The sequence below is a fragment of the Melanostigma gelatinosum genome, assembly GCF_949748355.1.
Source record: "Melanostigma gelatinosum genome assembly, chromosome: 16".
Classification (NCBI taxonomy): Eukaryota; Metazoa; Chordata; class Actinopteri; order Perciformes; family Zoarcidae; genus Melanostigma; species Melanostigma gelatinosum.
Window position 1 is genome coordinate 3,659,920 of NC_136649.1, and position 63,596 is coordinate 3,723,515.

Below are 63,596 nucleotides of genomic sequence, written 5' to 3' on the forward strand. Positions count from 1 at the left end.
CCTGAGCTCTAAGTTCCCAAGCCCCATTGTACCAGAGGAGAACAATACAGACTGCACTGAAATATTCATGTACAGTTCATCTAATCATACTGAAACACTGGCGTATTCCTATGAAGTGCTATAAATGACCCTTCAAGTTGCTAAAAAGCATTTGTTACTTACTAAACAAAAAGCGTAGTGATAATGCAGTCGGGATTCTTTTTCTTTTTGTCACGTTTTAATCACCGTTTATTAGTCACCGTTGCTGTTTACGTATGGTGTATATTATCTACCTGAATAAGTTAGTCATTACAACACTTGACGGGCGACTACTGCCGGCACACTTTTGTTTGACTTTAGACGCATAGAACAAAAGGCATGGCGTACATCCAGGTACTGCCTTTAAGAGAACCAATAACACTCGTCCAAATGTTTGAGTTACTGCACCCTCCAGACTACAGGTGGTCATGCCTCACATACCTGGTTTGATTTATAGCTTCAGAGCTACTGCAGGGGGATTCAAACTCTATTTGAAGACACCAAAGATGTATATTTATGTGAAGTAAAGGGATTTTTTGGTATCTTGGGAAATATGTGGCACATTTGCTGTACAGATGCCAGAGTGGTATCAATCCCCTCATCTAACTTAAAACAAGGACAAGAAAGCTAAGAAGCGTATTTCCCAAACTATTCCTTGGTTATTTGACTTGTATGCAGATACTTTATGATTCCAAAAGGAGAACAAAATGAAATGTTCCTTATTTACTCATGCTGTATGTGGTTATTTAGGTTATTCTAAAATATTCCTGTTGATGTTTCTCTCTCCCTCTCCCTCTCTCTCTCCCTCTCTCTCTCCCTCCCTCCAGACTGGCGAGCCTCCAAAACAACGATGTGGAAATCAAGGAAGCCAGACTTGAGCCATGTACAGACAGGACTACACACTCTGACACAAATACTCCTGAACCCATAGTTAAGGAGAAAAAAGACTCTGAGGCCTCAGACTTTGATGATACCTCTGCAACTCCAGACATGTACAGAGCAAAGTCACAAGTGGTAGGGTCTGGGTTGAGAGACCAAAGGACCAACCAGGCTACAGCGTCTAAACGAGGGCTTAAAGCAGCAGCAGAAAGTGGGCATACCACAGCCAGTGGAGCAAAGACCCCATCCTCAGCAGCAGGCAGCAAGACCAAAGATGGAACAACAAAGGCTAAGGCCTCCACAGAGAGCACCAGGGTGGGAACGTCCAGTGATATGCCACCACAGAGGGAACCTAGCAATGACAAAACAGTTTCTATGTTCCAAACATTAAAAGACCAAATCGCCGGCCCCTCAAGTTCAAAGTCTAAAATCCCCAAAAGGTCAGCATCAGATGCTGATGTGAAATCACCAGTGACACCTGATAAACCATCAGCGCCTGACGCCTCTGGGTCAGTGGTCACTTCCAAACTGCAGAAACAAGAAGCTTTGAAATCTCCGCTCACTGCCAACAAAGATGGCAGGAAACAAAGTTTTGAAGAGAAAGCTCCGTTGGGAGACATTTCTCCCACTAAAACACACAAGATAGGAACAAAGCTCATTAAGGAAAAAACAGACGAGGTTAGTGACTCTATAAAGCTGGTAGATGGTGTGGAGAGACACTACGGGGAGGGTAGTATTAGAACAGGACACCCAACTGACAGGGAGGACCTTGGTGTCAAAAGGCAAGGGCAAACCCATCTGGAGAATAATGCCTCCTTGGCATCAAAGACTCGGTTGCTCATTTCATCTCCGACAAGAAAGAGGAACGACGCGATAACTCAAACAAGTGGCACCAACGATAAAAAAACAACGTCTGGTCAGACGGATTCAGACAGATCCAGCACAGTCCAGAAGCAGAGTCCAGAGCAGCGAGAAGTAAGTCCCGGCAGTGAGACGCCTCCCCCGCTCCCTGAAAGTCCCAAGAGAGGTAAGACAGTACGATCACCGCATGCTGTGATTACAGGAAATCACTCATTTCCAGGAATGTTTACACAGTCATTTAATCAAAAATACTTGGGCTCCTCTGTTGACAGTGAATGAAAGAGCAACACAGTTCACGTTAGAAAGTGTTCACGTTTTAAAGGAATTGTTCGACATTTTGGAAAATTTGCTGCAGTAACAAATATCCTCATCTTAAAAGGAAAGTTTGACATTATTTGCTTTCCTGTGTAATAAATATGAAGCTAGAGCCAGGAGATGCCAGTTAGCCAGTTAGCTTAGCTTAGGGGGAGGGGGGCTCTGTCCAAAGGTAACAAAATGTGCCAACCAGCACCTCTAAAGCTCACTGATTAAGACATTATATCTTGCTTGTTTAAGTGTAAAGACAATATGTTGTTGTCTTACGAGGGGTTATGTGTGGGGCTTGGTCTTTCGAGGGCACAGTTTTTTGTACAAAATACACAACACACAAGACATAGCGTGTTAATCAGTGAGCTTGAGAGGTGTTTCCCTGTTTCCAGTCTTTGTACTAAGCTAACCAGCTGCTGCACAGATATAAGAGTAAAATCAATCTTATCATGTGTGTAAGCACATTTTCCAAAATGTCGAACAATTCCTTTAAAACGTGAACAATTTCTAAACCTAAAAGTGAACTTCTGAGTTTTGTTGCTCACAACCTTTAGTTGTTGAATTTGTCTCTGATATCTTCTCTGGAGCTTCTATTCTTTCCAGTTTCTGTTCTAGGTTAGTAGTTGACCGTATGGATTCTGTTGATTTGCTTATAACTTGTTTGTTTATGTCCTCATGTTGATCTCTGACAAGTATCTGGACAAGTATCTGGTCTTGTTGGATGTTAACGTTACTGTTAGCACTAGTAATTGCAGTCTTATTGTTGTATTAAAACTCTGTGTGTGTGTGTGTGTGTGTGTTTTTAACAGGAAGCATGCTGTCAACCAGACCATCCAAACACCTCTCTAAAAGAAGCATTAGCCATGAAGAGAGTGAGGCACCCACCTTATGTGTCTCTCCACCTTCCACCAAGCAAGAGAAAAATGTCTCATCGAGGCTCTCCAGACAGAGCGACAACATTAAGCGCCACAAAAGTCCAGTAAAGGATTCTGCTGATCCCTCATCATCTGTTAGCAAGCTTCCTACAAGGGGTCAGAGAAGCTCCACCAAAGAACAATCCAGAAAACATTCACCGACTGAGAATTTTGCAAGCACATCCACATCTAAACGGGGGGACTCAAGTCAGGACACTAACACGAAGACAGCTGTCACAGCATCTAAGAGTGTCATGGCAGATCAAGCGAAGGACAATGCCAGTGGTGACATACTTAAAGTCAAGTCTCTGTCTCCAAAGGAACAAGAGCGAGTAATAAAAGTCACAGACAGTCAGTCCGGTGCCAGAGGAAACAAGCTAAAGGGAAAAGAGACAAAAGAATTACAGGAGAGCATAACCAGTCCTGCAACGAAGGAGATTTCAAAAGTCCATCAAACACAAAACAACAATGCCATTATTTTAGAAAACACTCAAGCAAATGTTTCACCAGTAACAGGCCCGGGGGCTGAGGTGTTGCCTAGCAGTGATGTTGCCAAGGCAAGTCCATCTCAGTCGCCGGTTACTGATGTAAATGATGGTAAGATTGATTGCCAGCTTGAGACCAAACAACCAACAAAAGTTGAGTCTCAGATTCAAAGTGACAACACCACACAGGAACAAGAAACATTGATTTCACCAAAGATTTGTCCAGAAGAAGTAAAAGAGAAAGACATTTTAGAGAAAACAAAGCTAAAAGGTGACAGACAAGCAGATTCAATCCAGGAGAGAGGCCTTCCAGAGCTCAATCTCATCTCCGCTCATGAGGGTGTAACTGATATGTCACCCAAACCTGTTGTGGTTGAAAGCACTCCCTGTGACATAATGACCCCCTCTGATCAGGAAGGTGTTTTGCTTGGTAGTGTTTCCCTTAAAGAAACAAAAAAGGTAATTTCTGAGGAATACAACAGCAGAAATATTCTTTCTGCTGAGTTGGCATCAAAAGATCAAGATGCTGAGCCAACAGATGGTATGTTAGCTACTTCCATTGCTGTTTCAGTTGACGCTAACTTGGCCAATATAGAGCAGCAAAAAGAGTTATTGAAGGATCAAACTAAAAATATAATCCTTAAAAATGATAGATTGCCCACATTAAGCAGAGAATTGGTAAAATATTTTGAGGTGGATAAGAAGAGTAAAGAGGAGGTTGGCAGGAAACCACCAGAGGTTTTGGACATTCAATCACAGACTATGACTGTTTGTGAATTGCCCAAGAATGTTGAAAATCAGCCAGACAAAGAGCCTCTTTTACTGGCTGGAGAATTTGAAAGACCGAAGAAAGACTTGAAATCACATGAAAAGCTGAACGACACAGCGCTGGAAAGCACTGACTCACAGGACAGTTGCAAAAAGGAGCTAAAGGGCATAACTATCGAGGATGAAGCAAAGAAAGACATTACAAAAACACAGAAGCCGACAGATGTATCTTCAGAGGAGACATGTTTACAACCTGACTCAGAGGACGGACCACAGACGGTAGTTACGGGTGCCCTGGAGGTGAAGAAGACAGAGGCAGAGCAAGCAAGAAGTGCACTCCATGAAAATACGGCCAGTGTGGTTGTTAAAAAGCAGGAATGTGAGAAATTCTTAAAAGAAAATGCAAAGAGTGGTGATAAGGAAACAGATCAGCAGCGGAAGACACAAACTGTGACAAGTGAACTGGAACCCAAAGTAGTTCTTGCCAAAGATGAGAAGGTCAGGGATAAGGAAGCAAATCAGGGGGACAAACACGCTGACGTTGAAAAGAAAAGTCCAACACCAGAACTAAAAGCTGTAAGCACTAAAACTAAAGAAGAGAGTAAAACAAAGGACTTACTGAAGAAGAATTTACCAAATGCGACTGCTGGCTCTGAAGAACAGAAAACCTTGATTACAAGAGACCAAGATGAGAACATTAAAAAGAGGAAAGCAGAGGAAAATGCTCATAGATCAGCAGAATCCAAATGTCCAAATGCTGACATAAAACAGAAACTTGTGATAGAAAAAGCTCCAGAGAAGGCAACAGAAAGCCACATTTTACAGATGGATACACCTCAAGATCTAAAAGCAGCAAGCAGTGAAAGCCAGAGTGTTGAATGTGCTAAGGAAGAGACTGAAACAAAGGATTCATCAGTAAAGAGTTTGGTGAATGAGACTGCTATTACTAGTGCGAACAGTAAAGTTAACATCCAACAAGACCAGATGTCCATACTTGTCAGAGATCAACATGAGGACATGAACAAACAAGTTGTAAGCAAATCAACAGAATCCATACGGTCAAATACTGACCTAAAACAGAAACTGGAAAGAACAGAAGCTCCAGAGATGATATCAGAGAGACAAATTCAAGAACTAAAGGTTGTGAGCACCAAACCTCAGAATACAGAGGGAGCTAAAGAGAAATCTGAAACAACGGATTCATCAGTTAGGAGTTTGGTGAGTGAGACAGCAATGAGAACAGAAGCTCTAAAGAAGACCTCAGAAAGCCAACTTCAAGAAGTACAAGTTATAAGCACCACAACTCAGAGTGCTGATGGAGATAAACAGAAGACTAAAACAAAGGATTCACCAATAAAGAGTTTGGTGAGTGAGACAGCAATGAGAACAGAAGCTCCAAAGAAGATCTCAGAAAGCCAAATTCAAGAAGTACAAGTTATAAGCACCAAAACTCAGAGTGCTGATGGAGCTAAAGAGGAGACTGAAACAAAGGATTCACCAATAAAGAGTTTGGTGAATGAGACAGCAATGAGAACAGAAGCTCCAAAGAAGATCTCAGAAAGCCAACTTCAAGAAGTACAAGTTACAAGCACCAAAACTCAGAGTGCTGATGGAGCTAAAGAGGAGACTGAAACAAAGGATTCACCAATAAAGAGTTTGATGAATGAGACAGCAATGAGAACAGAATCTCCAAAGAAGACCTCAGAAAGCCACCTTCAAGAAGTACAAGTTATAAGCACCAAAACTCAGAGTGCTGATGGAGCTAAAGAGGAGACTGAAACAAAGGATTCACCAATAAAGAGTTTGGTGAATGAGACAGCAATGAGAAGAGAAGCTCCAAAGAAGATCTCAGAAAGCCAACTTCAAGAAGTACAAGTTACAAGCACCAAAACTCAGAGTGCTGATGGAGCTAAAGAGGAGACTGAAACAAAGGATTCACCAATAAAGAGTTTGATGAATGAGACAGCAATGAGAACAGAATCTCCAAAGAAGACCTCAGAAAGCCACCTTCAAGAAGTACAAGTTATAAGCACCAAAACTCAGAGTGCTGATGGAGCTAAAGAGGAGACTGAAACAAAGGATTCACCAATAAAGAGTTTGTTGAATGAGACATCAATGAGAACAGAAGCTCCAAAGAAGATCTCAGAAAGCCAACTTCAAGAAGTACAAGTTATAAGCACCACAACTCAGAGTGCTGATGGAGATAAACAGAAGACTAAAACAAAGGATTCACCAATAAAGAGTTTGGTGAGTGAGACAGCAATGAGAACAGAAGCTCCAAAGAAGATCTCAGAAAGCCAAATTCAAGAAGTACAAGTTATAAGCACCAAAACTCAGAGTGCTGATGGAGCTAAAGAGGAGACTGAAACAAAGGATTCACCAATAAAGAGTTTGGTGAATGAGACAGCAATGAGAACAGAAGCTCCAAAGAAGATCTCAGAAAGCCAACTTCAAGAAGTACAAGTTACAAGCACCAAAACTCAGAGTGCTGATGGAGCTAAAGAGGAGACTGAAACAAAGGATTCACCAATAAAGAGTTTGGTGAATGAGACAGCAATTAGAACAGAAGCTCCAAAGAAGACCTCAGAAAGCCATCTTCAAGAAGTACAAGTTATAAGCACCAAAACTCAGAGTGCTGATGGAGATAAACAGAAGACTAAAACAAAGGATTCACCAATAAAGAGTTTGGTGAGTGAGACAGCAATGAGAACAGAAGCTCCAAAGAAGATCTCAGAAAGCCAAATTCAAGAAGTACAAGTTATAAGCACCAAAACTCAGAGTGCTGATGGAGCTAAAGAGGAGACTGAAACAAAGGATTCACCAATAAAGAGTTTGATGAATGAGACAGCAATGAGAACAGAATCTCCAAAGAAGACCTCAGAAAGCCACCTTCAAGAAGTACAAGTTATAAGCACCAAAACTCAGAGTGCTGATGGAGCTAAAGAGGAGACTGAAACAAAGGATTCACCAATAAAGAGTTTGTTGAATGAGACATCAATGAGAACAGAAGCTCCAAATAAGATCTCAGAAAGCCAAATTCAAGAAGTACAAGTTATAAGCACCAAAACTCAGAGTGCTGATGGAGCTAAAGAGGAGACTGAAACAAAGGATTCACCAATAAAGAGTTTGATGAATGAGACAGCAATGAGAACAGAATCTCCAAAGAAGACCTCAGAAAGCCACCTTCAAGAAGTACAAGTTATAAGCACCAAAACTCAGAGTGCTGATGGAGCTAAAGAGGAGACTGAAACAAAGGATTCACCAATAAAGAGTTTGTTGAATGAGACATCAATGAGAACAGAAGCTCCAAAGAAGATCTCAGAAAGCCAACTTCAAGAAGTACAAGTTATAAGCACCACAACTCAGAGTGCTGATGGAGATAAACAGAAGACTAAAACAAAGGATTCACCAATAAAGAGTTTGGTGAGTGAGACAGCAATGAGAACAGAAGCTCCAAAGAAGATCTCAGAAAGCCAAATTCAAGAAGTACAAGTTATAAGCACCAAAACTCAGAGTGCTGATGGAGCTAAAGAGGAGACTGAAACAAAGGATTCACCAATAAAGAGTTTGGTGAATGAGACAGCAATGAGAACAGAAGCTCCAAAGAAGATCTCAGAAAGCCAACTTCAAGAAGTACAAGTTACAAGCACCAAAACTCAGAGTGCTGATGGAGCTAAAGAGGAGACTGAAACAAAGGATTCACTAATAAAGAGTTTGGTGAGTGAGACAGCAATTAGAACAGAAGCTCCAAAGAAGACCTCAGAAAGCCATCTTCAAGAAGTACAAGTTATAAGCACCAAAACTCAGAGTGCTGATGGAGCTAAAGAGGAGACTGAAACAAAGGATTCACCAATAAAGAGTTTGGTGAATGAGACAGCAATGAAAACAGAAGCTCCAAAGAAGACCTCAGAAAGCCAACTTCAAGAAGTACAAGTTATGAGCACCAAAACTCAGAGTGCTGATGGAGCTAAAGAGGAGACTGAAACAAAGGATTCACCAATAAAGAGTTTGATGAATGAGACAGCAATGAGAACAGAATCTCCAAAGAAGACCTCAGAAAGCCACCTTCAAGAAGTACAAGTTATAAGCACCAAAACTCAGAGTGCTGATGGAGCTAAAGAGGAGACTGAAACAAAGGATTCACCAATAAAGAGTTTGTTGAATGAGACATCAATGAGAACAGAAGCTCCAAAGAAGATCTCAGAAAGCCAACTTCAAGAAGTACAAGTTATAAGCACCAAAACTCAGAGTGCTGATGGAGCTAAAGAGGAGACTGAAACAAAGGATTCACCAATAAATAGTTTGGTGAATGAGACAGCAATGAGAACAGAAGCTCCAAAGAAGACCTCAGAAAGCCAACTTCAAGAAGTACAAGTTATAAGCACCAAAACTCAGAGTGCTGATGGAGCTAAAGAGGAGACTGAAAGAAAGGATTCACCAGTAAAGAGTTTGGTGAATGAGACAGCAATGAGAAGAGAAGCTCCAAAGAAGATCTCAGAAAGCCAACTTCAAGAAGTACAAGTTATGAGCACCAAAACTCAGAGTGCTGATGGAGCTAAAGAGGAGACTGAAACAAAGGATTCAACAATAAAGAGTTTGATGAATGAGACAGCAATGAGAACAGAATCTCCAAAGAAGATCTCAGAAAGCCAACTTCAAGAAGTACAAGTTATAAGCACCAAAACTCAGAGTGCTGATGGAGCTAAAGAGGAGACTGAAACAAAGGATTCAACAATAAAGAGTTTGATGAATGAGACAGCAATGAGAACAGAATCTCCAAAGAAGATCTCAGAAAGCCAACTTCAAGAAGTACAAGTTATGAGCACCAAAACTCAGAGTGCTGATGGAGCTAAAGAGGAGACTGAAACAAAGGATTCACCAATAAAGAGTTTGGTGAATGAGACAGCAATGAGAACAGAAGCTCCAAAGAAGATCTCAGAAAGCCAAATTCAAGAAGTACAAGTTAAAGCCACCAAACCTCAGAGTGCTGATGGAGCTAAAGAGGAGACTGAAACAAAGGATTCACCAATAAAGACTTTGGTGAATGAGACAGCAATGAGAACAGAAGCTCCAAAGAAGATCTCAGAAAGCCAACTTCAAGAAGTACAAGTTATGAGCACCAAAACCCAGAGTGCTGATGGAGCTAAAGAGAAGACTGAAACAAAGGGTTCATCAATAAGGAGTTTGGTGAATGAGACAGCAACTGCAGACACTCACTATGAAGTTAGCACCAAAACCCAGAGTGCTGATGGAGCTAAAGAGAAGACTGAAACAAAGGATTCATCAGTTAAGAGTTTGGTGAATGAGATTGTAATTGAGAATGCTAACTCTGAAGTTAGCACCCAAATGGCCCTGAAGCTGTCAATCAGAGATGAAAATGTGAAAACGGAGGAAAACACTGATCAATCCACAGATGTCAAAGCTTTAACTGCTAACCCTGTTGTTGTCACTACTGACAAGGTAGCCAGTAAGGCTGATAAGAAACCCAAGAAAAGAAAAGAAATGAAAGCGGGCGTAGGACTTGAAAATATTTTGACAAAGCAGGAGGATCAGCAGATAACGGAATCAAAGATAGACGCCAAGCAAGACTCAGAATGCATTTTTGTGAAAGATGCATCAATCAACAAAGGTGGTGGAGAACAAAATAAGCCCACTGTTGTTCCAGATAAAACACTTAACAGCACTGATGCTCAGAAGAATACTCATGACACCAAAGAAAAAAACAAAGCACAGAGCGGTTTGAAACAGGAACATGCGTCTTTAAGAGAAGAGAAAACCGTAACCCTCATTGAACCACAAAAGCCTGCAAAGCCAACACTCAATGGCAATTTGACTCTTTCCGTGACAGCTGAACCACCAACATGTAAACATCTTGAGCTGAAAAAGGAATCTCCATCGAGCTGGTTAGATGTGCAGCATCAAAAACAGAAGAAGGAACTTAGAAGAAAAAAACTAAATGCCTCAGCCAGTGAGGATAGATCTCTTGAGCCTGATAACTTTGATGATTTCATCAGGACCATTAAGGAGAGCAGCATTTCCTTCTCACTGCCTCCAAAGAGACATATTCGTAACAAGTCCCTGTCTCCACCCATGCAGGCTATAAAGGAGGACCACTTTGAGAGAACATTTGATCCAGAAGAATTCCAGTTTGGCTTAAGAAATACTGGCAAAATATTTAGGGATCCTTCCCCAGCTATGGTGATTAAAGAAAAGGCAGCTAATAGGAGGGGACGGACCCAGGAAAAACATGCACAAGATGCTATGGACACATCGAGAGACCAAATGAAATCACTTGGTGAGGTGGAAGGCAAAAATGGAGCCAATGAGGAGACAAACACTGAAGCAGGAAAAGAAGAGGCTGGGAAGCTGACGTCACGACTTGGAAGGATGTCCATCCTCTCCGGCTTACTGAATTCCCCTCGGTCCTCCAGGAAGAACAGACAGGAAGCTGCCTCCACCTCAGAAAGCACACCTTCTAACCAGCAACAGGGCTTGCTCTCGCTTAGAAAGCAGGGAGTTGTTAATTCACCTCCGCCTGCAGTTGAAGCAGATAAGAAGGGTCTGAAGGGTATAGATCAAGGCCCACTTGTGGGTGGTGGTATAGGTACAGTTAGTGAGTCAGCACTCAACCCCTCCTCTCCTCCTCCTCATCTGCCACTCGCGGAGATAAAGCTGCCTGATCATTTAGAGAAATACCTCAAGAAGAACAAATCTGTTTCTGAGACCATCCAGGGCTCTACACAGATGACTAAAACTGAACTGAACCCCGAGGGTACTATGATGGACCCGGCCTCGACATTGGGAGTACCTAATGTCAATGTTGGCCTGAAGGGCCCCGCAGGACTGCCTCCAGCCAGGAACAACAGCCAGCAGACTTCTCCAAATGGACTTACTACTTCTAAGCCTAAGGTAGGAGTTTCAGCATTTTAAATGAGCTCCAGTAAGTCTGGTTTCTGTTCTTTAGTTATTACTAAAAGTCAGAGTAACAAACAGCCCGAAGCATGAATGGGGTTTGAGCTTTTACGCAGACCGTTGATATTTCCATGGTGACATGTCTCACTTTCATACCCTGTTCTTTTGTTTTGTGGTGGTGTTGCAACAAAGTCGTGAATCATTTGCAGGTGAGGACAGGATAAGGGAATGTGTCCTCCGCGTCGAATTTTGCACAGGGGTTCGTTGTCAGGATCATCTTACACAACTGTCACGTGACAATTACATATTTGCATTGAAATGCAAATCAAGCAGAACGATGCAAAAAGCACGTGTTTGTGTTTGGATGAACACAGTGTGCATATCATACCTGCTGCACAACAAGTGTTCATATCGCTCCCTTTAGATTCTTCCAACCAACACGTACACTCAGTGTTCCCTCAGTAATTCTCAAACACGGGGACTTTTTTTAAAGCACAGGTTCAAATTCATAATCAAAATATCACACTTTCTTTCAGATACCTGCACTCAGAGGGTTCCACAAAAGGCCTGGAAAGGTATGATTAAATGCCATTTTGTTTAATGCTTTGTGTCAATAACACATTGTTTGCTGCTGCATATTTGAATGAAGTGTCTACTTTCCCCATCCAGATTGTCATTCACGAGCGTGCTCAGTTTGGAGGACGGCCGTTTGAACTCCACTGTGATTTAGAGGATGCCACCACCATGAAGCTGTCCCCTGTCATCTCAGTCACAGTGGTCAGAGGATGGTGAGGCTCTTTGGAAGCATTCATTAAACCCGCAAGTGATACAATTGCACCATAAATGTAATTCACGAAAAACCTGCTGAGTCAGCATAAATGACTATCCAGGTCACATGTCTGCACTAGCCATGTCCTTATCCATCCATGGAGCTGTGTCATGTCTCCCTTAGCTATCCATAAACTGAGTCAACTTCACATGTTTAATGATGTAATGATTCTCCTCTTCTCTAGCTGGCTCCTCTATGAGAAGCCGGGCTTCCAGGGTCGTATCATCGCCCTCGAGGAAGGTCCTATAGAGCACATAGTCAACATGTGGGCAGAGGAGGGAACTCCAACGACACTCGACCAGATGGGTCAGCCTGTACCAACAGCCCCTATGGTCATAGGCTCTCTTCGATTGGCCGTTAGAGTAAGGGAATCTGTTCATACATCAGTCTGTCCTGCTTCATACATATTGTTGTTTTCACTATTTGTCCTGGTATGTTATTTCACACCTCTTATTATCGAACTGTCTCGTACCACAAGCTGCTCAGCGTGCTCACATTTATACTCTCAATTATTCTTTGATCAGACAATATCTGATGTAATCCTAGTGTTGTGTATTTTATGTAGGTGGAGTTCTTCTTTCTAGATTTAACATTAGAAAAGTTTGTCTTCATTTATTAAGTATGAAATTGTTTTATGCTTCTGTAATACTCAAAGCACAATCACAAATTACAACTAATCCTAGCTTACTGACTCTGCAGTAATGTATCTTCATTAACATTTACAACGCTCAGAAGCCTCAACTGTGGAGATTCTTGTTGAAGGTTCAAACAGTTCCACGTCTGTGCTGTGCTTGGTAGGACTACAGCGTGCCCCGGCTCGACCTGTTTGCAGAGGTGGGCGGATTGGGGAGGATGTCATCGTACTGTGAGGAGGCCGTAGAGATCGGCTCCTACGGGATGCCACACACCACCTGCTCCATCAAGGTTCATTCTGGGGTGTAAGTTCAGCTGACAGCCAGCGGCTCTTTTGTGTGACTCCCCAGGAGGAAGAGGGACTGTATGTCTGGCTGTTGTTCCATTGTAGAAGCGTCCTTCAGTTTCAGAGTTGGTGGCAACGCGGCTGCTAAGAGGTAGCTTTAAAGCTCACCATGATGCAAGGTCTCTGGAGAGGTTTGGGAAAGAGTTTGAGTGCAGCATCTGTTCCTCATCTATGAAGGAATGCATGCTGCTGGCCAAAGCTTGAGGTCGACATAGTTTTAACTGCTGCTGATTATTGATGGTCAGCCTATTTTTCAACTGGTGTAGAGATAGGGTTATGTATTTAGTCATTGCGTTATTGCTTATTCAAAGTACTGTGAATAAATAATCACGAGATGGACATTACTCTACCTCCCCTTCCTTTCCTCACCCTCTCTCCCATGCTGTCTCTGTGTCTTTAGCTGGCTGGTGTACACCGACCCGGGCTTTGGGGGTTTTGTTGGCGTGCTGGAGGTGGGGGAGTATCCCTGCCCACAGAACTGGGGGTTCTCTGAGCCCTTCATCGGTTCCATCAGACCCCTCCGATTGGTACAGAACATGAAATATATGATACATGTTTGCATCATACTGTCATTTTCTCAGTTTTCTTGATCTGACAAATGTGTGTCTCTTCAATACAGGGACCAATAAAGGTGGAGCGTCCTCACGAATTCAAGGTGTGTTGCATTACATCTGTTGTATCTATCAACAGCTGTTTATAGAAAGCACACGCAAAGTCGTCTATGTCACTTTACACAAACTCTACACAGGACGCACATCTACGGCCTGCGTTTACAACGACCGCTCTTCTTTTATCCAGGCCCTAGTGTTTGAGAAGCCCAACTTTGATGGAGAGTGCAGAGAGGTCGACAGCGATGTGTACAACCTGCAAGAAGAAGCAGAAGAGGAGCAAACAGGCAAGCCAGACGAGAAGAAGAGGACGGTGTCTACAGTGGGGTCTGTGAAGATACTTGGTGGTCTGTAAGTATGATTGAGGTGCAGAGAGGGGAGGGGGGGGGGATCAGCAGCAGCCAATGAGGATTTGCCAATCGTCTTTGTTTGGAAGGCAACCGATCGTTAGAATATTTTGCCTTTTTAAAATCAAATGAGATGAAAGTAAAAGTGAGTCCACCACTGTGTGTGCTCAGCAAACAAACATCAGATCATACAGATCACAGGAGACGGCTCAAACTAATGGTGACGTCCTCCTGATAATTCTTGGTTCTGTCCTTGCAGCTGGGTGGGCTATCTGGAGGCAGACTTCGAAGGCCAGCAGTACATCCTGGAGGAGGGCGAGTATCCTCACTGCACTGACTGGGGAGGCTCTGAGGATGGGCTGCTGTCACTTCGGCCTGTAGGACCAGTGAGTGTTGCCTGCAATGTTACTGACACATTGCAATTTTAATCTGCAGGATTTCTTGCTGGATCCTGTTTCCATCTTTGCTACCAAGCACTGATTGTTGTGGTGTTTCTGCACTGCACCTCTCAGAGCGTTGGTCATTGAAACAGTTCCAGCTAGTGACACTCAAAGAACTGGCACCTGTTCTCTCCCGGACAGGGAGGACTTGGGGAGGGGGGGTAGTGTTCCAGAAGACAAAGCTTGAATGTTGTTTGAGTCAAAGATTTGCATGAAAATGTGAATTTGACCTGAAGTTGTTTTCTGCTAAATGTACCACTTTAATCTCGTAAATTCATTTTTTCCTCTAAAGCTGATTTATATGGCGCTACAAAGGCTCTACTACGCCGTTGTAGACATGAGAGAAGTAGCTCTTCCCTTCCTGAGCATGTGACTGTGTTATCTTGTGTTATAGGATTTCCAGTCCCCTCACGTGAAACTGTTCAGTGAGCGACGCTTTGGTGAACTGGGGCTGAATGTGGACATGCTGGGTCCCGTCCCCAGCATGGAGGACTTCGCCCACGGCGGCAAAACTCAGTCTGTCAACGTCCTGGGTGGAGTGTAAGTCACAGAAGAACAAAGACAACAACTCACAAATAAAATTCATGAAGGAGGAGGGAAACATTTTGCCCTGTTCGTGTTTGGGCGTGTGCTTCTCACCTTCCATACATGACTCAGCGCTATGTCACCGTGCACACACACACACACACAGACCGAGAGGACACGATTATCAATGATCTTGTGTGACATATCAATTTGGGTAATTGATATGTCACATTTGACAAAGGGTAAAATAAATCTTCCATCTCTTCAGGCCAAGGATTTACACTGATGATATGAATAAGAGCGGTGCATCTTTAGTTTCTGTTAAAGATCGACATTTACAAGCTTCTTTTCTCAGTTTCAGCACAGAAAGGAGGCCTGGATCAGGTGCAGTGCATGCTGTACAGTTGGTAAATCAGAGGTTAAAGGCCTGTTTGTAAACACAACATTCAAAGTTGGCCAGCGGGGAAAGCCAACCCTAGATTGACTCTCACTTTAGAAGGAGCTCTGTTGTTTCGTTATGTTTGCGTCTTGTCGCCCCTGTGTCCTGCTTGCTACGTTCATGGAGATGTTGATGCCTAGAAACGTCCCCAACACGGCAAGATAAGAAACCCCAAGCAGAGGGCAGCTTCTCTGCAGATCCAGACACCAGCAGTGTGACGAGAGATGACTGAGAAGGATTATGGATTATGAGTTTGTACATTGCTCACTGTGCCTTAAGTACCAACCTGCTTAAAAACAAGCTTTTAAAAGCTTTTCAGCAATGATTTTTTAAATCAGTTATTTCGTTTAAATAACAGGTTTGAAACATGGCACATGTTATTTAGTTCACAGATTTTTGTCACACAGCCCGCTGAATGGATTTGTTTATCGACATCTTTCTGTGACGGTCCACTGTTTGCTGTACAGCTGAATGCTTTTACAACCTCTTAAAAGCTTGGACCTCCTCTTTTTATAGTGGCAGCCTGCAGCTCAAGTCAGTGATTCACTCAGAGAGCCAGACTGTGCAGAGACCTCCGTCTCCCTCGTGGTGGTGTGTTGCACCTCGGCTTGACGTCTTTGTGTCCCTGGCAGGTGGGTGGGCTTTGAGAAACCTGGATTCAGCGGAGAGCTCTACGTCCTGGAGAGAGGCCTGTATGCAGGCCCAGAGGACTGGGGAGCCCCGAACTTCAAGATCTCATCCATACAGCCCGTCTTCCATGTAAGAAGTGACATGTGGGATCGCTTATGAACAGGGAAATAGTGTGTGCCTTTGTGATGTTTTGAGTACATGGCATTTTTAATGGAAAGTTAAAGCTTTTCAAATAAGTTTTAGCAACAACTGAAGGAGCATTTTATTTGATTGAGATGACGTTAATACCTCCTTTCTGTTGTTTTATAGGACGTAATGATGGGAACAACCAAATTCAAGGTATCATTCCTCCATTCAAGACTTTATATAAAACAGATTACCCATGTTTCCTCCACCGTCCTGGTGGTCTGTTCTGCCTGAGTCGCTCGATTCTCTTTCCATGTGTGTTACAGATGCAGCTGTATTCTGAGCCGGACTTCCAGGGAAGGCTGGTGGCTCTGGAGGACAGCGCAGCAGCTCTGGATGACGACTTCATGCCCAAGTCCTGTAAGGTGCTGGCTGGCAGGTAGGCACAAGTGAAGTGGAACTGTCATTCACGTGTATATGTATGTATATACATATGTATGTACCATGATACAGGGGTTGTGGGTTGTATTATGTATTTCCTTTTTTAGATCTGCATTCATCACAGTCCCTGTAACATATAACATCATAGCACTGCTGGATTTTTGCCTTTAGTAAAAAAATGTATTAGTTTACTTTTTTTTTAACAGTTTTTAACTGTTAACAAAAATTGAATGTCAATACAGTGATGACAACATGCTATCACAATACTCAAGCGTGAATAAAGCAGCGTTATAAGAAGCCATTCTAAAAAGAGTACAGCGTTTTTGGCAAAAGTGAAGAACAATAAGAACAACGATCATGTGTGCACTTGTGTGTCTCTGTGTGTCAGCTGGGTGGCATATACAGGAGCCCAGTTCACAGACAACATGTACGTGTTGGAGGAGGGAGACTACCCCAGCACGGAGGCCATGGGCTTCCTGTCTTCAGACGATCCCATTCGCTCCATACAGACCGCTGGACGCGTGAGTATTGTCCACATGCTTGTATGGAAAGATACATTTGGTTCCTCATTCTGCGCTGTTGGTGATGGAGGAGTCATTGAGATTAACAACAAACTCTGTGGTCTCCCGGTTCAGGAGTTGTCTCTGCCCTCCATCGTCTTGTTCAGTAAGGCGGGCTGCAGAGGACGCAGAGCGCCGCTGACGGGTGGAGCTGTGAACCTGCTGCAGGCCGGCCTGGACACCCGCATCCGCTCCGTGGTGGTGGAGGGAGGAATGTATGTCGCTCTTAAAAGTCTCCACTGTTATCGTCCTGGTTCATTTAAAGGCACACTGTGCAAACAAAAGAATAACTGCATCAAACACTGGCAATCCAATCCCAGTCAAAACCTGCTCTCTAAAATACACCAACACGTCTAAATTCAAGGTATTAATGTTTGTTGAAGTAGTTTTAAAACACTATCGTATGCATCTACATTTTAACACTTGTTTTTTTCTACAACCTGTAACAACGTGTTACGCGTGGCAATTTAAATACATATTTCAATGAGCAACGTTTTTAGCGAAGCTTTTCGAGCTGTAACCACTGATGTGCTGAGAAGATTTCGATGCTCCTGCAAAAGGTTTGACAGGGACACATGAAATTCCCTTAAGCGGTGTTAGCTTAGCTTTTAGAGCTCATTAAGAAACATGGCAACAATGTGAGGACAGGAACCCGAAATCCTGGAGCTCCTCTTGAAGTGTAAATAAAGACTGTTGACTTGTGATTTGACTTCCCCTACCCTGTGAAGCTGCGCTAACACTCGTGGCTGCCTGTCTCTAGGTGGGTGTTGTATGAAGGCAGTAACTACCGCGGTCGCCAGCTGCTTCTCCAGCCAGGTGAAGTGGCTGATCTGTGGAAGTTCAGCGGCAGGCAGCTCATAGGATCCCTACGTCCATTATTCCAGGTACGGAAGGAGGGCTATGGAGCCCGTCTCCTGCATCGACTTACTGTCTGTTTTATTAATTATATGAACAACTTATTACATGTTATATGCTTCCAACAGAAGCAGACGTACTTCCGTCTGCGGAACACAGAGACGGGCTGCGTGATGTCCCTGAAGGGGACTTTGGACGACATCACGCTGATGAGTGTTCAGGCTGTGGAGGAGACGGGAGGGTTCGAGCAGGTCTGGATCTATCGCGACGGGCAGCTCACCTGCAAGGTACAACATTATAGCAACGCAACACACAAGGGCCATAACACCAAACATCTACTCACCTACATCCTCTGGAAATACGGCCATCTTATCACACAGCAATGGCTGCGAATCCATCAAACAGCACCTACTTCAAATCTCAAGAGAATATACTTTGTTTTTCTCGTAAATTGAGTTTTTTTACGCCCCTCCTCCGGCTCCATCAGGATTTATTTGGCCCCAATACACCGTCATAAATATTTGCCTTATTATCTTCAGTGTTTTGCTCTCTGATAGTCTTTTAGTTGCACTCACTCCCCAACAGTATCGGTGTCTATGCCACTTGGTCATTTCCTAAATATGAAATCTTTACACAAAAAGTGTGATTGTTTGGAACAGCTGTCAGGCTGTGTGAAACCCTCTACTCTCTGACAGTCCTTTAAGCTGCCTGTGGACCCGGCCACATGTATTCCCAACAGACTGAACTATTCATTCAGAGACAATAATGAGTGTTTATTTCTTCATGTAACCTCAATCATTCTGTACGTAGCTTTTTTGCAACTGGGAGAAAAAACAACTATCCAGGCAAGTCTGTAACCACGACATTCTGTTTATCGCTGTGTACTTTGATGCGACTTCAGAAAGAGATTTAGAAAAAACTTTGAATATGAAATAACACATTGTGGTATCAAAGGCAGAGGCATCAGAGCCATGCGTCATGTGATAGTGTTGTAATTTACAATTAGTTTGTTTTATGCATTAACAAAAATGACTTGAGGAATGAATGGCCACAACATATCGACCGGTTTAATAAGCGGTACCTTCCTCGCCCGCCATGCCCTCTCTGCCTCTCTGTCTCTGTCTCCAGCTGGTCGAGGACTGCCACCTGGAGACCTCGGGCAGTATGGTGATGGAGGGCAGCAGGCTTCGGGTGACCGCAGAGCGAGGCAAAGGCAACCACCTGTGGAACATCACCCCAGATGGCCGCGTGCACTGCCACCTCAAACCTGACCTGGTCATGGAGGTCAAAGGTCAGATGACTTAGTCTCAACTTCAAACATACATTTTGTGGAGTTGGTTATTATGGAATAGATTAAATAGGTTCCACTCTGTCGGCATGTCAACCAACAGCTCCATCTCCTGGTCTAATCAAGAGGTGCAATTTTAGAAAATATGTGGCTGGTTGCACAAGTGACTTCACAAACTTCTGTTTTGTCTCGAGTCCAATATTTGCTGCTTTTCAACACATTTTGTATTCAATAACTGGATGATTTCTCAATGACAGATGCAAGCAGCTGGTGTGGACAGTCAAATAACCTTTCATAGAGCAAAAGCCCTGACGTGTGTTTGTCTATGCTTCTTAGGTGGTCATCAGTATAACAAGAACCAGGTGATCCTCAACACCTGTGACCAGAGAAAACTGAACCAAAGCTGGACCTTGGATCTCCTGTGATCTGAGCCCCCCCGCCCTGAACCCTGTGATGCAGCTCCACCGTGGGACCACATGGAGCCAGTCGGGCGTTTTGGGCAATCACTGCACCTTTTCTGTAGAATTATGACTGTTTGCTCTTGTTGAGTCATCCTTTAACTGGATCAACAACAGAACTATTCTCATAGTGGATGAATTAGTAGTGTAAACCATATTGCTTCATTTGTGCCACTTTACTTTGAACACTATCGACCTTGGCTGTTTCAATGCTGCATACCTCTCTTTACTGTACAGTACTTTTCCAATGAATGTTTTCAGAACATAATGTTGGCAAATATGAATGTATAGAGTATACTGACAGCTGCATTATGAAGTCCGATGTGCCTTCACTCCTTCAGGTTTTATTTTAGTCGTTACTGTGGATCAAAAATGATCGATTGTAAAATGTAAACTATCTTTTTAGGACACGATGTGTTTCACACAAACTGTACTTCACTGCATCAGGTTGTACATAAGCCTCGAGTGTACAGATTTGAGTTTGAATTTCATCACGGAACTGCAATAACAATGCTGCCCACTGTGGATTGTAAATATTTGAATGTAGAAGAGAAAACTGTTACACATGAAAATAACAATGCTATTTTCTGATAGTCTTTTTTAGAAAATAAAACACGGTCTTTCTTCAGACTTTAGCTACCTCTTTGTGTGAAGCTTTGTTAGTCGCTCATATTTCTCTGATCAGGTCCATGGGTCTGCGGTGGAATGGCTCTCACTGGAGCAAGCTACTTGTGGCGCTAACAATTTGGTAAGATCCACTAATCACTAGTGGAGAGAACACCACACTCGTCCACGTCTCCCAGACTGCACATCTCATCACCAAACGAGGTGCAGCTGATCCTGAAGTCTCTGCTCATCGATACTCACCACCAGCAGAGCCGACGTCACTGGACTCATCTAAACCTGGTCCATCAAGTCAGGACGAGCCCAATGTTACAACCCGACTCACAGGCTGCGACATGAAGACCAGACGAGTTCAAGGCAATAAATACACACTTTTATTTGAAGAACACAAAGTAAACTAAACAAACATGCAGAGTCAGCCCAGGAAGAGTGCTGAGTCCTGACAGCTGGAACTCTTAGAACAGGCCTGAGCCTTTCCAGTCACACATTTTACGCATTGTACAAACATTCACATGTAAATCCTCATGAAGTGAATTGGAGGAGAGCTTCTGCAGCGTTCCAGTCCAATGTGACACTTCTCTGCTGGACTAATCCACATCGATCGTTGGGTGAATGCTTCAGCAGCGACTGCTATACATTTATGAAGCTGCTCTTTTTGTTTTCTCTGAAATGATTCTGAAGATTTCCTTTTACTCTTGTGTTGTGGGTCTTTTCCTTGAGCCAATGAAACAGTATGCATCTTCTTGCTATAAAGAAGTTTCTTTAGACTCCTGTTTGGATGAGGAGCGTTACAGATATTACATTTCAGAATTGTTGTCAACTCCGTTGTTGTACGTGACCAGAACGTAGTGATTTTAGAACAGTCCATAAAACTATAGAAGTTGAAACTGACACAGAGCGGATCTGCGGGGGTCAATTGTGTTTAACATTCGAGGTGTGTGTGTATATATAGATCTCTATCTATCTATCTATCTATCTATCTATCTATCTATCGATATAGATATATAGATATATATCTATATATCTATATATCTATATATATATAGATATAGATAGAAGAAAAGCAATAAAAGCTCAAGTGAAAATCCACTAAATGCACGACTTGAAATTGAATTCTTCTTCCAGCGACTAGCAGACTCATCATTGATGAATGATAAAAGCAACATCCGAGTTCACTGAATTAACCAAAATTCAAATGTAAACACATTGACAGTTCTGTTTACAAGGTCCAGAGCAAGTTTCAGTTGGACTTGATGTAAAACCACAGACGGTGAAACATACCTTCCTCTGCAGCTGGCCAATGTGCGTCTACAGCTTCAAAGATGAACACATCTGAGGTGTGAGGGCGTTGAGGCCACGCTCAGCCTGCAGCGCTAACACTTGAGCGCCCCCTAGTGACCCGTCTGTTCTGAGCTCCTCACTTGGTGCACTTCGGTCACATATGTGGAACATAAACATCAACATGTATGACACTGAAATGATTGAGCAACACAGGTGACATGGTTCACTTTGAGGGATCACGTAACTGACCGTTGGTAAAAAGCCACTGAGTCGGCAGGATGGAGATGAGACCCTAAGCATGATTCAAGAGTCTTTCAAATGATCCTGGTAGCATGAATTTGAGTTTGTGGGAACATGGCGCGGTCTACATGACGCTGATTAATGCCTGCTTCGTCATGATGTTTCCCTGGGTTGGATTGAGGGTTGTTGTACAGGGTTCATGGTCAAATCAACCCATGGACATTTCATCATCTATGAGATTGTAAAAAGTACTGTGTGGCTGTACGTTTATCTCTATCCACTTTTCATTGTGTAGTTCATTGAACACACGAATGTGGGAGCATGTAAACTACCATGTTCTGTTCTCAACCCTTTGAGGATCATTAAAGGACTTTCCTGTTCTCCTGTGAGGGTCCTGGGACAGAGGATGTCCTATTTTGTACAACTTGTGATGTTGGGCTGTACAAAATGAATTGAAATGAACTGAATTGAATTGCAACTGGTAATATTGTATTAAGAGCATGAGTGTAACAGTCCACCGTGATAGTTTGTGATGGTCATCGTGCGGTGAAGATCTCACACCGGTACAACCGTAGTTTAATTTAAAAGGTGGGGGCGAGGGGATCACGAAGGACGATGAAAGTCCCTCTTCCCGCCCGTCTTACTGACCAGTTTCACATCTGTAATGATGATGTCATGGCTCACTGCCTTGCACATGTCATAGATGGTCAGCGCGGCGACGCAGGCGGCCGTCAAAGCCTCCATCTCGACTCCCGTCCTGCCCGTACAGCGGCACGTTGCCGTCACGACCGCGGCGTTCTGCGGCTCAGCGAGGTCGAAGGTGACAGAGATGTGGTCCAATGGGAGCGGGTGGCAGAGCGGGATGAGGGCGGAGGTCTGCTTGGCGGCCATGATGCCGGACAGCTGCGCCGCGGCCAGGGCGTCGCCCTTTGCCAGCTGGTGATCCCGGAGCAGCCGGAAGGCCGTGGGGCCCAAGAGCACGGTGGCGCGGGCCGTGGCCGTTCGACGCGTGGGAGATTTGCCGCCGACGTCCACCATGATGGCTCGGCCCTGGGCGTCTGTGTGAGTCAGCTGAGCTTCGGCGACATCATCGGGGTGAGCGTTGCAGACGTTTGTGGCCGGCTGTGCAGGTCGTTTCAGTGTAACACCGGGGTCTTTGCTGGAACTCTGACTGTGGCACAGTCTGACATTGTGTCGTTTGACATCTCTTTTGGCATTCATTAGTTGTGTGCAAAAAACAGGTGCTGCAGGGGTCCTGAGTGAGTGGCTGTTCAAAGCGTAAGGAGCCCCGGCTCGGCGGTACCTGAGACGGTCTTCATGAACACTTGAGCTCATGACTTTTGTGCGTGCCGTGTTGGTGTGAGCGCTGATGAGATCGAGACCACGGACGAACTCAGAGGAGAGGAGGGGCGCTGCACTAAGGAGGCTGTCCGTGTCCTCACAGTTTTCAGTCTTGATATGTGACCTAACACGGGCCCCCCCACTCATTAAGGGTCTAGAGCAGCAATCACGGGCAGCCTGTGTTAAAGCACGAAGGAACAAGGAAGCCTCTCTATGCAGGACTGAGCGGCACCGCGGAGAGGCTGCTGCAGAGAGGGATGTGTTGTTTGGAAGAAGGGAAACCACGGGGAGAGCTCTCCGGCTGTCCTGCAACTTTGACGAAGACGAAGGCCTTTGGGAAGTGGAGCCTGTTGGAAAAACGGATGTTAAGCGTGCGCAGAAATACTACACGTTTCTAAAATGTCGAGGCTCTGTATCTATAAACGGCAACTAACGAGGGTCCTCAGAAATGTGCAAAACTGAGAAGCCCCGCGGGCGACCAACAGATGCACCCTCCGTGGTCTGTTCGTCGGGGTGATAATTATCAGCGGGACGCGGCTCAGCTGGCCCGGAAGCCTCGGAGATAAATTACGGCTTGGATTCTCGGTCCCACCGTCCCGTCACCCCCGGTAGAAGCCCCTGTGCGGACTTAATCTCCGTACCTCTCTGGTCCTTGTCTCTGACTTAAGGAGCCCAGTGAGTCTTCAATGACACAGAAGGGGGAGAGCGGCGGAGAGCCAGCCCTCCTATATGACAGTGAGGGATGTGTGGAGTAGCGTCGCCTCTTACTCTCCGCTAAGAGAAACCTTTACGGGTCGTCAATTTGATCGACTAAGAATATCGCGTGGAGCCGCAAAGTACGTTTTGGTGAATTCCTTAACTTTCTGTATCTAAGTTGATATAGTGGTTGGATAGCAGTCACTTTAACAGCTCTTTATTTTATTATTTATTTTCCCTACAGAGATCTAACTGCTATAAATCTCTTACAAGCTCAGTTTTTTATGTCTTGCTGTTGATGTGGGAATGTCCCCAGGCTTCTCTTCCTGACTGTATGTCTGTTCGATCTGTCAGTAATGTCACCGTGGTGTGGAGTCCGTTCGCTCACCCAGGGGCTTCACGCTGCCCCCCGTCGGAATTCCCCCTCTCTTGTAGGTTGCTCCGTCCACAGGGAGAAAAATACTGTTTCCTTCCCGATTTATTCGATCCCAATCAGAGTCTTCCGTTGTACAATTAAATAAAAAGAAAATTAATTCAGAAAAAGTACGAAAAACTAAGAAGAATAAAATTTAATCCAACAAGCAAGTTTGTTCTTCAGAGGTCAAGAGTTCTGCCAAATGACACCGCTGCTGTCACTCCACCCGCAACTGACCCACTGCCTCCAGTTCAGGGTTTATATACTGCTCTGCGCAACGAAAAGAGCCATGAACGTGCTTAAGGCACGCGACCGTTTCTAGACTTCTTGGCAACACAATTTTCCATGACATCATGGACATTTGCAACTCCCTTCCCCCTCTCTGGTCCTCAACTCTGTGTGACCTCTGTGTGAACTCAGACTATGAGAAAACACCTGCTCATTGGCCGACACTTATACAATCATTTTTGTTTCAAGTACATCATTGTAGAGCACATGTGTCAAACTCAAGGCCCGCGGGCCGAATCCGGCCCGCCACGTCATTTTATGTGGCCCGCGAATCGGGCAGCAAAAAAAGAATTTAAATTAAAAAAATATCTTTTTTATTATTATTTTTTTGGAAAAATAATTAAAAGTTAGACTTGAAAATAAAAGTATAAATTATGAGATAGCATGTTGTCTGTGTACCGACATTAAAACGATCACAACAGGTGGACAGGAGAGGCAACAGCCCGAAAAGAGGTTTTCAAACGATTGAAAAAGATCGACAAATAATCCCAAAATGTCCACGAAGAGAAAGATTGATGCAGAGGGAAGAAAATGTAATGAAAGATGGGAAAGCGAATACATGTTTGTGCTTCAAGGAGAACAACGGGTCTGTCTTCTGTGTTATGAGGCGTGTCGGTGATGAAGGATACAATTCACGTCGGCATTTTGACACCAAACACGGAGCTAAATTTAGCCTCCAAGAAAAACATCAAACTGTCCAAGAATTAAAAGGCAGACTGCAATCACAGCAGAATATATTCACACAGCTACAGCCCAGTGCATGCTGAAGGTATGTGAGCAGAGCTCCGACCAGATACAGACTTTTACAAATGTCAGTTTGTGAAGAAACACCATCGCAGACCGAGTTGATGAACTAGCAGCAATCTAACAACACAGCTAGCTAAGAGACGAGCAGGTACTTGTGTTTGTAATGAACTGTTGATGAAAGCACAGACAACACGGATACATCATCTATCATGTTCATCAGACCTGACTCTCAGTGAGCAGCTCTTGGATGTAGCTGCATGCACAGGACGACGACAGGGAGGAACATTAGTGATGCAGAGAGGTGACACAAACAGCTTTGAACAAAGTTAATGTCATAACTTGTGTTTGATATTTGTCTTTGTTATTTTCTTTAATAGTTTGATCTTTGATAGAGTAATGTGGGTTTCTTAACCCTCAATTAAAATGATTTATGTTACAATAACAGAAATGTGTTTAAATATCATTTTTCATTTATATAACTGCATGTACAATATTTGTACACTTAAATAAACAATAATCAAATGCAGAGAGAGTTATTTAACAGTATGTTAGGATAAGTTAGTGATACAGTCTTACAGTTACAACCGGCCCTTTGAGGGCGACTGTGATGCTGATGTGGCCCAGAGTGGAAATGAGTTTGACGCCCCTGCTGTAGATGTTTTGCAGGTTTACATTGGTAACTGGTTTACACAGCATACAATCATGACAAATGATAGAACAACACCTCATAGATATGACTAAAATCAAGACTATTGTTTTAATACATTCTTACCAAGCATATAGTAAATTGCAGAGTCATCTTTGTAATAGATGTACTCTTTAAGCAAAGTTTGTCGGCTCCACACTGTTTCCAGGTAGAGTCGCATCCTTAAGCGCCAATGATTATTATAAATCAACATCTGTACATCTGTAAATCTGTACAGCGCCCTCTCCTGGTCGGTGTGTATATTAACCTGCACTTGGAATAATATCATTAGTTTATCAAGGGCCACAGGCAGCCCTGTAACTCCGAAGCATATTTCATTTGTTTTTTGGTCGTTTTTGTTAATTGTTATTTATATGGTGCATTTAACACCTAATTCTACAACCAGGGCATTTCCGGTACATTCAATGAATTTCATAGAAGTCGATCCTCAGGTCAATCTACTATTTCCTTTAATCTCCTTCCCTCTCTTGCTGTCCTTACCGTCTTCACAGTAAAATGGCTCATTCTAAAATACCATTACCATCATTATCTGTACCAAATCGCTCCTTGTCTCACACAGAACATCAGTCAGGGACGCTGCAGACTTAGATGCATTATTGACAGTTGAGATCATAAGTTGCATACTGCAGCTCATAGACATGATGATCACAACGTCACAAACAGATTGTGAGCAGTGAGGGATCTCTACGTACAGCCAAGTCACCCACCAATGTGGATCATAGGCCTGTTCTTCATCTTGGAGATACTAAACATGCCTGAGGAGATAGAACAGGAAGAGATGGCATAACCCTGAATGATCAGCGGGTACAGATGATGCCATGCGTATAGAGGAACTGAACACACGCCTACCTGCATGCTGTTTCTTCTTGCTGCCCACAGCGGCTCCGATGATTTGCAGCAGCTCTTCATCCGATGCCCCGGAGCGCAACACATCTCTCAGAGACACCTCGGAGCTCTCAAACAAACACACCTGAGAGAAGACCGACCGAGGGAGTGAATACAGCCACGGATGGTTCCAAACAAAGGACACACACACACACACACACACACAGAGAGCGAGAGAGTACGGTACTTTACAAAGAGCGACTGTAGCTTTACCTTGAGGTTGCCATCTGCTGTGATACGCAAGCGCTTGCAGGAGCCACAGAAATGTTCGGACATGGAGGTGATGAAGCCCACCTGCCCTGTGAAGCCTGGCACTTTAAACATCTGTAAAGAGACGGAGAGGAGCGCCAAACTATTATCCCCGCGAAATACTTCTTTAAAAGAAAGTGTTGCAATCACTCAAACCAATGTCTAAGAGCTTGATGACACAGGACAGTTAGATTTGTAAAATGTTGGCTTTAGCTTTCGGTTTACCAACCATTTAATGAATGAAATATTCCAGCACAAGTTGCTAATCGGACCGTAAACGATGAGCAGCTGAGGTTACACTGGAGAGATAATGGTGCAGTTGGAGGTACCGACCTTGGCAGTTGTGCGTCCGGTTTGAAGCATTTCCAGGTCGGGCCACTGCTGCCTGATGAGGTCCAGCATCTCCTGGTAACCCACCATCTTCTTAAAGTTCCACTTGTTGCCTGCAGAGAGGAGAGGCTAGTGGGGGTCAGTGGAGGGTGCAGCACATCACACAAGCTACGCCACCTTTCAGCTCAACGAGCAGCACATCAGTGAGGTTTCATATTAACATCCTGTGATGCGTTTAAAACCAGCTGTGTTGAGTGACCACACACATATTATACCACTATAAACACTAACTACTGTTTATTATATAAATGCATCCCAGTACAGACCTCTGATCTGTGCCATCGCTCTCTTTAGGTACACATCCCAACAACAATGGGTCTAAGGGGACGTCTGCTTCTATCATTTTGTCAAACTCTTTTTCCAGAACTCTTAAATTATTGGGCCATCCCAAAAGATTTCCTTTTTATTTACAATGTGTGTTGAATGTGAAAACGGCCCATTAAGTCAGTGGGACTCATCAGACCTGTGCAATAAGGGAGCACTCACCATCGAAGGGCATGTATTCGATGAAACGCACCTCCAGAGGCTTCTTCTCCGTCAGCGCCACGAAGTCCAGCAGCTCATCCTCGTTGAGGCCTCTCATCACCACACAGTTCACCTGCAGAGGGCAGCAGAGCCCAACAATGGTCTCAGCTCATGGACTAAAGCCACAGTAGCTGGACATTTGAGCAGCAACACACTTCCTCTCAAGTGAAAGAACGTACTGCAGTCTAGCTGCATCACACGGCCTGTGGCTGTTAGTCTTTGCTGGAATACACCCGGCAGACATCGCATGGCAGCTCGTTGCAGAAGTCACTCCGCCATGTTTGACATCTTAGCCATCTTTGACATATCATCTGAATGTTTATGGTATATTTGCATTACAGAAACTCTGACAGATGCTCGATGATTCGTTTCCATGCTCGGTGCAATGAGGAACTATGGTGTTGTGGAGAATTTCAGTATTAAACACATTATAAGTCGGATTAAATAACACCCCTAGTGGTGAGTAGAAGTGTCACAATAATAATATGTCAGTCACAATATGTTTACAATATTCTTACTTATAGAAGATATTATGTGTTACAGTATATTAACAAATTGAATGTATTAAATCATAAAAGTATAGTCACTAAAGGTATTAAAACACTGTAAGAATAGTTTGAGGGTCAGACAGGGATTCTGAATGAGACGTGCAGCAAATGGAGGATGTGGTCAGTGGGGAGGACAAGCTGACCAGAGGTGGAGTCAAGACAGATGTTTTGCAAGGCGCAAAGCTGTTTCGCTAAAGGATCGATAATGGGAGGGGACAGAAGTCAAATGGAGCCAATCACTAATCGCCACGGAGGGTCATTCAGTTGTTTTATGACTGTTTCGGACATTTCCAACTGTCGGGGCATATAAGAGACTGTTCTGGAGAGAATTCCTCAGACCACATCCGCTCTCGTGTTTCAGTAGCTGAATTCAGACCTGTGAGTGAGATGCGTGCGTGTGGTCTCTGTTCTCGAGAACATTACTGTTGATAGTTAATTCCGTTTGTAAGTGAACTTTGTGTAGTACATTAAATATTGTTGAATTTTGAAACCGTTTTTCTGATGCGCGTGTGCAGTAGGAAGCTTGAAGCAGAAATCTCCCTGCAGCCTGCTGAAGCCTCGCATCCTTCTGTTTAAACCCTAACAGTGTGCAGTGATTAGTCACACACAGCATATGAGGAAGCAGCTCCTTCATTCACTAACTTCTGGGGGCAAAGTGGAGGAAATATTATCGTCAGCTATTCTGTTCCAACACGATGCTGCCTCAGCACTTCTGCCATGAAGACGAAGTAACAAACAACAGCCGTATCCAGAAATATCTGAGACATCGAAAACTACCATAAAGATGATGCAGAGAGCCTCATCACTGTTGGTTCATTCACATGTAGAACATGGGCTCTTTCCCGGCTTGCTTCATTCCAAGTATACTCCAATCATCACAATACTTTGTTTTGCAGCTTCTACGTTAGATATCCATCCGTTTTATACAAATGTCACTCAAAAAATCATAATGAAAAACAAGATAAAAACACAAAAACCTAAAGAAATATATGAAGAGTTTTAAAAACAAATATAATGAACTAACGTTTGATGTCCGAACCTCTCACTGCCTCTTTCTGTGTCATAGATGTAAGGAAATACAATATTATCAGTTATGTCGAGAAGAGTTGAGCTCACGAGAGCTGCCTCGAAAACATGCATACGCGATCAGGGGAAGGTCAGGATATAAAAAGCATAAAGCATATACTCAGAAATCTATAGTTAAAGTGTAATCGAAAGATAAAGTGTATGATCGTTACATAACAAATGTTCATTACATAGAGTGATTTAACAAATGTAAACCTGATAATAATAATAAGTGTATCTGAGTATAGTGCAGTCTGAGCATAGAAAGTACGGAGAAAGAGGAAGTAAGCAGGGTGTTGGCTTCAAGGGATGGGGAAATAATGATGGTTGAGAAGCAAAGACACAAAGCACAATAATGATGAAGGATGAGATCAATAATCATTTTATAAGCAAATGTGTACTAAGTAAACTGATTATAACAACTGTAACTGATTATAACAACTGTAACTGTGATTATGATAACTAATCTGTGCTAGAAATGTGTGAGTGTAGGAAAAGTGGAAGTGCAACAAATGTTGAACACCCAGACACGCGCAGAGCTTGATTATGTAAGCTCCCAGACAGGGAAGTTGGGGTGATTTCGTCATGCACACACACAAAATGTAGGTACTTTTCGAAGCACATGCACCAAATCAATGATGTCATGTTAATCATGGGCTGAGGGAGGACGTGTTGGGGAAGAGGGGGGAGAGACGCGAGAGGCAGCCCAAAAGTGTTGTAAAAGAAGTAACTTGCAAACAGCAAGACGGGAATTCACGATGGGACGCTGACCGAGCCATCCATGGAGAAACACTGGACCTCGTTCAACAGCCGCGCCCGAGGACTTCGTCTCTGTTCACGGAAAGAAGACCGCCGTTCGTGGACAAAAATTGAAAGACGGAGAATCACCTCTCCCCCCTGCTTGACTTTAACAACTGGACAACGGATGGACACAGCCGCCTTAAAGACTTTGTACTGAGCCTTGAGGATCGCTGAACGGACTTTGTTTGCCGCGCAGGAGGAGCCTGGGGGGTCTGGCCGAACCGTCGCTCCTAAAAACCCCAAAAGGATTTTTTATCACATCGACAATCCAGCTCCACCGAACCGTCTCGGCATCTAAAACTAATGAGTATAATCTAAGAAGAAAATTAAAGTAACGAATCAAGTGTAGTAATATTTTATGTGAGCTGTAGCTTTAACCCTTGCAACTAACTAAATATAACCTGCAATAAATATCTAATCTGCATTTAAAGTAAATTTCTCAACTGCATTTATTTGCTCAAGTAGTAAAAGTTCCTCGTGGCAGTAAAGGTTAAATCCATTGTATGTCTAACAACTGAGTTCTGTAAGGTTATCCTAGAGACCGAATCCACTTAACAATCCCTTACGGTTTTAGAAGTAATCCTAGCCGTTAAAACCGAACCTGGCATTTACCAAGAGCACGGATCCAGAAGAGGGAAGCTGCCATAACCGACGCGACTGGTAGGAGCGCCCGGGGTCAGGGTGGCCCCTCGACCGAGTGCACTCAGACCGGAGGAAGCAGGGTAGACGTCGGAAGTAACGGCAGTTAGCAGAGCCAGGCGAGTTCCCTCACAAGAACACCAGCTCGACAATCTTTTAATAGAGAGCTGAGTCAGTAAGTAGCCCCGTATCGGGCCAGAAGTACCCCAGGATCTAACAGTTACAAACATCAGTTTGAACTTCTATACACAGTTTTATGGACTGTCTGTAGTTTATAGTTCTGGTCACGTATAACTAAGGAGTGGAGTACAAATCTGTAAAGCTCCTCATCCGAACAGTCGAAAGACTCTGAAAGATCTAAGTTACTCAATAAAGAACATGCATATTATGTAATGAACAGTAACAATGATTTTATTATTACATTTGTTTTTGAAAAGTGGAAATAAAATACCTTGACAGGGTTGTAGCCCATTTCGATGGCCTTATCTATGCCCTCCATGACCTTGTGGAACCCTGTTAAACAAAGACAAGTTTGAAATTGATGATGAATGAATGAATCAACATGTTGCATTCAACACGTTAATCATCCCTTGATATTGTGTTCATTCTCTACTACCAATTCAAATGTAATGTAGAGATGTGTGTGAGTGGAGGGAGCCCTCCTCTTGCACCAGCTGGAAACCTTCTCTGTACGAGGTGGGGCTATTGTTTAGTCATCTACAATTCTCATCACAATTAAATACCACACGTGTTGTACTTATCTTAACTGAGCTTACTGAAGGCTAAGAGACGAGACTCCTTTCAGGCCATAGCACACACCTAATGTCTGCTCAACCTTTTACTGACCATAGCTTTAGGTGTTGTGGAGGACGGCCTCAGAGAGCGCTTTCCTTTATTTCCTGCTCTGCCCTGCTGTCGTCTCCACTCCACCTGACTTCAGACGTTACAGGCTCCTTGAGTAACCGAGTGGGACTGACCCACAACAACCGCCACCGCATTGATTTAGTCCGTCCACAACTTGTTAAGGAGGGACCTTTCTTTCTCGGACACAGTAGGTCAAATACTTTTACTACCTTTCCGCCTGGCAATGAACTCAAACTTGGCAGGGACCAGTGAATCCAGGCTGATGTTGATCAGGTCCAGGCCGGCGTCTTTCAGCTTCGGCAGAAGTCTGGCCAAGTTGATGCCGTTGGTTGTCACTGCAATGGTCTTCAGGCCCTCCAACTTCCTCAGCTCTTCTGCAGAGGGAGAGAGAGCATGGGACAAGGAAGAGAAAGAATATATATTTATTTATTTTTTCATTCTTCCCTAAATGTGCCTGTATCCGTTTGTGGCATTTGAGCGAGGAGCTTATGATCAATATGTGAAAAAGCTTGACATAACCCACCCCGCTAACATTATGGATCCTCCCTGAAACACATAGAACACCTTAAAATCCCACTCTGTTCATTTGGACAGCAACGGGCTGGTTACTGTTTCCACTTGATGCAAATCATTTACTCCAGTCGACAGAAACCTGTGAGGTCACAGCGGTGGCTTGTCACATGACACAGAAATAACAGCAGCTCTTTATGAGGCACTGCTGTCTTTGTGCACGTCACGCTTTAACGTCGCTCACACTCGCACTATTGTCAGTGTGAGGGCCGAAACTGTCCATCGGCAAATCAGGCTGTAAAATAGTGTCATCAGACTGAGCACATAGCGGTGGTGTGACCGATCACTTCCCCTTCCACAAGTGTGTCTAAACCTGAAGCCATGCATGAAAACCTGTCCCGCTCCTCCTGTCACTGATGCCGAGCTACACCTCTTTTGGTCACGGCCGTGTTTCTACATAAATGCTGATGAGTTGATGTGAGCGACTGGATACCGGAATCACAAAGGACAACACATCTTAACACGCTTCAAGCTGAAACACAGTCTTGCACGAGTTCCTTACTGAGGACATCCAGCACGTCAGGTTTGATGAGGGGCTCTCCTCCAGTGAGGCGGATTTTCTCCACCCCCTCGCAGACGAAGAGGCGAGCCAGGGTCAGTACCTCCGAGGTGGTCAGCAGTTGGCTCCGTGGTGTCAGCTTCACCCCCTCATCTGGCATGCAGTACTGACCTGATCACGAGGGGAAGGTGTTGGGAAAAATCTAAATGACTAATTAGTATGCGTTTAAATGATTAAAGAATGTTATACATTTAACAGAAGCTCATCTCCTCTGTAGTGTTTAAGGCCTGTGTCCTTGTGTGAACTTTCACTGACACTAGGCCTTCAGCAAATGTTTCATCTATTAAGAAGCAGTTGATTACCGAAAGAACACGTCAGCTGTTTGTCCTGAATAAGAATGATAACAAACGTGTAGAAAGCGTCATTACTTACGCAGGGCTCATTTGCGATAGAAAGTGCCCTTTGTACTAGAACGAATAGTTAAAGTGTCCAGATGCGTAGACGCCTGTGTGAAACGTGAAATGTGTGTGTGTTACCTTGTGCCAGCCCACTGCATGTTGTTTACTGAGTATAAATACCAGAGACTCGGAGACAGATCTTCGAGCGGTCTTGATGTACATTCTGTATGTGAATCAACCCTGTCTCCTTCTCTGCAAAGAACAAATGTCCAATGATGAATGATTTTTACACCAGTCTCGAGTGAATTTTTCGACCAGAAGGTGAAAGATAAGATGGCTCGCATATGTCTGCGGCAGATAGAACAACACGTTGAAGGGAGATCAAACGTCGGCGGTGCAGCCATCGTAGCCCAGTTCTACCGACAACGATAGTTTGAAAACGTTTCATCTGCGCAGACAATCGGCCAAACCGATCGATCGGTCTACTTCTAATCCAATATAGCAAATGAAAGTGTTATTTCCACTGGATCTTTGCATCTCATTGAGTTGTTTATCTTTTCAGTATGTTCAAATGTTCTAGATAGAATAATGGCTCTGCTATGTAGGTGTCCTCAGTACGTTACTCAAGATGATCTATTATCATCACTATTGATGAACATCAACCTGCCCTCTGATGCAAACTGGTTGTCAAGTTGATTTGAGCCAATTCCCCAAAATAACATGTAAACATGTAATTCATGTAATTAACATGTCTTAACATGTAATTCTATTGTGCAGTACTTCATTGCATTCAACCTGGACCTGGACAACGTGTATTTTACTTTTACACTTCTGGTTGAACATATGCTTGCACTGTATTTCTGCTCCAGGCCTACTTAGATTGCACAGCACTCAATACTTTCATAGAGACAAGTACTGATTGGGATAAACTGAACTTTTGTTCGTGCAACATCCAATGTAATTCTGTTTAAATGTATACAAATGAAAAAAACATCATTTTATAAATGCTACTTCCTCTTTCTTTGTTAACTACAAGAGAGGATGTGTTTCCATCAGTAAGAGTCGTGGTGGTAGTTATAGTATTGCTGAATGTGGTTTCTTCAAGGAGCTGGATAATCACCGGGAATAAAACAAACCAAAGCAGCTCAGGACCTCTTCAATGTCCACAGTGACCTCTACTGTCTACTCACAGCGCAGGTTGCATTTCTCCGTCAGGGAGATGCGCAGGTAGCTGTGCCTCCGGCCAAAGCTGTCAGTCAGGAACGCTGAGAAAGGCAGTATGCTGTCATCTCTCAGCCTCTCCTGGGGAGAAACCCGACAGGTCAACGGCATCGTTACACTCATCGCTCACATGAAAATAGCCAAAATTAAAGATTCTGGGAAAAACACAGGGATATGTGGTAATCCTGTAGTGGCTTCATTTATAGAGGTATCAACACTTCAAAATGTCTCATTTCCCAGTTTGTACATCCTCGATTCCGTTCCTCGCGCCTTAGTCCCAAGGGAGATGCTGGCAGAGGAGGCAAGGAAGAGACGCGAGGAGAGAGGAGTCGAGGCAACAGGCATTTAACAAATGAAGACATCCTGGCCTTCGGAGCTGTTAAGGCCACAACTTCTGGACACAGGGAGAAAACTTCACACCTCTCCCTGCCACTTTCACACCACCCCCACTCCAGCACATTCCTCAAACCCCATCTCACAGACACTTAATGCATGAAATGACCAGACTTCTACAAGTAAATATACTGTATCACATTATATCCATAATTAGGAGCACTTTATAACTTAAATCCCTCACAGAGCCAGGATAAACATGACAGCTAATGTATTGTGACAAGACTGTACAGATGTCACACATTTCTATTTATTTAACACACACACCCACACAAATCTATGAATTATGTATTTATGTGTATTAGTATTGCAGCACAGTGTGGTATTAGTACTTTTACTTAAGTTAACGATCTGCCAGCGTCTGCACCAGTGACTATCCATGTGTAACCATAGACTGTAGTGGACGTGGTCATCGTGACATCTTCCATTGTTTGTCGACTGCCTTTATGAAGCTTGGCGATTTCGCCGTCGCCATGTTGAATTATGGCTGTCACCATGTTGTTGATTTTGTAACCAATGAACGGAGGTCACCATATTTGGAATGCAAAGGAGTGACGTCGTGACGCCGTACACGGCTCTGGTAGCAGCAGCGACCTGTCAATCACAGTAAGCCCGCCCTAAAGCATACTCTGCTTTATGGTCTGTTTGACTCTAAATGGACCATAACGTACTAAATGAACATCATGCTGTATTGAAGTAGACTTGAAACTAGAGATTGAGACCATAAACTCATGTTTACAATGTTTACTGAGGTAATAAATCAAGAGAGAAGTAGAGTCATTTTCTCACAGACTTCTATACAACCAGAGGAGTCGCCCCCTGGTGGACACTAGAGAGAATGCAAGTTTTAAGATACTTTTGCATCGGCTTCACTCGACAGAACCGGAGGTGAGCCTTTCGACACCTTTTTACTGCGCCTGGGTTGTATCCCGATGATGTGACGCGTGATATCTCCTCTTTTATCTCTCCTTGGTCTCGAGCCGGAGGAGCGAAGGGAGTCATGAGGAGGCACATCATCTGGAACTGAGGAGGGCCCAGGGAGGTGCGCTTGGCTTTGTCAACACCTCCGGACATTTATCTGTCAGCAGGCGTGTGGGTGGGTTAAACACACTAAAGTTAAAAGACTACAGTAATCTGAGGCTAATAGTTTTAAATTCCATATGGTTTTTAAAGCATAAAAACTTTACTTTTGAGAAATGTGTCTTCCTAATTGATTCAGAAGAGACCACTCACGTGCACTGAGGAAGCTGAACTATGACCTGTACACTTTAGACTGGCTGTCTGTTATCTGCCGTAATGTAACGTTAGTTTATAACATTCAGAGGTTTACTTTACACGAAGCTCCACGAAGCTCCAAGCTGGTGTAAAAAACAAAAACATGAAAACTATCTTAACGTTACTACACTGTCGTAAGGCCAGTCTTTAACTTACGTTTAATATTAAGTCCCTAAAAGAGTTCGACAGCTCGTTAAGCCTTTACTTGGCCCTTAACTGGACTGAGGTCGTGGCTACATTACAAACTGACTTCAATCATTAACTAACACCAGCTAACAACTCTATCCAACTGGCCTGAGATCAGACATTCACAGTGAAACAAACCCCAGCACGAGGTATGTCACTTGTTCGGCTAACGTTACCTGTCTTGACCTGGTTTTCAGGGACGAGGAGAAGTTGGCAGCGGATGAAGTTGTAGCACTGGAACACAGTCTCCCGTTCACGCGCTGGCCGAAGAGTTTTCTGAAATGTGGTAAACTGATGTGTCTCCCAAACAGGCGGCAGTACATGCTAGCGTGCGTAGCCATGTTTGTTTCCTGACAGCCCCCTGAGGTTTTCTGTACTTAACTGTTTTCGGGGCTCTTGCTATGAGCTCCGCGCTGCAGTAAATATGTCATTCAAGACGAGGGGGAATATCAGGGGCGTGGTCACGCCAGCCAATCGTGCCAACGCCATAAGCGCTGGTGCACACTGGGTAGTGTAGTCCGCAGGGGACACAAGCTCTTCAAGTACTTGGTGAGAGACCCTGGAGTCAGCGAAATAAAACTCATTTTTAGAGTGTTTCCACAATATAGCTCTTGATATTTATTCTGAGATTTAAAAAGTAAATTGCAGATATCATGTCAATAAGACACATATGATGATATTGTGTAAATAATCCAGCGCCTCTTACGTTCCTGCACAGTTACGGGAGTGAGGGACATGAAGCACCTGTCTGAGAAATGGATAGATAGTTTGTAATGGAATATTTCCACGGCTATTCGGGAGAAGAAAGTGAAAGTTTTCAGTTCATATCAAATAAAACAGTCTGATGAATGAACAAGTTGTCATGTCAATTTATTTGCCTGCAGGCAAAGAGAGCAAATCTCACAGACACGTATTGCAGAGTCTTGTGAGGAATGCCCCAAGAATCATCTCCGTACATGTTTATTTATACCTCAGAGAAAAGGAGCAGAGAAGGGAGGGGGTGACAAGTCATACGTGTGCGTCAATGTATGGCATGTCCTCTGGAATACAGGAAGGCGCCTCATTCTCTGCCGAGGCCATATATGGCCTGTAAATGCCTTGTTCTGTGCACTTTGCCCCATATGGATGTTTCATGTCACAGCGGGCGCTTTCCTTTTACAGAAACTATGCAGAGGGCATGTTAAAACATTTTTTTCCCTTTACAAGTTATAAATAAATAATCATATATATATATATGTGTGTGTGTTTTATATTATAGTGAATATTATTATGTGATATATATATTATTATATTATACAGCATATTATTATATGATATATATATTATTATATTATACTGAATTGCTTGTGAGAGGGGACAAAAATAAGATGTCCTGATGTGTTAGTTTAAGTGTTATTTACTGCTTTTTTCATGTTGGAATAAATGTTAAATATGTATCTGCAAAGTAGTAATGCGTGTTTGATACCTTCATTATTTTTGCATTAAATCATTCTGGGATGTTTGCTGAGATTGATTGGATGTGGCACAGCCCTACCGAGAACATGTTCCACCAGCCGCCACTGAGTAGGAGGTAGAAAAAAGAGAAAGATATCGTTGAGATATTTTCTGAGGCATATGTGTCATTGTCTCTTGGTCTAATAGACCATCTGAGATATCATTTAAAATATGTATATTGCATAGTGATATCTATAGTGTGTACAAATAGGTCACTATATTCAGAATTCAGGTATCATTTAAACAAAAGTATTGTTGCATAAGTTGTCACAGGGCACAGTAAGAATATTCTGCTTCAAGGTCATTATTTATCTACCTAGTTCTGGTTCTGATGTGATCCTGACGTCACGTGCCCAATGATCACCCGGTCACCTGACAATGGCTGAACCATCTCCATGACAACTGAGCAAACTCCACTTGCTGATAGAGGCCAACAGATGTGGTTGAAAACTGTAAGTAACGAGTGGAAACTACAATGTCCGAGCTCCAAGCTCAATGTGATGATCACGACAGGAACACTGGGTTTTTATTTCATTTTGAAAGTTAGTCTCCCTATGTGTCATGATCAGTTTTACTTCCTGCCTTTGTATTTGTCCTACCTATTGTTGGGATCTAAAGGAGCGTGTTTGGGTTATCAGCATTTAAGAAACTGAATTCTTGACATCAATATAATTATTGATGTATGTAACAATTATTAATGATTATTAATATAAACGGGGCACCACCCTGCGAACAGGGACCAATAACCAAACGATAAAACTAAGTCTCATAATTAGTAGTCACTCATAATGTCAATAGTCTGCGTATGACTATACATTCAGTGACAGTGAAGGTTTTAAGTTCGAGCACAGGCTACTACATACAGTCTTATCAAATACATATGCACAAGTAATCACAGACGACTGCTCCTGAAAGTATAACAGAGTTTATTGAATCAAAATAATAAATGATCAAATCAATTAATATTGCAACCAACAAACGTTATCATACAATTTTATATGCCTAAACTAAAGAATGAATAAAATGGATGAGGGTGTATGTCTGTGTGTGTATGTGTATGTGTGTGTCTGTGGGTGAACAGGAAGGAGTCTTACAGCTACGCTAAAGACTACAAAGATGGCGGCGTCGAGTGACGCTGGCCAAAGGGGAGGGGCCTTAAGAACTACAGCTAAAAACTACAAAGATGGCGGAGTCGAGTGACGCGGACCAAAATGGCAGTTAGGCTGCTGTATGTAATTCACGTGTGCCTGGGCAGGACGTGATGTGAGGCGCTCGTTTGAGCGAGGTTCCCCAGGGGTAGAGCTAGGAGCTGTGTGTGTGCGTGGTTCGTGAAAGGAGGAAAGAGGAAAAGGAGCGAGAACTCGAAGTGAATCACGCTTCGGCGTGCGATGTGGTAGGGAGCCTGCTTGCTGGTTCTATCATGCATAAATATACCGCTGTCGTCTTTGAACTGCCGGTAACTTATGCCGTGATAAACCACGCACCTCAGCTCACTCACCGAGTCGAGTTAATGAAAAGAGAACTTCCACACGGAGTGGAAGACAATGAATGAAAATAATCCCAAAGAAACAGTCATAGTTGATACACAAATACAGCGGAGCTTCTCTGCTCCGTAATGATTGCGTAATACCTCAATATCACGCGACAGTCTTAAACACACAAAAACACGGGAATATCAACATATACATGAATGGCCTGAATTAAACTTAAGTTAATTTAAGCTAAGCTATGCCCAAATGCCAAGAATCTTACTTGTAGATGCTTCGTTGCAACGTGGAAGTGTTTGTGGCAAAGTGGTCCTTTTTCTTCGAGAGGAAGGGGGGGGGGGCGGCTTCTCAGCGCGGCGTTTGAGCTGGCGCTGTTTCGGCCCGTCGTGGCGTGACTCGCTCTGGAGCAAACGCAGACGTGATCTGTCCTCGCGGCAGGGAGGGTGATCTAACTTCGGCTGACGGCGTGGTCCGTGCGTCTTACCGGGAATCGTCGGTGAAGGAGGGAGGCGTTGTCGTCTTTCCTTCGCCGGAATGTGTGCACCAAAAGAAAAAGGAGCAAAAAGCGCTGAACTGATCGCTGAAGCAGATTCGTTATCGCGGGCTGTTTCATCCAGCGAAACGGCTTGTCAGGGTTTGAGTAGGGTTGAAGGGCCGTTGCTTCCTCGTGGCCTCCGTCGTGCTGGAGGGGGGGGAGGAGAGGCCGATGTGTCTTCATGCGTCCAGGACGAAGGTCCGGGCGAAGAGAGAGAGTTGTGTGCTCCCTGTCTCAACCGAGGTCGACGGGAAAAAGCAAGGAGGTGTGAACCTGCAGACAGTTTTGTTGGACAGTGGTTGAACCACAGGGGTCCTGGGGTCTCTTGGCCTTCGGCCAATGAGATTGCCGCGGTTACCATGGTTATTTGGGGGGGGGGGGAATTCACACCTGAGTGTGAAATTCCTTTGCTCTCCTCAACTACAAATCAGGATGAAACCTTTGCTTGAAACAGTGAAGGCCCGATTGTCTTTGTCCACAGCACATGTTTAAGCCATATGATCAGAGCCCAACATCCCCCCTTTGTTCTGAAGAGCGAGGTGTTGGCTTCGGTCTTTAGAGCAAACCAAGGGTTGGCATGTGCATCCATGTGGTGGGGAAACCTGAAGAGGTGAGACAGTCCAAGTGTTCCTGAGACCAAAAGCAGTGGTTAAAACAGACAGTGGTCATTGTTCATAGAGTTCAAGGTTCATAGTGGTCAAGTTCATGGTGTTCAAGTTCAGAGTTCATTGGCATCTGGGCAGATGACTAAGGTGGCATCTGGGCAGATGACTTTAACTACTTCTACCTACATCTACTATCATACACAATTCAAATCATAGGTGAGCAAAACATTATTCCCAAATAATTCAATCGCTATTATGATGTTGTGATATTCTAGCATTGTGGCACAGTGTCAAAGAAAGTAACAACCCAAATAAACAAAACAAAACCCAAAAGAGAGAGAAGGAAAGAATAGAAAGACAAGAAGCAGGTGAGGGGCAAACAGTGGTTACTGGTTCAACTCCTAGACAGGACTGGAGTCCGTCGGCGGAGCAGTCGTAGGTTGGCTACGTGGTGTTATGAATAGGAGGGAATCCAGTTAGTCTGTCGCTTCTGGATCTATTGGTACATGATATGTGCGTCTATCTCTCTCTGATCGGTAGATTTAGAGCGAGTCCTGTGTCTAAGTTTTAGAATCTATCGATATTGGAGTTGCGTTGCCAAGACTATAGGCCAGAGGTACCTGTGAGGGTTGCATAACAGTAGTGGTAGCAGATTTACAGATTTCTTAGCACGGCTAGTGTGACTAGCTAGGCTGGTCTCTCGCTGCTCCAGCTGTTGACAGCTGAGCCTTCTCGGATGAGGTCCTGGATTAAATCTGACTGCTACGGCAGAGGTTATGTCTTCTTTGGTTACTTCTGGTAGAGTCTATAAAGCATGCAAAGGGTTCTCTATGAGAGTGGAGCATCAGTTTACAGTCACAATGGTTTGTCAGGTCATGCAACTGTTCTGGTTGAAGTAGGCTGTGTTAGCGGTTAGTGCATGTCTACAGGGTGAGTTGAAGCATGCAGTTAAACGTTAGTAGTCAATAGTAAGCTGCCATTCTGCCGGTTGGTTTCGGGACTGGCGAGATTAGAGTGTACTTCCTGTGAAGTACATCTCTCTAAGTTTCTGTTGTCAGAGAGCCCACCCCCCTCGCGCTGTTCAAGTGGCGAGGGCGGATATCCCCACATTACCGTCAGCACTCAGGGAAACGTCGCGAACAGTTTCACTCTGGAGTGTGTCATGGCGGGCTGGTGATATCTCCCTCCCCCCACCCTCCTAATTAGAGATGGAGACAGGTCCGGCGCACAGGTCAAGTTCAGTTACCTACGGCACTGGCGACTTGACAGAACCGGCCGATGACTCGGCTGAAAGAAGGCGGTGGCTTTGTTGAACAAGCTGGAGGTGGCTCATGCTGACAGAGCAGGAGAAGAAGGCTTAGTTGACGAAAGATCTTACGAGCTTGGGTGCTCGAAGGGCCTCTAAGGTTGTGGCACCCTAGAGGTGTATGCGAAAAGGTGGGGGAACACATGAGGCTCGTTTCTGACCCGGAGTCGGGTAGAGCAAGAGTGTTATGACCCCCAGTAGGACTGAAGAATATGTATAGATATATACATAACGGGCATTGCCTTTGCGAACAAGGTCGCCCAAGAAGGTTGAAGAACGAGGTGCGAAATGGGAGTGGTCGTTTCCGGAAGTGTGCTGAGTTCTCTTCCCCCCCCCTACCACGTCGACTTGGCAGCAGGCGGAAAGGTCACTTGGCTTAGTCAGGTGGGCTGCGAGTCAGCGTTACCTGATGGGTTGCCCTTGAGGGCGTCTTTCACCCCCCTGGTTCCGTTGGTCTTTCGACCGCCAGGGTTGTTTGTTCCTCGGGGGTGACCAGGGCTCGCTAGGCCAAGTCCTCTCGTCGTCTTCCGACGCTAGGTCGGAGTCGCTCGACTGTTGGATGCCTAAGACTATGGCGGTGTCTTCGTACCGATTTGTCGGCCGTCCGCGTGTCTCCCATGCAAGTTGCGCGTATTTCCTAATCTCTGGCATGGTGAGGTTACTCGTTCTGCAGTGCATAGTAACATCGTATCTCACGTTGTCGTGGAGATTGTGCAAGAAAAGCGACTTGAAGGCATGGTCTTCTTCTAGACCTGGGGCGTTACGTCCTTGGAAGTACGCAGATCTCAAGCGCCTGAAGTAGTCTCTCGGAGACTGTAGCCTTTCCTGGGAAATGGCAAAGGCGCCGAGGGTGGCAGAGGCTGGGTCGGTGTACAGGGAGTACTCCTCCCTAAGGGCGTGACACAGGGATGAATAGCAGTCGCGGATGCTCGGCTGGAGCGTTTCAATGAAAGCGTGGACGCTTCGCGCAGTGGTTTTCCACACTAGCTTTAGCTTTTCGCGCGATGAGGGGCGCGATAGGTCGAGGAGGCAGCGATCGATCTCCCTTAGGTAGTCATCGATGCTCGAGTCGTGATTATCGGGATTAAAGCGCTCTACGTCTTTTACCAGAGACTCAATCTGTCGAGTACGCAGGCCTCCAAGGTTGATGGGGCCTGGGCCGTCCGAGTCGTCTGAGTCTCCATACTCGCGATGGTGGTAACGACTATCATCCTCCCTCCCTGAGGGGGATGGGGTCAGTTCTTGTCGCGTGCGTGAACTGCGTGGAGGATTGCGTTCGCCTGAGGTGGTTTTGAAGCAACCTGGGCCGACTAGGACCTGGTGTTGGTCCTCTCTCCTCCTGGTTGGGGATGTCGCTTTCAAGAAATGCAAGGTGGTTCGGGTCTCGGGGAATGAGGGAGCCGAGACCAAGAAATGACTGGGCTGAAAGGCTCGGTAGGGGGTAGCGGTACCTACCGGGGTTGCTGGAACACCTTGAAGCGCTTTCAGTTTGTCATCACTCTCTGATGCTTTAGAGAGTTCTAGGTTGACCTCTCTGAGGTCACTGCGCAGGCTACTATTTTCTGACTGTAGGGCTCTACAGTCACGTGACAACTCCTGAACCTCTGTTCGGAGTGTCCAGATCTCGCGTTGCTGCTCGTCGCTCTGTGCCCGGGTTCGGGCAGCTTGCAGCTGCATTTTCTGATGGTAGATGAGCAGTATTTCGCCGATTACGTCCTGAATCAGGCGCTCTCTGTTACCTGCTGGGTTATTTACATAAGCCACCAGCTGCTCTAATTGCTCGTCGCATAGGACAGCAGTGTATTTTGCAAAGTACTCTCTTTCCTTTGCTGTGAGTCCAAGGACATCAGCCACCGCATCTCGTAAGGCGGTGTCTTCTGGAGCTACAGCTCCAGGAATGGGGGATTTCTCGTTGCTCATTCTCTCTAATGAGTGCGACTCCCAGTGGTTGTTAATTCCCTAGTGTTAGAACGGAACTGTTAGTGTTTACGGTTCTCAGTGAAATGTCTAGTTCTGTGACTTACGTTTCTACTGTTAGATGTTAATTACTGTTAGTGTTACGGTTCATGCAGGCGCACAGTGAAATGTCTAGCTCTGTGACTTACGTTTCTACTGTTGCTGCTCTGAGGTATCACTACTGCTTTGCAGCCAGAGGTGCGAAAATGCTAATGTGGTTTAGCACTTTGGGCCTGTGACAGCTGTGTGTAACTTCTTTGGAGGGATTTAAGAAAACAAGCAAGGTATTACAAATAAACGATCAAATCTACTACACAGCTGGCTGTTAGTTTAAGAAATGAAACGAATCATTAAACCTGGAAGGGAAACGAAATAAAATTTCGAGAAGGGAATTAAAGATTAAGATTAAAAATCTAAATTTAAAATCAAAAATTTAATTACAATAAGACAAGATTTTGAAGATCAAAGCCTACCTATTTTGGGAAATAAGTTTCAGGAATTTGGATCATTCAAAAGAAGAAAAAAAATAATTTTTCGAAAAATAATATATTTTTGGAAAATTAATTATTCAAAAATAATTATGGATTACTGTGCATATATACTGTAACAAAACTGGAATAACGTATCCTCACACGGGGCACCATTATGTTGGGATCTAAAGGAGCGTGTTTGGGTTATCAGCATTTAAGAAACTGAATTCTTGACATCAATAGAATTATTGATGTATGTAACAATTATTAATGATTATTAATATAAACGGGGCACCACCCTGCGAACAGGGACCAATAACCAAACGATAAAACTAAGTCTCATAATTAGTAGTCACTCATAATGTCAATAGTCTGCGTATGACTATACATTCAGTGACAGTGAAGGTTTTAAGTTCGAGCACAGGCTACTACATACAGTCTTATCAAATATATATGCACAAGTAATCACAGACGACTGCTCCTGAAAGTATAACAGAGTTTATTGAATCAAAATAATAAATGATCAAATCAATTAATATTGCAACCAACAAACGTTATCATACAATTTTATATGCCTAAACTAAAGAATGAATAAAATGGATGAGGGTGTATGTCTGTGTGTGTATGTGTATGTGTGTGTCTGTGGGTGAACAGGAAGGAGTCTTACAGCTACGCTAAAGACTACAAAGATGGCGGCGTCGAGTGACGCTGGCCAAAGGGGAGGGGCCTTAAGAACTACAGCTAAAAACTACAAAGATGGCGGAGTCGAGTGACGCGGACCAAAATGGCAGTTAGGCTGCTGTATGTAATTCACGTGTGCCTGGGCAGGACGTGATGTGAGGCGCTCGTTTGAGCGAGGTTCCCCAGGGGTAGAGCTAGGAGCTGTGTGTGTGCGTGTTTCGTGAAAGGAGGAAAGAGGAAAAGGAGCGAGAACTCGAAGTGAATCACGCTTCGGCGTGCGATGTGGTAGGGAGCCTGCTTGCTGGTTCTATCATGCATAAATATACCGCTGTCGTCTTTGAACTGCCGGTAACTTATGCCGTGATAAACCACGCACCTCAGCTCACTCACCGAGTCGAGTTAATGAAAAGAGAACTTCCACACGGAGTGGAAGACAATGAATGAAAATAATCCCAAAGAAACAGTCATAGTTGATACACAAATACAGCGGAGCTTCTCTGCTCCGTAATGATTGCGTAATACCTCAATATCACGCGACAGTCTTAAACACACAAAAACACGGGAATATCAACATATACATGAATGGCCTGAATTAAACTTAAGTTAATTTAAGCTAAGCTATGCCCAAATGCCAAGAATCTTACTTGTAGATGCTTCGTTGCAACGTGGAAGTGTTTGTGGCAAAGTGGTCCTTTTTCTTCGAGAGGAAGGGGGGGGGGGCGGCTTCTCAGCACGGCGTTTGAGCTGGCGCTGTTTCGGCCCGTCGTGGCGTGACTCGCTCTGGAGCAAACGCAGACGTGATCTGTCCTCGCGGCAGGGAGGGTGATCTAACTTCGGCTGACGGCGTGGTCCGTGCGTCTTACCGGGAATCGTCGGTGAAGGAGGGAGGCGTTGTCGTCTTTCCTTCGCCGGAATGTGTGCACCAAAAGAAAAAGGAGCAAAAGGCGCTGAACTGATCGCTGAAGCAGATTCGTTATCGCGGGCTGTTTCATCCAGCGAAACGGCTTGTCAGGGTTTGAGTAGGGTTGAAGGGCCGTTGCTTCCTCGTGGCCTCCGTCGTGCTGGAGGGGGGGGAGGAGAGGCCGATGTGTCTTCATGCGTCCAGGACGAAGGTCCGGGCGAAGAGAGAGAGTTGTGTGCTCCCTGTCTCAACCGAGGTCGACGGGAAAAAGCAAGGAGGTGTGAACCTGCAGACAGTTTTGTTGGACAGTGGTTGAACCACAGGGGTCCTGGGGTCTCTTGGCCTTCGGCCAATGAGATTGCCGCGGTTACCATGGTTATTTGGGGGGGGGGGAATTCACACCTGAGTGTGAAATTCCTTTGCTCTCCTCAACTACAAATCAGGATGAAACCTTTGCTTGAAACAGTGAAGGCCCGATTGTCTTTGTCCACAGCACATGTTTAAGCCATATGATCAGAGCCCAACACTATTTTCTTCCACACCTGTGTTTCTTTGGGTGATAAGTGTGTTTCCATGTTTCAGATTCAGGTCGTCGTGCTTCCTGCGGTCCAGCCTCGCTCCTCGTGTTTTCCTTAGTGTTTAGCGTTCTTTTAGTTCTTTGGATTGTCTCCTGTTACCTGTCCGATTTTTTCCGCATTTTTGTCTCTAAAGATGGCCAGTTCAATAAGCAAGGCCTGAATCCAGTATGCAGACCAGCATGCTCTTCTAGCTATTTGGACCCACAATCCTCTGCATAGCGGATATATGAGCCAGAGCAGGGGTGCCCAATACGTCGATCGCGATCGACCGGTCGATCGCGGAGGTAGTGCGAGTAGATCGCATGCCATTCAAAAAAAGTTAGACGTCCTCATGGCATTTGCCACTTGATTTTCGAACACACGGGTCACCACGTATGCGCGGTCAACCGCGCGAGCTACTGCAAAACTCCGGCGAGCTAATTAGTCAGCCTTCCAATTTATTTCCACTAAAGAAGCTACATCTGCAGCGCCATGATTTGGGAAACGTCCAAAACCTTGCGTCAGAACTGGAGACGCAACGGAAGGCGTGTGCGTAACTTGACAGTGCGCGCTACACAGAGCAGATTGACAAGTGTCTGTCAGGGTTTGACAAACGCTTTCCAGACTTTGCTTTACTCGAGCCAGTTGCTACACTTATGTGCTGCACATTTCGGGAAGATATTGAGGTTGATTCACTCGCATCAAAAATTGCAACATTGTTTCACCTGAACTCGTCTGGAGTGGAGGATGAGATTCTGACACTGCAGCTGAAGTCCAGGGCTCATGGACAGTTTTCTCACAGAGGAAAAGTACCCAAACATGAGGAAATGTGATCCCTTTTTGACTGCATTATTCGGCTCTACTCATTTATGTGAGTCAGCCTTTTCATACATGAAGAACATTAAGTCCAAACACCGTTCCACCATGACTGATGATCATTTGAAGTCTGCTTGAGGCGGATACCAGCAGCTACTGTCCGGACTATGCAACTCTGGCCAATCCCATTCAGTGCAAGTCATCAGGGACCGACCAAAAATATACAGAATATATGTATATGTATATATATAAATAGATATTCAGCATTTTTAATGTAGGTAGATCATTTTGACTTGGTCATTTTAAAAGTAGCTCGCAAGCCGAAAAAGTGTGGGCACCCCTGAGCCAGAGGATCAAAGTTCAAAGTGCAATGTAGTGAGTCTCAATTGATTGCATCGTGCATGCAACAATATGTACTCTGTAAGGGCAGCAACATGGAATGTGGGTCTGTGTGCAAATATGCTCAAACAGACAGCAAAGAAATAATTACGTGTGTGATTTGGGCAAATTCTGAAAACATTCTGACACAAGCAAAAAAGTCACATTTTCACAGTACAAACAAGTAAGCTCTTTCATTCTATAGAAGCAATCCAACACAAGGCTACTGTACTGCTGTTTGCAATGTGCAGTTTCTCCACCAGAAATCTGGTTGCTGTGAAACACAGTAATTCAACGAGCTCAAAAGGATCCTTTAACCGAATAAGCAAAACAATTCATCTGCAATTCGATGCAGTTTTCACAAACAAAATAAATGGTGGTGTGTGTGTGTCATTTTTTAAAAACCTTCAAGAATTCATTTTTCAAACACTTGCAGGCTGCACAACAAGCTGTATGTCTTGTTCACGGAGTCCGCCGCCATGTTGCCCGTGTGTCTGCAGTAGCCCGAACAGACAAACCAAACATTGATTCTACAGAGAACCTTGAACTTTCATATTTATTTGTATTACCATAGACTGTATATAAGAAGTGGACGTAGTCACCATGACATCACCCATTGGTTTGTCGACTGTCGCTTTGAAGCCTTGAGTTTGTCATTTTGGCCGTCGCCATCTTGGTTTTCTGCAATCAGAAGTGACACGAGAGGGTGGAGCTAAGAACAACCAAACGCTGAATAAGACACTCTTAGGCAACCAAAATGTGACAATTAACTTTCATGCGCCTTATTTCTTATTTTGTTGTTGGTCAGTGGTGCTTTGTACATGTATTTATATCATAAATATATTTATACACACTACTTGAGTGCACACCAGTCCTGTCTATTCTTTAACTTTGTATTTCCACTTTCTTGTCCTTGCCCTGAGCTGTTCATTTGATTCCCTGTAAGTACATCCTTATGCGTGCACATGTACTTGGTCCATAAAAGAGATTCTGATTCACTCTCCTTTCAGGGCCTGAAGTGCATCCAGCTCCACTGATCACTTCGGCTTGACAAGAGCATGAAATCTCAGCCAGCCGAGACTTCTGTGAAACATGCTGATTTCTTCAGTCCATGTGAATCTCATGACGTTTAACCCTGCTTTTGCGTTTGCATTTATTTCGTATGTTTCTTTTAGCTTTTTCCCCATAAATCCAGGCGCCCTGCACGCTTTAACTCTTTTTTTGTTTCTGCATATCTCAGAGTTGTGAAAGCAGGACAGCTGATGTTGATATGAGCTCATGCAGACTGTCACCACACGTTAGCAATCACATTTTAAATGCAGGCTTTACACACTGCATTTAAAATGTGTGCAGAGGTTCTTAACACAACCCATGGCAACTGCATCAGTGTATTCATTCAAGACAGAATCACTTAAAAGAATATAATTGAAGACTTGTCATAAAGGGAGAGCCTTTAAACCTCAAAACTCCCAAATGTAAAATAAGGCTTTCCTCTTACATGTACTGGTATTTATCCATCCAAATAGTTTGGGTGTGAGTTGCCTAGTTTTGGAGATATCGGCCCTGGAGATGTCTGCCTTCTCTCCAATACATTGGTCTCCGTGGTGATGAGGTAAAATAGCTTCGAACAAGGGCTCACAACAAGGCCGGTGGATTATCTTGAGGAGCCAGGTCATGATTTCTGGAAAGAGCAATGCTGCTGTTGAGTTTTTCTAATGTATTTATTTTGGGCGCTTTGAGCACCACAAGTCCAGTGTTAAGTTAGAATGACTTAACTTAATTTTTCATAATGGCAACCATCACAGTAAAGCTGAGGAGTGCCTCTTCACAGATGCACAGAAGGCGTTATGATCTGAACGCAATCCTGAAACCTGGTGAAAACCATCACATGTCTGGCACGAGGATCGTGTCGCCGTGGTCTTCCAAGGTGTGAGGAGGACATTAGCACAAACAAACAAGTGTCAATCGAATAGAAGAGCTTTAAGAGCTTTGAAGCAGGACACCGCTTCCTTCTTCAATGTTCTTACCCACTGTTCTTCAAATGCCTCGCAGACTCTTGTGCTGTCTTTTATTTTCCCATCGTTCTGCAGCCAACCAACTACCACAATTCCCTGCAGAACCAAGCCAAACATGTAAGGTAGTCTGCAGGCCTGTTAGTCCCCTTGAATGGGTGGAATGACAGTGGTAATCATCCTGTCATGACACAGCAATTAAACAGAGGTATTTAAAGCCAGCGCCGATCGTGGAAGAGATTTCTCAAATGATAGGCTCACTTCTCACTTTCGCCCGGCAGTATTCTCTCCTGTTCTGTGCGGGCGGGATTTACAATTGAATTAGAGGGAACATGAGTTTGCATTTGGTTAACAGCAAGTTGGTGTCACACCGTAACAGCTATTCTCTGGAGTTGTTTTTTCTGAGCACTGTGTAATGAAAGGATCGGGTATGGTCCTTCCTGTCCTTCACTTTAATGGTGAACTGCAGGAGGAGAGAAAAAACTTTTTATTTAATTTGCTTTTGAAATGCATCCTGAAGCATTTACAAATCGTAAAACAACAAGTAAAAAATGGTTGCTTATTTATTAGGAGTGTAACGGTTCACAAAACTCACGGTTGGGTTGGGTACGATACAGTGGAGCCACGGTTCGGTACGTTTCGGTACAGTAGAAAACTATAAATGCCAGAGAAATGTACTTGATTTTTAAATATATTTATTCATTACAACTAACATCATGAAGTTATTCTTTGACTTTGAACAATGATGGAACTATACCTGAGTGACTCATCTTCTGGGGTGTCTTCTTAGCAACACATCAGCATAAAAAACAAAACCTGCTCCTTCATGTTATGTAGTATTGTTACTTACATCTTGCTTACATCTTGTATTGTTACTTACATCTTGCAAAAGAGATTTTTAATCTCAATGGGACTACCTGGTTCAATAAAGGTTTTAAAAAAATAAAAATAAAAACTTTTTTTTAAATTCTAACGTATTCGGTTCGTCATGCGTACCGAACCGTGCGCCTCGTACCGAACGGTTCAATGCGAATACGCGTACCGTTACACCCCTATCATTTACACATTGAGTGTTTCCGACTCGGGTAAAAATTCTCTGTGGGTCTGTTGCTTCGAGCATTGCTTTTCACATTACACATGGGCCTCCTGCTTTGGTCGGTTGTCAATATGGAAATACAGATTGGAGCAGCTTCAAAGGTCCAGTGTGGAAGCTTTGAGAGGATCTATTAGCAGTAATGGAACATGATTTTCTCATTTTATTCTCCTTCGTGTATAATTACCTGAAACTAAGCATTGCTGTGTTTTCGTTAGCTTAGAATGAGCCCCTCATATCTACATAGGAAGCAGGTCTTCTTCACGGAGTCCGCCATGTTGCTCCGCCGTATTTCTGCAGTAGCCCACAACAGACAAACCAAACATTGACTCTGGAAAGACGAACCCGAACAATTGCAGAAACACCGTCATCTTTGGCTCACATCTGTAAAGAACACCTGTTTCCTCACAGCATGAGAACACAGAGCAGCCTCTGTTGTTGTTGTCCCGGTTTTATATGATCTGTCTCTAAGCACAGGAGGAAAAAAGAAGCTTGTGTGGCAGTGACTGAGATCGTCATACTGGATGATGACTGGAGACACAAAGTGTCCTAAATTATTTAGTGTGATTTATTTTTTTTTCTTTACCAATGGAGCCACCATGCCAAGGTCACTTCGACATCCACTTATGTAAGGAGAGATACTACAATGGTAATCATGTGTGTAATGACATGATATGGTTGGAAGATGACTTCCATGTGTATGCCTCCAATTCACATCGCCGGTAATGTCTGTGAGATGAAACACGTTGATAGGATGGTGTCTGCACTGCGACAGACACCAACCACTTCTATATGAAGCTCCTCTGCTCCTCCAACCCGTTCTCGCTGACAATGCATCAAATACAGCAGCTTGGTCAATGCACCGTCTGGCACCGACGCTCAATTGTGGTGTGTATGCGAATATACAATACATATTATATATAATTCATTATAGGGATAGCAGACCATTTCTTTTTTACTGAATCAAAAACAATGTTTTAATTGACGTAAATAAATGCATAAGTAGATTTTGTTTCATAATTTGTTACCACTTTTTCCTTGTCAGGCTGTGTGTGTATATTTATTTAGTTTCAGAATATTTGGTTAGTTGTTGATTTATGTGTCTGAATTGTTCTGTGAAGAAATTTATTGAAATGAAATTTTGAGAATTGAGTTTTTGAATGAATTGCCCCATAGGCCCATCATCTCCTGATCCTCCCATGCCCAGTGCCTTAAGGTTAAGGGTACTCGCTGACTTGTATCTCTCCGAGCCTCAGCACTTTGGACTCCCTTCCATCCTTTTACTTTTTTGAAGGAGCTATTATTAACTCATGCAGAGGTGAAGCACTTTCTAGTCCTCAGAGATTAATGAAAAGCTGGTCAGCACATGAATAATTTAGGGTTGTCCTCCTCATTCATGCTGAATTTTGGACACCTGCTGCTCCTCCTCCCTTCAGATGAAAGGTTGCCTGGGATTTATTTGTAATGGGGACATTTTCAGTCCACAGATTGCCCTGTTTGTGTGTTTGTTGCACAACTATGAAGAGATTAACACATTATGAGTAAAGGTGCTATGATAATGTGAGGGGATTGAAAAAAGTGTGGAAGACGAGAATGTCCAACAACCAAGCCGCAGCAGTTCAGCGATACTAATATTTGTCGAGGAAACCATTATTTTTACACTTACCTGCCACATTGCTTCTTCAAACCATAACTTACTAGAATTGATATAACTGCTTAGAATGCATTTATGGTAATAGTTGTAAGCAAATTCAGCTGTTTCTTTAGCTTTCATTGCATGTTTGATGGGGAACCCAGCGCTGCTGCAGTGCATCAGAAGCTAAGCGTGTCACAGAGTTTACAGCGCAGTCATCAGTTTCCAGAGTTTTCCAACTGCGACCTGTTACAGCAAGTCCACATGCTTCCCCAAGTAGTGCTGAGACGGATTAACTCTCACCACAGATGGATTGCAACTTTTTGAGCTGAACCAAACTATTCTTCAAAAATTCTTAAAGTTCAAGAATGTCACAAGTGGTGTTTCTGCATCAAAGACAGAGGGAGGATCCTTTCCTTGATTTGGAGGATCTTCTGCATTCTAAATGTTTTCACCTTCTGCCCTCAGTTACAGTCGCGTTGGATGTAACATCTCCTACGCAGACATTTTTAAATACTGTTTGAGTTTGAATGATGGAATGAAAAGTGGATCTTTCCAGCTGCATTGATAAATATCTTACATTGTTGGTCAAGTGACAGCTGTATGTGTGAAAGGGATCACCAGGGATCACCAGATGAACTGACAATTATCACCTGACTCTGCAGCTCTGTGTTTCAGTACCACAAAAGTAATTGCCAGAGCGTATAAATACTCTGCTGAAAGTAAAATAAATGATTGTTCAGTATTCAATGAGCATTTGAATTACAAATCAACTGTTTGAGCATTTTAATATTACTTCAAATTATTTTATGAAAAGAACCAAAAAGTGTATCTATTTTGCATTCTCTTTCCTACGACATGCAATACACACTAATTCATCAGCTTCCTGCTGATCCTGCCTTCATCGAATACAAGTAGCTGCAAAAATGAATAATTAATAAATAAGGGTGCAGAGGACAGCACCCAATATGGTTTTAATGTAAGTAGATGTGATATTGAAAGTACTCTTCCCAATCAGCTTTACATTTCGGTGTTTGTGGAGCAGCAAATGCAGCAATGTACGTAGATATGGCCAGGAGTACACTATGGACGAAAACATTCCCATCCCTCCCTTAAGGAAAGATGTTGCAGCTCTGAAGCCGGTGACATTTTAAAGAGCAATTTGCAAGAAAGAAATGGATGTGAATGGGAAGCTAGTTCCATATGATTGAGTTTCCCTCATGTCCTCAACGATATTTGAAAAGGCGTGCAGCCCAAAATAGTTGAGCTGTGAACACATGATCCTGAGTTGGGTTTTCTCAAGAATCGTCATTTCTTCGGGGATAATAAACGGTCTCATTTTCGGATGCCACCACTGTTAGCTCAAAGGAACTGTGTGTGAGATGTAGTGGCATCTAGTGCTGAGGTTGCAGATTGCAACATACCTCTTCGCTCACCCTTTCCAAGCGTGTCGGAGAACTCCGATGGCCTTCAGCTAGATCTGTATCTTTCAGATATTACTACAAGGCGCTATCAATACTCTGCTCTTCTACATGACTAAAGGATTGCTTTTATAAACATGTATATCATTTTAAAAACAAATACATTTAGAACAGGATTTGAAGTTACTAAAATAAAACAGGACATACTGAGAGTCTCACAGCGTTGGCAGTTTTAAAACACATTCTGTGAAAGAGGCGAGCTGCCTTAAAACCTAGACGGGGTTACCAGCTGTGAGCAAGTGTGGGGGGGGGAATCATTGAGCGGGCCAGGCTGAGTGCTCTCCCGCATCAGACCAGCAGACTGAAGAAAGGTCACCGTCCTGCTGCTTTTAAGGATTCATTCTCCAGATCAATCATTCCTCTTTCAGGAGGACTGCTAAATCTAAAGCAACGTCACCAAAGTGTTTCTCACTCCATCCACCAACTGTTCAACTCAATTTGAGCTGAGATTTGTTGAAGCAAAGTAAAGTTCACCCCCGATAAAATGCTGTGCTTTTCAATAAACAACCTCTCAATAAACAAAAGCCAAGAGGGGTGACACCTAACAAGAGGGAGCCATCGCATTCAATTCCAAAGTCAGAGAGGGAGCGATGTCACAGTAACAGAAGTCCACCGCACCATGTCTGCATAAAGTGAGACAAGTTTTGTGCTTTATGCATTTCAGGCCACAGAAATAACAGGATTATGCTCAGTGTTTTCCCCAAAGACACTGCCAGAAATAAATGAACAGCTTGAGTCACCCCACAAGTAATCCACCATCAGTAAAATCACAACTTGATGAGTTTTACACAAATAAAACCCAGATCTTAAATTACACCCTGCTAAATCATTTCAGCTCGACACTCATTTCCTCAAAAGACAATTGATCAAAATGTAATTTGGCAACATTTGGCAACATTTGGCGCGGGCAATTTCTTAATAAACTTGTCTGCTTCAACTTAAAGGCGCCATGTGGAGTTTTTGACCACTAATAGTGCTATTGAGCAGTGTTTTGATGAGTGGGCCTATGCATGCCATGGTGATTCACATTCCTGCCAATGGCTTCACGCTACTCCACTGATCCACACAATGTGATAAGAAAAGTAGCAATGCGGCAGAAAAATGGAGGGAAAAGGATGCCAAGCTAGTAAACATGGATGTAAAAGTGTGCAGTGCTCTGGTTTTTCAAAGATCCGGAGATGCAAATGTTCCACAGAACACACCTTTGTTCGACCTCAAAGATAAACACCTGATGTTTTGTTGAGAAATAATGTAAATGTAACTTCTGTTTTCTTTGTACTGAGGCAAAAAATGGTTAAACATTGTACAACCACATTGTATTGTTACCACACCTCCTTATTTAAAACTTTCATTGATGATTTTTCGTTCACAATTAATTGTGAATATGTGGCGAATGCTTCAAAACGCAAATCGGTGTCCCAACATACAGGCTGGTCTCATCCAGCATTTGTAGCTATACCTACAAAAAATAATAATAATTTGTATCCGCCGAAATTATTTTGTGTGCTTTCCACGTAATCATGAACGAGGAAGTGTAAAGACCGGGAAAGGCCACAGGCCCAAGGACGGGGCAGAGTGGAGGTGGATGGGTCCATTGAACGCTGATCTTTTACCCACGAGACTGTTCATCCGCTGTTCATTCCTCGTGTGACACCACCGCTGTTTCATTTCTCACGTAACTTGCGTGCTTCTGTAGTTATTTAACCCAAACCACGATCTATTCATAAACCGCTAAGTAGTTCTGTTGCCGAAAGCTAACCGAGTTGTTTCCTGTGAAGACGTACGTTTATTTTCAAAGGAACGTATACGCACCTAAACGAGCAGAAATTGACACGTGCTGCTGGACTTTCGTTGGAAAACACACAAAAGATGAGGAGTAACTTTTCATAAGATATTATATGAACCCTTGTTTGAGGATACATTGCAACTTAACGTGCGGTCGGACATAATCAAAGAAGCAGCAGGGCTGAATTAAGGCTTAAACGGGTCTGGATGCGTTTTCAAATAAATTAAATAAAAAATCATTAATTCAGCCAACGAGACGACTGAGGACGCTGTTCCATCACATCTTAACTTTTTCAGCTCACCTGTGGTTTTTCAACACTTTGTCTTCCACATCAAGAGCCAAATATCAAGCCATGTATTGCATGCTAGAAAAAGAGCTCATGAAATGTCGCAGATTCACGTTTTACATGCAAAGCACCGCCACCACCCACCACCCCGGATCCCGTGTTCGCTCATTGGCCGTGGAAGGGTTGCGCTGACTCAGTGATTTAAATTACTGATGATAATTTGAATGCGAGCGTGAAATACTGTAGGTGTTGTTCTGCATGTTGTAATCCGACCCCAGTAACAAGCTTGATACACCACCAATGGATGGAATCTTATTACATGGACTTGATCTGATTTTAAGTCATTCAACTCCCTCCCTGCTTCCAACGTACAACCCTGCATCCCCTCAACATATCTGTAATGATTCATTCCTCTGACGTGCATACGATTTGAAAAGAGACACCCTGTTGCTCTATTAACTCTATGACAATGAACGGAGCGGAGTGCATTTAACGTGGGAGTCCAGCCGAGAAGCAAAAGGTGTTTTCGCCAGAATAACGAGAGTGAGACTGTTATTTAAAGACTGGAGCCATGACAACAGAAGACCAGTGCTGGTAAGAGAGAATGTTTGTTTTTTTGAGAGTGAGAAAGAAAAAGCGGAGTGGGATATGATGCATGAAGGGTATAAGGGTGTTTTGGTTCTGTTTTGGGTGCAATCGGTTTGTCTGACAGATGCTTTAAATGTCGTTGGTTTGCACCATCTGTTGCGCACACACATGTTCAAATTGCATAATGTAATAGGTCTTTGTTTTATTCCCCTGAAGGTGAAAGACACTCTGGCCAGTAAGTAAACTCAGATTGCATGTTGGCCCAGCTGACCTTTCAACCTATAGGACTGGCCCAACTGTTTTTGGGGCCCTAAGCAGAAGGTGTTCGGTCTCCGTAGGCCAGGAGGTTGCAAGTATCCTCATAGTTCGCTTAAACCTGCATTAGCTGATTTTTTGGCCACTTTGGGGAAACAACTCCAGCACGTCGCCCCCTTAACACAGTTGTTATGGCTCGTTACCTCCACCTCCATCTTGTGCATGTGTGACCAAACTGTTTCGTTTTAGAAGTAAAGTTATCTGTCCGTTAGTTGGTGATGTAGTAAAGTGAGGATGCATGCGGATGAGGATGCATGTGCTCCATCCCCTCCATTTTACCTCCTTTTTCAAAATATACATGTTCTTCTCCTTTGTGCTGTAGTCTATTTGATCATAAATAACCAAACGATATGACTTCCTTCAATCAAAGCAAGTGTTGTTTTGTTAAACTCTAAGCCCTTTGCCAGCTGAATGTCACCATGAAGTACATAACCTCTGTTGTCCGCAGGCTTCCATGAAGACAACACACCCATCTGCCTGCATGGACTCTCACTACGGACCACACTCTCAGGAGCTTCAGTATAACTCGTCCCTTTGAGCCTGTCAGTCATTTACATCCAAACGTGAACTATGAATGGAACAAAGAGAATACAAATTACAAAATACTTCGTTTTTTGAAACGGCCTTTTTAAACTGTGACAATCTTTGGTTGGTTTTGCATTTTTAAAAATCTGATTGGAAAACTCTACTTATTGAATTTGATTAAATTTGTTTGTGCTTTCACGTTGATCACGTGCTGTTATTGCATGCAAGAGCCGCTCAAGTCTCAAGAAAGAAAAGCCTGTAAAGGCTAACCCCCCCCCCCCCCCCCATGCCCTCGCCCACGCTGCTACGTTGCTTCACGAGCAGTGGGAACTCATTCAGATAAAGAACTAATTGTCGGGATTAAATCGTTCATCGATCGAATCCTATTCACCATCAAATCCTCCTCCGGACCATTGCGCTCTCTGGGACTGTGGGCATCGTGGGAGACCTCTCTTGTGAAGCATCAAAGCGCTCTGGAGGAAGCCGGTACCGACGAGGATGTTCCTGCGTCCTTGATGCTGTTCGTTTACAGGTCGCAACGGAGAGAAAGACGTTGTATCAGAAGCAGCATGAATGTTCAGATGCATGTTTTTTTAAGTTGTCTCGCACTGCGATCAGCATCATACGGATTCAACCTGTGTGTGTGTCCGAGCCACGCAGAAGGAGAGACTGACTCATCCGCAATGGTCGCTGATGCATAAGGTATTGAGTACTATATTTGGTCAAAGTCAATGTCAGTTAGTGTCCCTCCATCCTCGCATGAATCTCTAATGTCGTCACTTCGGTGTTGATGAACGATCCTTCTCTTTTCCCCCCCTTCTCAGAGTGCAACACACAAAGTATTTGCATCTACACATACCCTGAAAACATGACTCGCTCAGCCAGAGGAGATGAGAGCTGCTCATATCTGAGCCCGAACAAGGGGAGGTGGCAAGGAGGCAGCAGGGTGAGGCGTTGGTTGGAGGAGAGAGGGAGGGAGAGAGGGAGGGAGGGAGGGAGGGTTTGTGAGCGTGGAGTGTGTGGGGGCCTGCAGCCTTTACTTTGAAGTGTTCCCCCGCCGGGGACGGCCGTTTGTCACAGAACACCGCCTCGGATCGCATCACACGCGATGCACAGGAGCTCATGAACACAGAAACCTCCACGCCGACCACTTGTAAAATCTGCTTCCGCACACAGACACATTTCGCAGGGGTCAACGGTGACGTTGGCTCATACAGCAAAGGTTGACCTCTTCTTAGCGGAATAGAATCGTTTTTCATACAGGATGGCTGCAGGAAGACACAATACAGCACTGTGGCACATTGGAGAGGCAGCTCAGTGAGCAGGAAGAAACACAGGCAGACACTTCTTTCAACGCCAGTGAACTTACAGAAAGCCGTGGCCTCTTGCACGCACATTTAGTTTTACTCCAGTGGAACGTTGACTCAAGTGCTGTACCTCAAGTACAAGTTTGAGGTACTTTTACTTTCCATTTTATGCAACTTTATCCTCTGTGAATATTGCACTTTTTACTCGTTCATTTCAGTTTTAGTTACTTTACAAATTATGAAACACAAATGATATGAGGTTATGATGCACTGTTATGGATTTAATTACCCAGAATCAGTGGTCATATCGGAATCTTTTACATCAAAAATGATCTTCAGAAAACGAAATTAAATCATCATTTTATTTCAAACAGGTGTCCCATCAGCACTCTTTTGACAAGTGAATGCCTTTTCAACACAAAGTGCTCCTTCTCTTCTGTATGCAGTTTTGAACGACCCCAACACTCAATCTGTATCTTTTCATTAAAAAAGATTTGAAAATGCAATTTGTGAAGATGTTGCATGGCTTAGACTCACATAGTTTGATTTCATAGATACGTTGTTTTATGTTCTAAAGCACGCTGACATGGATGGGACATTCAGAAGACACACACTCTACCTTTGGACCTCAGCAAAAATACTGGAACAGAATATTTGTTCCCATCTCTGGGAAGTGGAGGTCATTGTCAGCAGCTGTTCAGTATGTTGGTGTCAGGTTGGGTTAGATGTCTCCTGGACTAAATATTAACAAATGAGAAACCACAACTAACAAATATCCTTTCACTTTTGAGATGGTACGACAGCCCACCATGTTCTCATTCTTTAAAAGATTGCTTTTTTGAATTTCTGTTCAAACCATGGGCGGACTTTGAAGTTGTTTTGATCTTTTTGTCGTCATTTTGTGTGTTTTTGTAGTTGTTTTGTTTCGCTTTGTAATTATTTTAGTCTATCTGTAGTCGTTTAGCATAGCATAGTTGTTTTGTGATCATTTTGAGTCTCTTTGTACTTGCTTAGTGTCCATTTGCTGCTGTTTTGTATCTCTTTGTAGTCATTTTATGTCATCTTTGTGGTCATTTGAGTCTCCCTGGTTCAAAATGTAAAATAGTCTCTTTGACATGACATTTTGCAGGTGAAGGCCAGGGGAGCCCCTCACACTTTGGGCCCCTGGGCCCGTTCAGTATATGGTCCCGAGGGAATTAATAATCACATCTGATCAATGGGGTCAGCCAGACACAAACGGCAACAACACAAACTATGAGCAGGAGACATTCGTCGACAATCACTTTTAGCACAATACAATTAAAGAGATGCATTTTTCTGTGGGCTGCAACATATGACTCGGCTTTAGTCATATTTTAGCTGATCTAATTTATTGCATTCCTTAAAATGATAGCAGCTATGAATCCACCCACACTGATCCAATATATCCTAAAAAACTTCTCCTTCATTCTGTTGTTATTTTTTAAATCGGGGGGAACTTGTTTCACCTCAGTTATCAGGTTAAATGTGACGCTGTAATGATTATCTGTGCACAAGTGTGTGTCCATGCACATGAGCCTTTAATTCAATGATAACAACAGCCTTCACAACAGCGAGTTAGGAAAGGAAATGACCGCACCGTGGAACAAGCGGCACGTGACACATTCAACCAAGCAACAGAAACGACACGGCTGTGTGGAGACAACATGCTAACTGGAGTCACTGCATGGAGCTGTCCCAATGTGACCATAGAACATGTCTCATTGTCTTAATGGCAAGGTCCGAATTGTATGAATTAACTTTGGCTTTATATGTTTGGGATTCATTTCTTCCTGAGGAATGAATTCGCAGCAAAAGCTCTTGTAAAAGTCACTGGACTCGGACTGGATTCTCACACTGCTGGTGCGTCCGCGCTCTCATCTCAATCGCTGCTTTTCCTGCGCGCGTCCCTGCCCGACTTCAGCTCCATCAGCTCCACCTGGTGCTTCGCCGCGGTCTCCAGCACTTTCTGCTTGTTGTAGAACACTACGAAGTTGTTGATGATGGGGTGGATGGGCAAGGCAATGGCTATCACCCCGCACAGGAAGCTCACGGCCGCGTTGCACTTGCCGAGCGTGGTCTTGGGGTAGATGTCCCCGTAGCCCACCGTGGTCATGGTGATGATGGCCCACCAGAAAGAATGCGGGATGCTCCTGAAAAGCGTCTCTGGGTGGCTTTGCTCCAAGGTGTAGGCCAGCGCCGAGAACACGAAGATGCCTATGCCCATGTACATGAGGAGCAAGCCCAGCTCTTTCAGACTATTTTTGAGCGCGTAGGTCAGGGTCTGCAGCCCGGAGGAGTGGCGCGCCAGCTTGAAAATGCGCGCGATGCGCAAGATGCGGAGCGCCTGCACAGCCTGCTGAACGTTGGTCAACTCCATCATGGACGTGGTGCTGAGGTAGGTGAGGGATAGGACCACGTAGAAAGGCACGATGGCCATGAAGTCGACGACGTTCATGAAGGAAAACGCGAAGTGCAGCTTGTTCGGAGAGGAGGCGAGACGCAGCAGGTACTCCGCGGTGAACCACGACATGCACGCGGTCTCGATCGCCTCCAGGATCGGGTGCTCCACCAGCTTCCCCTCGGCGTCCGCCACCTGGAGCTCCGGGATGGTCCCCATGCACATCACCACCGCCGAGACCAGGACCGAGAGGAAGGACGCGATGGTAATGACGCGCGCCGGCCGCGAGGAATCCGGCTTCTCCATCAGCTTCCACAGGAACCTCTGGCACCGCTGGGCGCGCGTGATGCACCGATCTACCTCCAGGTCCTCCAGAATCACTTTTACTTTGTTTGCAATCTCTGTCAGCTCCTCCTCCTTCTCGCTCAGGTAGCTTTTACAGCACTCGTCTAAAACATCCTGGTCGATTTTCCAGAACTCCATCTCCTTCATGAAGCAGATGGGGCAAATGCCGGATTTGATGTGGATTTCGTCGAAGTAGTACACATCGATGATGCACTTGAAGGCATCGGGATCTCGGTCGAAGTAAAACTCTTTTCTGCCCGGGTCGAAGTCGTCGCAGAGCGAGGATATGACTTCATGATTCTGAGTTGAGCAGTTCAACAGCTCCGCCAGTCTGCTGTCCGGGTAGCGGTTCAAAACATCCCCGAAAAGCACCACACGGACTCCGCCAATGTTCACAGCGACCTCCCCCTCGGCGCACAAACCAGTTCTGTACTTTGGCTTCGGAACTGTCCACATTTTACTCAGATGTTTGACAGAATGAAATATGTAGCCTGTAATGTTAAAGCGCGCTAACCAGAGGGGGATTCCATTATTTCGGTGCGTAAATGTTTGCTGCTCAGACGGTTCAATGCGCGGAATGGCACAGCTTGAGCGGCCAGCTTTCCCCAACACTTCCCACCTCTCTCGCTCTCTCTCACTTTCTCTCTCTCGCTTTCTCTCTCTCCCTCTCTCATTCTCACACATACAAACACACACACACACACAGAGTAAAAGAGAGGGAACAGGTCTTTCTCATGCCTGGGTGATGCAATATGTGGCTTGTTTGGTTTGCAAAGACAACTGAGTTAACACTTAAAAGAGCAGCATTAATTACCCCATAATAGACAAACTCGAATCCTTCCCCACAGTGGTTAAAGCCCTATTGTCTCTAAAGCTAGACGGTAAACACATGTTTGCATCATAGCGAGTACATACACTCATTACTAAAATTGACCTTGTAATATTCAAAGGAAATCTTCCAGCGTCAAACATTTTGATTGATCAAATAGCATTCATGACAGAGGGAATGCTGTGGAAAATGGTCGCTGCTCAGAGCAGAGATAGTGCACTCTGGTGATCATGTGCTGAATAGCATTCAGTGGTGGAGAGTAGTAAGTACATACTAAAGTACAAATAAAGTACAGTACAAGTTTTGTCTTGTTAGCCCATGACACAAACAAGGGGTGTAGTTGGGACTCGTCATGTTTCAGGTCAAATTGTGTCCAGCAAAGTCCTACCTCATCAATCACCTTGCGACCTCTCCGATTTATCTTGGGACCCTTTGAAGGAGGGTCTGAAGCTGTGGGTCGGGGACCACTGGACTAAACCACCGAGCTATGTGTAAGAGCACTCCACAGATTTAGCTTTACACTCTGATGGACATGTGTTTCGATAATGTTTCGAAATTGATGCAGCAGAACCAGAGCAAATTTTTTTCATTAATTTTATTCCACACATTTATTCCTTCCCACAAATACCCACAATGCAACTGACCAGTTTGGTCGGAAATGTGTTATGCTAGTAGCAGCTAGTAAGCTCACTTCTTTCTAATGCACCTCCACATTTTTCTTCTTTCATTTTCCAACTTGTAGTGTTTAGCCCCAACCGATGCTGACTCGAGTGACATCACTTGAGGCAATGTATCAGACTTTCCACCCCTCCCGTGGAGCCATACAGCTTCATTCAAATGCTTTCACATCTGCAACAGAGTGCTGCAGGAATGAGTCCTAAAAGTAGGAAATGAGTCAGCATTATTTGCACTTCCTCTTCTCAATAGGTTTTTTAAATGGCTTTTTGGTTATATGTCTGAAATAAGGTCTGTGGTTAACTCAAGCTTAATATATTTGAACATAAAATTGATCAGTAAATACCCCTCACATGAATTTGGAAGCTTGTAAGTGTCTCAAAAAAGATGGTTGCTAACAAGTGGCTAAATGAGACTACAAAACGGCATCACGCCTGCCAGTCCGCTTTCACAGCCTTGTTGTGTATTCTTGCTGCCAGTGTGTAGTTTGTTTACAGCCTAATGTTAGCTTTGTGCTTCTGCTGATTGCATTCACTCATCAAAAATCATAAAAGTGGTGTTCATTTGTGAAAATTATCTGGCGGAACAAAATGTGTGAATAT

At 44.0% G+C, this 63,596-nt stretch overlaps 3 protein-coding genes across 6 annotated transcripts; 1 reads left to right on the forward strand and 2 right to left on the reverse strand.

The window, feature by feature from the left end:
• Window positions 1–6,882: 6,882 nt before the first annotated feature.
• LOC306789985 (uncharacterized protein) lies at window positions 6,883–20,303 on the forward strand. The gene is made up of 19 exons (XM_079286092.1): window positions 6,883–11,140; window positions 11,680–11,718; window positions 11,813–11,931; window positions 12,157–12,334; window positions 12,771–12,910; window positions 13,352–13,478; window positions 13,571–13,606; window positions 13,750–13,910; window positions 14,166–14,292; window positions 14,741–14,886; window positions 15,943–16,069; window positions 16,250–16,279; window positions 16,393–16,505; window positions 16,896–17,028; window positions 17,143–17,282; window positions 17,828–17,951; window positions 18,051–18,209; window positions 19,051–19,213; window positions 19,547–20,303. Exons 1-19 carry the CDS (start codon window positions 6,935–6,937, stop codon window positions 19,633–19,635), a joined length of 6,357 nt encoding a protein of 2,118 aa, XP_079142218.1. The 5' UTR covers window positions 6,883–6,934; the 3' UTR covers window positions 19,636–20,303.
• A 340-nt stretch (window positions 20,304–20,643) lies between these two features.
• On the reverse strand, window positions 20,644–36,908 carry mocs1 (molybdenum cofactor synthesis 1). Of its 4 annotated transcripts, none has more exons than XM_079287304.1 (11): window positions 36,691–36,908; window positions 34,630–34,741; window positions 33,045–33,212; window positions 32,182–32,346; window positions 31,560–31,621; window positions 28,017–28,128; window positions 27,474–27,583; window positions 27,105–27,215; window positions 26,856–26,976; window positions 24,239–24,349; window positions 20,644–23,501 (listed from the first exon to the last, which is right to left on the reverse strand). In XM_079287304.1, exons 1-11 carry the CDS (start codon window positions 36,853–36,855, stop codon window positions 22,417–22,419), a joined length of 2,322 nt encoding a protein of 773 aa, XP_079143430.1. In that variant the 5' UTR covers window positions 36,856–36,908; the 3' UTR covers window positions 20,644–22,416. The 4 variants fall into 4 exon arrangements, with proteins under 4 accessions (XP_079143430.1, XP_079143431.1, XP_079143432.1 ...); XM_079287305.1 differs by lacking the exon at window positions 24,239–24,349 and adding an exon at window positions 26,714–26,761; XM_079287306.1 differs by lacking the exon at window positions 24,239–24,349.
• Window positions 36,909–60,626: 23,718 nt separating this feature from the next.
• kcnf1b (potassium voltage-gated channel, subfamily F, member 1b) lies at window positions 60,627–61,946 on the reverse strand (the record flags this gene model as incomplete). Its single annotated transcript, XM_079287264.1, has 1 exon — window positions 60,627–61,946. The coding sequence occupies one exon, from the start codon at window positions 61,944–61,946 to the stop codon at window positions 60,627–60,629; it is 1,320 nt and encodes a 439-aa protein (XP_079143390.1).
• Window positions 61,947–63,596: the final 1,650 nt, after the last annotated feature.

Coding starts and splice junctions, on each gene's coding strand:
- LOC306789985 (XM_079286092.1), top strand. CDS start 6,935: ATGAGAACAGAAGCTCCAAAGAAGATCTCAGAAAGCCAAATTCAAGAA. Junction 13,607..13,749: donor AGCGTCCTCACGAATTCAAG/GTGTGTTGCATT, acceptor TCTTTTATCCAG/GCCCTAGTGTTTGAGAAGCC. Junction 17,029..17,142: donor CCATACAGACCGCTGGACGC/GTGAGTATTGTC, acceptor CTCCCGGTTCAG/GAGTTGTCTCTGCCCTCCAT.
- mocs1 (XM_079287304.1), bottom strand. CDS start 36,855: ATGGCTACGCACGCTAGCATGTACTGCCGCCTGTTTGGGAGACACATC. Junction 31,622..32,181: donor GTTCATTGCCAGGCGGAAAG/GTAGTAAAAGTA, acceptor TTTGTTTAACAG/GGTTCCACAAGGTCATGGAG. Junction 24,350..26,855: donor CAAGAAGAAACAGCATGCAG/GTAGGCGTGTGT, acceptor GTACAACGGAAG/ACTCTGATTGGGATCGAATA.